Source organism: Sinocyclocheilus grahami, unplaced genomic scaffold, assembly GCF_001515645.1.
Source record: "Sinocyclocheilus grahami isolate Dianchi unplaced genomic scaffold, SAMN03320097.WGS_v1.1 scaffold331.1, whole genome shotgun sequence".
NCBI classification, from domain to species: Eukaryota; Metazoa; Chordata; class Actinopteri; order Cypriniformes; family Cyprinidae; genus Sinocyclocheilus; species Sinocyclocheilus grahami.
Genome location: NW_015505510.1, coordinates 684,236 through 745,610, shown reverse-complemented (window position 1 = coordinate 745,610; position 61,375 = coordinate 684,236). Strand labels below are relative to the sequence as shown.

General features: G+C 37.0%; 7 protein-coding genes and 1 pseudogene across 18 annotated transcripts in view; 3 read left to right on the top strand and 5 right to left on the bottom strand.

The window, feature by feature from the left end:
• The first annotated feature begins 2,145 nt into the window (after positions 1 to 2,145).
• Positions 2,146 to 8,246, top strand: trim55a (tripartite motif containing 55a). Of its 3 annotated transcripts, XM_016295191.1 has the most exons (11): positions 2,146 to 2,614; positions 3,032 to 3,204; positions 3,611 to 3,791; positions 3,896 to 3,991; positions 4,085 to 4,230; positions 4,502 to 4,589; positions 4,742 to 4,764; positions 4,848 to 4,972; positions 5,048 to 5,367; positions 6,770 to 6,836; positions 8,001 to 8,246. In XM_016295191.1, the coding sequence occupies exons 1-11, from the start codon at positions 2,495 to 2,497 to the stop codon at positions 8,012 to 8,014; spliced, it is 1,353 nt and encodes a 450-aa protein (XP_016150677.1). In that variant the 5' UTR covers positions 2,146 to 2,494; the 3' UTR covers positions 8,015 to 8,246. The 3 variants fall into 3 exon arrangements, with proteins under 3 accessions (XP_016150677.1, XP_016150676.1, XP_016150678.1); XM_016295190.1 differs by lacking the exon at positions 8,001 to 8,246 and having other exon boundaries at positions 6,770 to 7,241; XM_016295192.1 differs by lacking the exon at positions 8,001 to 8,246 and having other exon boundaries at positions 3,614 to 3,791; positions 6,770 to 7,240.
• On the bottom strand, positions 7,235 to 7,660 carry LOC107602636 (corticoliberin-like). The gene has a single exon (XM_016295194.1). It carries the CDS (start codon positions 7,632 to 7,634, stop codon positions 7,257 to 7,259), a length of 378 nt encoding a protein of 125 aa, XP_016150680.1. The 5' UTR covers positions 7,635 to 7,660; the 3' UTR covers positions 7,235 to 7,256.
• A 191-nt stretch (positions 8,247 to 8,437) lies between the features above and the next one.
• LOC107602635 (corticoliberin-like) lies at positions 8,438 to 9,871 on the bottom strand. The gene is made up of 2 exons (XM_016295193.1): positions 9,610 to 9,871; positions 8,438 to 8,853 (listed from the first exon to the last, which is right to left on the bottom strand). Exon 2 carries the CDS (start codon positions 8,813 to 8,815, stop codon positions 8,438 to 8,440), a length of 378 nt encoding a protein of 125 aa, XP_016150679.1. The 5' UTR covers positions 8,816 to 8,853; positions 9,610 to 9,871.
• LOC107602605 (hydroxyacid-oxoacid transhydrogenase, mitochondrial-like) lies at positions 8,978 to 19,401 on the top strand (annotated as a pseudogene).
• Positions 19,402 to 25,647: 6,246 nt separating this feature from the next.
• Positions 25,648 to 32,632, bottom strand: LOC107602633 (deubiquitinating protein VCIP135-like). 2 transcript variants are annotated; one of them, XM_016295189.1, is made up of 4 exons: positions 29,919 to 32,632; positions 29,545 to 29,631; positions 27,696 to 28,368; positions 25,648 to 26,165 (listed from the first exon to the last, which is right to left on the bottom strand). In XM_016295189.1, exons 1-3 carry the CDS (start codon positions 32,506 to 32,508, stop codon positions 27,719 to 27,721), a joined length of 3,327 nt encoding a protein of 1,108 aa, XP_016150675.1. In that variant the 5' UTR covers positions 32,509 to 32,632; the 3' UTR covers positions 25,648 to 26,165; positions 27,696 to 27,718. The 2 variants fall into 2 exon arrangements, with proteins under 2 accessions (XP_016150675.1, XP_016150674.1); XM_016295188.1 differs by having other exon boundaries at positions 25,648 to 28,368.
• Positions 32,633 to 33,877: 1,245 nt separating this feature from the next.
• Positions 33,878 to 50,830, top strand: cspp1b (centrosome and spindle pole associated protein 1b). Of its 8 annotated transcripts, none has more exons than XM_016295172.1 (29): positions 33,878 to 34,103; positions 34,253 to 34,315; positions 35,954 to 36,052; positions 36,131 to 36,188; positions 36,285 to 36,379; positions 36,473 to 36,532; positions 36,934 to 37,085; positions 37,257 to 37,316; positions 37,438 to 37,526; positions 37,938 to 38,022; positions 39,830 to 39,875; positions 39,952 to 40,076; positions 40,164 to 40,249; positions 41,883 to 41,967; positions 42,427 to 42,532; positions 42,705 to 42,852; positions 42,951 to 43,019; positions 43,112 to 43,224; positions 43,837 to 43,986; positions 44,227 to 44,370; positions 45,669 to 45,737; positions 46,057 to 46,117; positions 46,446 to 46,572; positions 47,941 to 48,053; positions 48,282 to 48,316; positions 48,446 to 48,506; positions 48,831 to 48,925; positions 49,825 to 49,939; positions 50,015 to 50,830. In XM_016295172.1, exons 3-29 carry the CDS (start codon positions 35,954 to 35,956, stop codon positions 50,173 to 50,175), a joined length of 2,607 nt encoding a protein of 868 aa, XP_016150658.1. In that variant the 5' UTR covers positions 33,878 to 34,103; positions 34,253 to 34,315; the 3' UTR covers positions 50,176 to 50,830. The 8 variants fall into 8 exon arrangements, with proteins under 8 accessions (XP_016150658.1, XP_016150656.1, XP_016150659.1 ...); XM_016295171.1 differs by lacking the exons at positions 33,878 to 34,103; positions 34,253 to 34,315 and adding exons at positions 34,967 to 34,990; positions 35,140 to 35,202; XM_016295170.1 differs by having other exon boundaries at positions 33,878 to 34,315.
• A 1,365-nt stretch (positions 50,831 to 52,195) lies between these two features.
• On the bottom strand, positions 52,196 to 54,718 carry LOC107602631 (guanylate-binding protein 1-like). The gene is made up of 2 exons (XM_016295185.1): positions 54,052 to 54,718; positions 52,196 to 52,893 (listed from the first exon to the last, which is right to left on the bottom strand). Exons 1-2 carry the CDS (start codon positions 54,409 to 54,411, stop codon positions 52,672 to 52,674), a joined length of 582 nt encoding a protein of 193 aa, XP_016150671.1. The 5' UTR covers positions 54,412 to 54,718; the 3' UTR covers positions 52,196 to 52,671.
• A 1,506-nt stretch (positions 54,719 to 56,224) lies between these two features.
• Positions 56,225 to 61,375, bottom strand: part of LOC107602628 (guanylate-binding protein 1-like) — a 9,024-nt gene continuing 3,873 nt past the window's right edge. For both annotated transcript variants that reach the window (XM_016295183.1, XM_016295182.1), the window contains exons 6-11: positions 60,368 to 60,610; positions 59,610 to 59,887; positions 59,103 to 59,315; positions 58,831 to 58,933; positions 58,081 to 58,274; positions 56,225 to 56,922 (exon numbers count right to left, since the gene is read on the bottom strand). In XM_016295183.1, coding sequence (XP_016150669.1) covers positions 56,701 to 56,922; positions 58,081 to 58,274; positions 58,831 to 58,933; positions 59,103 to 59,315; positions 59,610 to 59,887; positions 60,368 to 60,610 — 1,253 coding nt within the window. In that variant the 3' untranslated portion in view covers positions 56,225 to 56,700. The remainder of the gene's footprint in view (positions 56,923 to 58,080; positions 58,275 to 58,830; positions 58,934 to 59,102; positions 59,316 to 59,609; positions 59,888 to 60,367; positions 60,611 to 61,375) is intronic.

Below are 61,375 nucleotides of genomic sequence, written 5' to 3'. Positions count from 1 at the left end.
TACAGGTGCATCTCGATAAATTAGAATGTCATGGAAAAGTTTAACTCAAATTGTGAAACTTGTGTATTAAATAAATTCAATGCACACAGACTGAAGTAGTTTAAGTTTTTGGTTCTTTTAATTGTGATGATTTTGGCTCACATTTAACAAAAACCCACCAATTCACTATCTCGACAAATTAGAATACTTCATAAGACCAATAAAAAAACATTTTTAGTGAATTGTTGGCCTTCTGGAAAGTATGTTCATTTACTGTACATGTACTCAATACTTGGTAGGGGCTCCTTTTGCTTTAATTACTGCCTCAATTCGGCGTGGCATGGAGGTGATCAGTTTGTGGCACTGCTGAGGTGGTATGGAAGCCCAGGTTTCTTTGACAGTGGCCTTCAGCTCATCTGCATTTTTTGGTCTCTTGTTTCTCATTTTCCTCTTGACAATACCCCATAGATTCTCTATGGGGTTCAGGTCTGGTGAGTTTGCTGGCCAGTCAAGCACACCAACATCATGGTCATTTAACCAACTTTTGGTGCTTTTGGCAGTGTGGGCAGGTGCCAAATCCTGCTGGAAAATGAAATCAGCATCTTCAAAAAGCTGGTCAGCAGAAGGAAGCATGAAGTGCTCCAAAATTTCTTGGTAAACGGGTGCAGTGACGTTGGTTTTCAAAAAACACAATGGACCAACATCAGCAGATGACATTGCACCCCAAATCATCACAGACTGTGGAAACTTAACACTGGACTTCAAGCAACTTGGGCTATGAGCTTCTCCACCCTTCCTCCAGACTCTAGGACCTTGGTTTCCAAATGAAATACAAAACTTGCTCTCATCTGAAAAGAGGCCTTTGGACCACTGGGCAACAGTCTAGTTCTTCTCCTTAGCCCAGGTAAGACGCCTCTGACGTTGTCTGTGGTTCAGGAGTGGCTTAACAAGAGGAATACGACAACTGTAGCCAAATTCCTTGACACGTCTGTGTGTGGTGGCTCTTGATGCCTTGATCCCAGCCTCAGTCCATTCCTTGTGACGTTCACTCAAATTCTTGAATCGATTTGACAATCCTCATAAGGCTGCGGTTCTCTTGGTTGGTTGTGCATCTTTTTCTTCCACACTTTTTCCTTCCACTCAACTTTCTGTTAACATGCTTGGATACAGCACTCTGTGAACATCCAGCTTCTTTGGCAATGAATGTTTGTGGCTTACCCTCCTTGTGAAGGGTGTCAATGATTGTCTTCTGGACAACTGTCAGATCAGCAGTCTTCCCCATGATTGTGCAGCCTAGTGAACCAAACTGAGAGACCATTTTGAAGGCTCAGGAACCCTTTGCAGGTGTTTTGAGTTGATTAGCTGATTGGCATGTCAACATATTCTAATTTGTTGAGATAGTGAATTGGTGGGTTTTTGTTAAATGTGAGCCAAAATCATCACAATTAAAAGAACCAAAGACTTAAACTACTTCAGTCTGTGTGCATTGAATTTATTTTAGTTCCCTTGCCATGCTTCGGACGTAAGCTTCAGACGAAGAAGCGCATGACGTGTTCTCAACTTCTCATGGCACCCATTTATACTGTGGTCGCGTCGGGTGATGACGTCACAGGTGCATTGAATTTATTTAATACACGAGTTTCACAATTTGAATTGAATTACTGAAATAAATGAACTTTTCCACGACATTCTAATTTATTGAGATGCACATGTAACCTGTGACGTTTTTCATGTCAGTGTGCTAGTAGTGTGTAACAGTGATTAGTAGACTGTCTAAACCTGTAAATTTGTCTACAAAAGCAGTGCCGATCATTTAAGCAAAAGCTTTTAAATTAAATATTTCTGAGACGATTAGAATCAAAACAAAAATGGAAGTGCAAGGGAATCTTTTTTACACCATACCATTCAGTTTTAACAAGAAAATAATCTCATTAAACTTGTATGGGAAAAGATGACTGGTCTCAATAATGAGAGATATCGCCTTATTCAGTCAATGAAGAAAGTTAAACACCATGACTTTTCCTTGTCAGGTTTATTGGGGAAATCAGCTAACAAGATGATGATATTATTAAGTTTATAAAAGAATGTGAATTAAGTAAGAGAATATAAATAATATGTTTATTGTTATTTATTAAGAAGAGTGTTTTTGTTAAATTGGGGGGGGTGTATGTGATTCCCGTGCTGGTAGGCGAGGTTTGCGAGCTTGTGGTGGGGGTCAGACAGCTGTCCGGGTCTCGCTCAGTGCAGTTTTCATATATGGTCACGTAATCATGGCAACCTTGACGTACCCATTCTAAAAACAGACCAGACACTACAGGAGCGCGTGGATTACGGCGACGAAGCGTTTTGTACGCGTCCCACACGGGGAAACAGCATTACAACTGCATTTCTTTTGCAAGATAAATAAATAAATAAAATAAACAGAGCAGCCAGCACACACCAGAGTGTGTTCACCAAGCGCGTGCGCTCCGCTTGATGAGCGTGGGTTTATTATAGTCCAAGAACGCGCGAGACCATGGAGAGTTTGGAGAGGCAGCTGATATGCCCTATTTGCCTTGAGATCTTCACCAAACCGGTGGTGATCTTACCGTGCCAGCACAACCTCTGCCGCAAATGTGCCAATGACATCTTTCAGGTACCGCCAATGTTCGCAAAACTTAAAGTTAACTATTTTTTTGGAACATGGTATTTCATAACACAAAACATTTTAGCAAACATCTTGACAAGCTGGTATGAACAGTTAAGAATATTACTGGTTCAGGATTGTCTAGTGCTTGGAACAATCAGTTTAGACTAGCTAATGCTTTCTAAAATGTTCCAAAAGTAGCAGTTTAAGCTTGATTTTCCAGTGGTGATTTTAAAATCAGCAGCTGTACTGCTGTATAATGATGACAACTTCTTATATATAATACATATTTGTGTGTGTCAAATTGGAGAAGTTGGTCAAGTTATGGGTGGATTTCATTCTTCCACTGAGACCAAACGTAATATAGACCTAGTATATTACATTCCCTTGCCAGGACAATTTTTAAAGTGCTTTTGTGTGTTTTAGGCCTCAAACCCCTACTTGCCCACACGAGGAGGTTCTTCATTGGGCTCTGGCGGCCGGTTCCGCTGCCCATCCTGTAGGCATGAAGTGGTTCTGGATAGACATGGGGTGTATGGCCTGCAGAGGAACCTGCTGGTGGAGAACATCATAGATATGTACAAACAGGAATCCAGCAGGTACTATAACTAAACCTTCCAGCTTCATATTCTCCTCTCCAATCATTTATGCTGTATAATAATTTGGAATCCTATTGAACCCATACTTTCCTCCCATTCTATTCTATTCTATTTCTATCTTTGATTTCAGCACGTTGTCAGTTTGTGTGTGTGTTGGGCTATATTTATAAAGTAGGCCAATGTGACAGGAGCTATTTCAGAGACACTTTCTGTGTTTATCAGTTGCCCTAACACACACACACACACATATACACACATTTGGAAACATATCAATATGAACAACAGCAGTTCCCCCCCCCCCCCCCCCCCCCCCTCTTTTTTTGAAGATTCATATTCTATACTCTATATACTTTTTAAGATCTAGTAGGTCTAAATAAAGGTAATTTATTTAAAATCTCTCTGTCAGCAGCAGTAAGCCTGAACCAGAACTGAAGAACGATGTGTTGCTGTGTGAGGAGCATCAGGATGAGAAGATTAATATATATTGTGTGACATGCTCCGTTCCCACATGTTCACTATGTAAAGTGTTTGGGAGTCATCAGTCCTGTGAAGTTGCTCCACTCAAATCTGTCTACGAAACCCAGAAAGTGAGACTGCTTTAAATCTATGTTTCTGCTTTCCTCTCCCTGCACCTCTGTGTTTAATCATCATGAGGATTGATCAGTTTATATTTATGTGATTGTTTGTGCAGACCGAGTTGTCTGATGGCGTTGCTGTGTTGGTTGGCAACAATGACAGAATTCAGGGCATCATCAGTCAGCTGGAGGAAAGCTGCAGAGCTGTGGAGGTCAGTATGTGTTATCAGCAGGAATGACTGTTTCAGTTATTTCTTACATTACAGTCCAAGTAATGATATCAGTGCATGTGTGATTGTGTGTAGGAGAATGGTCGAAGGCAGAAGTCTCGTGTATGTGAGTGGTTTGATCGTCTGTATGCTCTTCTGGAAGAGCGCAGAGGAGAACTTACACTGAAGATCACCGCAGAACAGCAGGAGAAACTTGACTACATCGGTGGCCTACAGCGCAAGTACATGCACATACACAAAAATGCACACTATATACAAAATAAAAAAGTATTTCTACAGTATTTGTCTGATGAAAAAAAATTTAATATACTTCATATATATATATATATATATATATATATATATATGATAAATGTTAATCAAATCTTATTTTATTTAATCTATCTGCACTCAAAGTTTTGTCCTTTACAGCAAGTTTTCTCTGTTTCCATAAGTATGTTTAGGCAGGTGTATGTTTACACACTTTGCTAATCACAGCAATCACCTATGCAGGTACAGAGATCACCTGGATAACACAGCCAAACTAGTGGAGACAGGAATTCAGACGATGGAGGAATCTGAGATGGCAATCTTTCTGCAGGTCTGCCAAGTTTTTTTTTTTATTATTGTAGTCTTGCATGCTTTTCTTTAGCAGAAACACTTAAAGTAATATATGTTACGTATTAGAAAAGACAGCATGTTTTTCCTAAGCAATGCGATACTATGTTTTTAATCTACGTGTCTCTCTAACAGAACACGAAGCCTCTACAACAAAAGTAAGATTCAAATAATTATTTTACTGAATATAACTTGTTGACTTCTCAATTATGCCATCTTATTCATTCTGTCTTCATCTCAGGATAGCAGAAGGCAGGAATGTGTCTCATTTAGAAAAGGTGGAACGTGGATATGAAAATATGGATCATTTTACTGTAAACTTCAGCCCTGAACGAAGAGCAATACTCAGCATAGATTTTACCAAGGGTAAACCAACTCTAATCTTAACTTGGTTTTTTTTTTGTATTTCTTTATAGAAGATTCCTCTCTCTGTTATTATAGATGGTGATGACAATGAGGAAGAATTAACAGGTACTGTTAATCCAGAGACTCAGACATCTTCAGTGGCTACTCCTGCCCCAACCCAGCAGAGACAAACCCCTGCACCGAACCCTCCACCCATGGCAGCTTTAGGGGCTATGCCCATCCCAACCCTGCAGAGACAAACCCCTGTACCAAACCCTCCACCAATGGCAACTGATACCTCCCAGATGTCATCAAAACCTAGTCAATCAGTGAACACCAACTCAGCAGAGAGCACACCCTTATTTACACCCACTCCAGACATCAGTCTCAACTCTTCCACAGACGCACCTGCTCAGGTAAAATTCTGTCTCCCTTACTCTCATCCATATTTGTGATGCCTTGGAATTATGATCATTTAACACTATTTTTTTAGGATTGGTCTGTAAATGTTTTTAACTTCAGTTAGTGAAAGACACAGAAAAACATCTGAGGACGTACAGTGGCTGCAGTATTGGGATCAGCTTATATTTAGCTGAGATTACCTTATGATTCAAACTAACATGGCAATTTATAACTATTTTATGTTTTGTTGAATCCTAGTGAGGTAGTGGTGGACCTTCATGCTTATACTTTTTTTCTAAAAACCAGACAGTACAAGACCATGGACACCAAAATATGGACACTTTCGTAGTTTATTTTCCTGTGTTTTATATTATGGGACTTAAAATTAGTCAAGTTATACTTTTTGTAAAACACAGTAGAACATGTGCTGACAAATTCAGTTAATTATATTGCAGAAATATAAATTTTAAGTTTTCTTACAGAATTCAATATGTTGAAAAGTGAAAATGTTAGCCATGTCAGATGTAGGACATTCATGAAAAGAAAGATTTTACTTTTTCAGTATTACCAACTTTTACATATCTTATTTGGTTCTTTATTTATTTCACTCACTAAAGAGAAATTGAGACAAATAAAATGCAACTCCCTGCCTGGGAAGAGTGTAACAATCTTTTCTACAAATCTACAGATCATGTCTTTTGGCCACTTTATTGGCCACAAGAGATTTCATGAATGTCACAATGTCATTCTCATATATGCATTGGTAAATTCAGTTACTTATATAATCAGAAACCAGAAAGAATTGTGTAATAACTGAAAGTGTCCTGAGAAATACAACTAAACAGAATTAAAGAACAATATAAACACTGTCCGTCCAGAGGCTGTCCATCATTCACTCTAAAAAATGCTGGGTTAAATACAACCCAGCGCTGGGTAAAATATGGACAAACCCAGCTATTGGGTTGTTTTGACCCAGCGGTTGGGTTACTACCCAGGTTGGATTAAACATTTACCTCAACTGCTGGGTCAAAACAACCCAATTGCTGGGTTTGTCCATATTTCACCCATTTTTTTGAGTGTTAAAATGGGATTTAAAAAATGGGGAATAGGCTTTGTAGCAATCTGAGCTGCTAGTCAAAACTTAAAAGTTTTTGTCCCAAGAGCTATGAGGACAAAACTTGAATAATCCTGAATTATGAGTGACAATCACAAAACACCTAAATGCCAAACTCTAACCTGCCCCGTCTCTACCCTTTTAGTCATTTCAAATCTATTTCATATAGATGCTGTATTCTGTTATGATCACAAATCACTATGAAAACCCTTTTGCTCTGTCTTACTGTTTCCATTTATCTGTCCAGCCATCACCATCGGTCTCTTTCCATCTCACTTTCTCCTCCTTTTCCATATCTTTAGGCAACGGCCGGTCCCAACCAGACATCTGAGAATGGCCCACACCACGTTTTCTCTTTTTCCTGGTTAAATACGCCAAAATAATACCAGACTATATTAGTAAACCTGCAACATCACAGTGACGTTCCAGAAAACCTATTGTACTTCATAACTAGGCTAATATTTTGTTAATTTGACAGTCATATACATTTAATAGCAAGGTAGAAATTGGAAAAGATAAAAAAAAAAAAAAACTTAAATATTAATTGATAATATTTTCTGAAGTAGTTGACTAAAATGCAAAATAAAGGATAATGAACGTGTATAGCCTAAATCTGGTCTTTTGTATATATTAATACTGAGGAGATGCCTGTTTATGAATAACTTAAGAAAGATAAAGGAAAAGGCCTACTACAAAAAGACAATAAACTAAGTATTCAGAACTCTGAACATTGTCACTTTAGAAATGAAAATAAAAACATATGCGTATACATATCATGTAAAGCATGTATTATTTTCCTAAATCGTCCATAATCTTGCGGTTGTTGCTCGCGCGCTGGGCCAGTTGTTCGGCTCGCGCCATCTGCAGCACCTCGCGCAACAGGTGAAAAGTCAGATCCAGCGAAATTGGCGGATCCTCCGACCGGCGCTCCCGCTCCTCGAGGCTGTTCATGATCCCGTTACCGACACGACCGAGCTGCGTGAGCTGCAGCTGAAGCGCCTCAGAGCGTGACGGCGATCTCCGGTCGGCGTTGTCCAGCCTGATGAAGTACTCCTCTCCTAAGCGCATCAGAACCGGCAGCTGCGTGTTCGTGTGTCCCGGAGCCGATCCAGAAAGCGAGACGAAGACACCGAGACACACAGCAGCGAGCAGCACGTGCAGCTTCATTGAGGCAAACTCCCTTGTAATCTGAATAAACGTATAGCCTATAATAGGCGATAAAAACGTGTCCAGGACTTATTTTTTTTTCTTTCTCTTTTTATTCTTTAAAGTGCTCATGACAACTTCTATAGGCTTAGGCTAATACTTTCTCTATAGGTCCATATAACTATGGGTTCCAAAAGTCTGAGACTACTAGAAAATGCTTATCCCCCGGTTTCACAAACAAGGTTTAGGCCTAATCCCAGACTAAAATGTAAATTTGAGCTGTTTCAACTGAAAGAAACTTGCACTAAGGCCTAACTGATCTTAAAAGATGCCCTTGTTTTGTCTCAAGATGCACACCAGTATTGTTTTTTTCTAAGGCATGTTTAAATATGCCAAAATAATATCAGACTAAGTTAGTAAACCTGCAACATCACAGTACGTTCCAGAAAAGTACTTCATAACTAATATTTTGTTACTTTGACACTACAGTCATAAATATGCATTCAATATCAAAGTAGGAATTTGGCGAGATGAAAACACAACTGTTAGGCCTAAATATTCATTGATAATATTTTCTGACTAAAGTAGCTGACTAAAATGGAAAATAAAGGATTATTAATACGTGTATAAGTCTTGTCTTTTGTATATGTTCCTACTGAGGATATGCCTGTTTCTGAATAAATTAAAAGATGAAGGAAAAGGCCTACAAGAACTAAAAGATTATTCACATGTAAACCCTAAACATGTCTAACGCCACTTTAGCAAGAAACATAAAATCATATTTTAATACGTTATACATATAATGTATTTGTGTAAGACGTGTATTATTTTCCTAAATCGTCCATAATCTTGCGGTTGTTGCTCGCGCGCTGGGCCAGTTGTTCGGCTCGCGCCATCTGCAGCACCTCGCGCAACAGGTGAAAAGTCAGATCCAGCGAAATTGGCGGATCCTCCGACCGGCGCTCCCGCTCCTCGAGGCTGTTCATGATCCCGTTACCGACACGACCGAGCTGCGTGAGCTGCAGCTGAAGCGCCTCAGAGCGTGACGGCGATCTCCGGTCGGCGTTGTCCAGCCTGATGAAGTACTCCTCTCCTAAGCGCATCAGAACCGGCAGCTGCGTGTTCGTGTGTCCCGGAGCCGATCCAGAAAGCGAGACGAAGACACCGAGACACACAGCAGCGAGCAGCACGTGCAGCTTCATTGAGGCAAACTCCCTTGTAATCTGAATAAACGTATAGCCTATAATAGGCGATAAAAACGTGTCCAGGACTTATTTTTTTTTCTTTCTCTTTTTATTCTTTAAAGTGCTCATGACAACTTCTATAGGCTTAGGCTAATACTTTCTCTATAGGTCCATATAACTATGGGTTCCAAAAGTCTGAGACTACTAGAAAATGCTTATCCCCCGGTTTCACAAACAAGGTTTAGGCCTAATCCCAGACTAAAATGTAAATTTGAGCTGTTTCAACTGAAAGAAACTTGCACTAAGGCCTAACTGATCTTAAAAGATGCCCTTGTTTTGTCTCAAGATGCACACCAGTATTGTTTTTTTCTAAGGCATGTTTATAAAAACTACTTAAATGTCCTAATTGAACTATTGCCTAATCCTGGTTTAACCTAAGACCTGTCTGTGAAACCAGACCTATATTTCACATCTTTTTTAGTATGATCTAAAAATATTCTGTTCCATTTGACATGTATTTTTATTGACATACGGGCAGTTACACCGGCTAGTCATCCTGTTACGCTTTTATGTTTAATGCATTTTTTTTTTTTTGCAGTGTAAATTTTCACGTCTTAACTTTTCAAAATTCTGTTGGCTACATTATTTCTGGCTTTAAGAAAAAAAGTGCATGGGCTCAGACTTTTGATTCGATTTCATTACAAACTATTATTTCAGTTAATTATCTAACACTTTCTTACGCAGCACATTAACATAGCTAAAGTGAACATTTATGTCATTTTGTAAAAGGCATTATTTGAGTTCATGCTTACCTCAGTCGGTGTCCTCCGGAAATGACCTCGTTTGTGAGAGTCGGTTGTCGGTGCAGCTCGAGCATCGGTGGGGTTTATTTATATGAGGCGAAGAGCATCTTATTTCTGAGATGACAGAATCGCCGGAATGAGTCATGGAATAATTGGCTGCGGTTCGAGTAAATCCAAAATGAAAATGCTCTTGCATTCCGTCGTGTGTTAAGTTCACGCTGTAGATTTAATCAAGAGACAGTCTCTTCTGAATTAACCGGGACTTTGTTCATTCGTGTTAATGAATTGAATCCAACCGCCGGTAATTGAGAGACTCTGCAGATGACGCACTGACGCGCCGAGGGAGAGCAGCGCAGCTCCACCTGCTCAAGTCATTCAGCACCGATGCGCGCGCAAGAGCAATCCATACAGACTACGGGGTCAAAGGGCCTCCCACGCTGGATCAGCTGGTTTACATCTTACGCTAAATAATCACCAGCATGGACAAAATGCATTCATCCATTTTTTTTTCAAATTGCCTGTCGTGGGAATGCTGGAGCACAAACATGAATGCCCAGCAGGAGCGACTAGTCTAGAAACGGGACAGTTCCTGAGTCACCACCCTGCATCATACTAATAATGTATTCATGTGTGTGCCTTATTTAGGAGGAACAGTTGCTTTTTCCTTTAGTAAAATGTTAGCCTGTAGGGAAATGTGAACTTATACGCAATTTTATAAATAGGCTTCTTTTACAGGTTTTTTAGCTAAGAAAATTTTTATTCTAAACGTTTTATTAATATTCCTATTAAAGGGATAGTTCACCCATAAATGAAAATTCTGTCATTTATTCACCATTTGTTGCACCCTGTAGGCCTATGAATTTATTTCTGCTGAACTCAAAAGAAGATATGTTGAATAATATGGCTAAACAGTTTTTGGTCCCCATGACTTTCGTAATTTTCTATACTAAGTCAGTGGGGACTACCAACAGTCTTAAAATATCTTGTTTTGTGTTCAACAGAAAAAAAGAAACTCATGTTTGGAACTTGTAAATTGGCAGAATTTTCATTTTTGGGTGAATTTTCGCTGTATGAAAACATTATTAATGAATGTTCTCTGAACTTTCAAAATGTCCAGTTTGTTTGTTTGTATATTTCCAATTTTTCTTGGTTATAAGGGAACATTCGTTTTTCATTTTTCAAACATTATGGGAACGTTACTTTTGAATGTTCTCTAAACATTCTGAAACAAGTAGGCCTAACATTTAAAAAAATGTTAGATGAACATCCAACTAAAACATTTCAGAAAATGATTAGCCTAGTTGCTTTCATTTTTATACAAAGTGTTTGTGCTTCTGATGGTTTCTGTTATATTATTCTGGTATAATTACTAACAGATTTAATAATTATGTTAAAGTGGTTCAGCTGTTAGAAAAAAGTGTTCTGTTAAAATCAATTAACACAAACCTGTTTCAGGTTTCAACACAGTTCAACACAACACTATTAATTAATTATGACGCATGTCAGCACACTATAACACAGCAGGGACATGCTTTATGCATAATTTCATGACTTGTAATATGTATAAATAAATAGGCTACATTTTTAAATTTTCTTTTTCTGTAGTATGTTTTCAAGCACCCTGCTGGAGTGAGACAAATCGTACAAATATAAATTTTCTTTATATTCATTATGCATTTTATACATTTTAGTTGTTTTATTTCTTGGGTTCCAAACACCTAGGACTTGTATTGTATTTTTTTTTTGATGGTTCTGTAGCTGTTGAATGACCAAGTGAACAACACAAGGCAATTCAAGTGTAAGCTATCATTGTGACAGCTTAACCCATATAGTGACAATGTGCCCCGCTACAGAAACTGTCATTCAAAAATAGTGTGTGAGAAAAAAGTCCCGACTATGTATAAATAGATTAGATATAGGCTATATGAGCAGATATTTCTATTTCAGACTTTTACTAGAATAAACAGTCATGTTTCCGACCCAGTCATGAGTGCATACCTGTCAGCAGGTGGCAGATGGACTGTATGAACTGTACGTGTCCGGAGGCGCAAGCAGAATTCATGGCAGGCGGTGTTTAAAACGTTCAGATTACACCCTTAATGTATTAAAGGGGTCATAGGATGCCCATTTTCCACAAGTTGATATGATTCTTTAGGGTCTTAATGAAAAGTCTGTAAGATAGTTTGGTTAAAATTTCTCAATGTTAGTGTAAAAAAAACACCTTTTTTTACCCTGTCAAAAACAGCTCTTTTCAGATCAAGCCGTTTTTGTAACATTTCCCTTTAAATGTTAATGAGCCCTGCTGCCCCCGCCCCTCTCTTCTGAGCTGCTCTCAGAGAGACTGTTTACTTTAGCCGCATTCATAGTGAAACTTGCTAATTAGCACATTATTAGGAAAGGCCATTTGCAAAGTTTCATTACAAAACATTATACTCACTTCTTCTGTAGATGAGGCTGGATCATGAATGATTCGCTCGAACATAGACGCATGAATGTAGATCGCGGGCGCATTCCCTTCTGAAACAATGTAATTCACTGCTAGTTCAGCGGCTCAGATGTCGGGAGTAAATGACGTCCACTATGTTCATTATTACATCCAACAACAGAACACCTCAATCGCTTGTTAGGAGTCATTCTTGTCTACATCTGCTCCGGCGGTGAAACAATGGCGGACTGATGACAGCTCACTCAGGGCGGGTCTGAGGTAAGACACCAGTCCAGTCTGTGCTGAAACGCTACTGTCAATCAAACTATCATGGGAGGGGCCTGTCTGTGGGAGCTCACACAGACAGGCATCTGAGATCGGCTTGATTTGAGAAAGGGGAAAACATTTAACCAGATTTTTAAAAAACTACTGGGTGGATTTTTATCATTATAGGGTGGTTGTGTACATTTCTGTTCAAACAACTTGTAAAAGTGCATGTAGCATCCTATGACCCCTTTAAGTGTGTTAGTTTTATTGTGTGCACTTTCGTATTTCTATGTGTATAGGTTATGCAAGTTGGCTCTTCTCAATGCCCTGAAAGTTGTAAACAGAGACCAGTTGTAGACAGGACAGTTTACCAAAATAAAATTCTGACATCCTCATGTTCTTCCAAACCTGGATGACTTTCTTTCTTATGAGGAATAAAAATAAGATATTAGGCAGAATGACAGCCTCAGTCTCCATTCAATTTAATTGCTGCTTCTTTCAGAATGGTGACTGATTTCTCCAGCCAGACATCTCGCTTTTTTCTGCAAATAGTCCTAGGACATTAAAACAAGTGAAACATTTTTTTTTGAATGCCATGTGTTTTATAGGTGAAGATCCCCTGCTCATTCTCAAGCATACTCCCACACTTACAACTGAGGTAAAATATTTCAGTGATTTTTCTCTGAATAAATGGACTCTACCATGTGTGAGCGGTTTTGTGTGTGTAGTTTCTACAGGTGAAGCTCATATGTGTGAACGGAAAACAGATTATGCATTTGAAGTAAGTGCACGACATAGGCCTAGTTTTGCTTTCACAACGAAACACACAGCGTCACACACGGCGGGCTAGAGTGCGGAACGGTCGGCGGTGCGAAGTTGATGTATTTCCTCAGCGACCAGCACGGATCAGCTCTAGGCATGACGAAGCGGATATCGTCCTCTTTTGGAAGGCTAAACAAAGTAGTTTCGTTTTCACAACAAAAAACACAGCGTCTTCACGACATGGCGGCAGCAACAATACTACAGGGAGAACAAAAGTTACACCTTCTTTCTTTGCGTGAACATTTGGGCGGCTTTATGCAAATCTTCCCACATCGTGACGTAGACATGTGGGGGCGTGTTAGAACGAGCCGTTTTAGGTAGGCGTGGTTGACTCTTAACTTTTATAAAGAATATCTCTTTGTATTTGAGACTTTAGTCTTTACAACTTTACAGATCTTCTTTATGCACCAAGAGCTTGTAACACTTCAAAGAGAAAGGAAAAATTGAAATCTCATCATATGACCCCTTTAATATTCGATAGTTATGCATTGTGAAATATAGTTTCACCACTTGTTTATAACTTTTTAAAACAGTGTTAAATATTTTATTTTATGCCATGTTACATGATTTACAGTTATTTATAGTGAAAAAAATGTTTCTTAATCAATGTCAGTCAGTCAGTATAATTGTGAGTCTGAATATCCAGGTATTACATCATAACGTCAAAGATCTTTATGCTAAAATAATTATAAATATTATTATTATTGTGGTTATCCTTTTCATTCTTCTTGTTCTGTTTCAGATGGCTTGTTCAAATATCAGATATGGAGCTGGAGTTACCAGAGAAATTGGCGTGGTTAAGGAATATTTCACCTGAAAATTAAATTATATCATCATTTACTCACCCTTATTTTGTTCATGTTTTTGTATGTGCTCCACTTGCAGGCACTGAACTGATTAAGTAGACTCTATTATTGCTCATCATATTGCATATTGCTCAGAAAGTGCCTTTTCAGTTGATTTCAGTTTGGCTTTGAAGTTGTTGGTTGTGAAGTTTGCTGTTTTGGCTGATATAATCAGATTTGCAGAATATGGGAGCACGTAATGTGTGTCTGATGACGGATAGGACCTTGTCTCAGCTACCACCGGTTGGAGACAAAACATGGAGTCAAATACAAGATCTATGAAGATGTGCGAGTAGAACCAACAGACAAAAGGTGAAACTATGGCACAGAATAAGTGCGGATTGTTGTCAGTTTTAGTTGATGTCCGTATAAGCGTCTGAGAGTGTGAAAGAAGTGTGTGAGAGCAGCAACCTTTTCTCTTTACAGCTTTAAAGCAGCGATTGATTTAGCCAAAAAAGGACATTTTGATGTGGATGTTACTGTGGGCGGGGGCTCTGTGATTGACACCTGTAAAGCAGCCAATCTCTATGCATCTCATCCAGAGGCAGAATTTCTAGACTTTGCCAATGCACCAATCGGAAAAGGAAAACCCATCACAGCCACATTGAAGCCACTAATCGCTGGTACAAAGACAAACTCAATATGACTTTTTCTTTTTTCACTTTCTGTCTCTCAGTATTAACAACCATTAACCATAGACCAACCATTTAAAAAGTAGTGCAGATATGCTGATACATTATACACATACGTTTTTAAATGTACATTTTGTGTGCCTGTGTATGTGTAAGTTCCTACTATGGCTGGAACGGTGAGTGAAACCACAGGAGTGGCGATCTTTGACTTTGAGGACCTGAAGGCCAAAACTGGTTCGCAGAAACATTTTATCCATTAACATTTTATTACAGTTCTCCATATACAGAGTTCAGAAAGGTTGAATGTTGAGGCCCCAAATTTTGTTGTTTAGCGCATGAATGTGTTTGTCTTTCCAGGTATTGCAAATCAAGCTCTAAAGCCCATTTTGGGAATGGTGGATCCTTACATACTCTTCACATGCCATCCAGAGTGGCAGCTAAGCGTGGCTTTGATGTGCTCTGGTGTGTTTTTACATGCACTCATTATTTATTAACCATGTTCTAACTAAGGCAATCACTAAACAAGATAACAGCATTATCTGTGAGAAAATATAAATATGCTGACAGAAAGCACTGGTTTGAGGATTTCACATTTTGCCTGTTCTGTTCAAACCTGATTTATTATCTTCCAATTTGGTACTTTTAGTTTTTTTGAATGAAAAGAAATAAAATAACTTATTAATGTTAATATATAACGAAATATCATTTTTCATGTGACAGCAAAGCTGAATTTTCAGCAGCTAATAGTCTTCCATGTGATCCTTCAGAAATCATTCTAATATACTGATTTAGTGCTAAAAAAACATTTATTATTATTATTGTGCTGGTTAATATTTTTGCGGAATTTATTTGATAATTTTTTGTAACAATGTAAACATCTTTACTGTCAATTTTGATCAATTTGATGCATCCTTGCTGAATAAAAATATTAGTCTTTAAAAAAATTTGTACTAACCCCAAACTTTTGAACGGTCGTGTGTATATTTGATTTTTATGTTTAGATTATGATATTCGTTGTGGTTTAAATCTTGGTTGAAATCTTTCTCTTTTTAGTCACTAAGGCAATCACTAAACAAGATAACAGCATTATCTGTGAGAAAATATAAGTATGCTGACAGAAAGCACTGGTTTGAGGATTTCACATTTTGCCTGTTCTGTTCAAACCTGATTTATTATCTTCCAATTTGGTACTTTTAGTTTTTTTGAATAAAAATAAATAAAATAACTTATTAATGATAATATATAACGAAATATAATTTTTCATGTGACAGCAAAGCTGAATTTTCAGCAGCTAATAGTCTTCCATGTGATCCTTCAGAAATCATTCTAATATACTGATTTAGTGCTAAAAACATTTATTATTATTATTGTGCTGGTTAATATATAAACGTCTTTACTGTCAATTTTGATCAATTTGATGCATCCTTGCTGAATAAAAATATTAGTCTTTAAAAAAATTTGTACTAACCCCAAACTTTTGAACGGTCGTGTGTATATTTGATTTTTATGTTTAGATTATGATAATCGTTGTGGTTTAAATCTTGGTTGAAATCTTTCTCTTTTTAGTCATGCATTAGAGTCATTTACTGCTTTGCCATAACCTAAGGAGTCCCTGCCCATCCAACCCCATCAATCGCCCAGCTTACCAGGGCAGCAATTCAATCAGTGATGTTTGGGCAAGACACGCTCTTAAGATCATTGCCAAATACTTGAAGCAGTATGTTTCTGTTTTGAGGTCATTTGTTTAGTTGATAATTGACTATTTGGGTACTTGATATTTTTATGTAGATATATTTTCAAAGTATTATACTGAAATGTAATATTGTTAAGATATGAAAATGTGTGTATTGTAGGGCGGTGCGTGATGCTGGGGATGTGGAGGCTCGCTACAGCATGCACCTGGCCAGTGTGTTTGCAGGATTTGGCTTTGGCAATGCTGGAGTCCATTTATGGTAATTAAATAGAACTAACATTAAATTAACATCCAAAAAGAGTTGACTCTGGTAATGAGTTTGGCAGCATCAAATCGCAACACACTTAAAAGACTGCTAATGGAATCACTAGTGCTGCGCTGTTAAAAATGTTCACGTTTGTGTACATCAGACAGCACAGGTGGACTGAACTTATTGCCGGGAGGTGTAGAGATCTCACAGCTTTTGTGGAAAGTAAGTAATGGCACAGGCCACTTTCATGATAACACACCTTTAATTTCAATTCAGTAGAAAAAATCAGATGTACAGTTACGTCCTTACAGTAGTTTATTTTTCTGTTAATATGTATTTGTGGAACTTATCTGATAAAGTGTTGCTGACTTTTCATTTTCTTTGTTCAAGTCATGGAATGTCATATCCCATCGCTGGGAATGTCAAAACTCACAGGGCTAAAGGCTACAATGTAGAACATCCTATAGTGGTAAATATAAACTGTTACACTACTGTTCAAAAATGTGGTGTTAGTAAGTTTTTTTTTTTTAAGAATTCTTAAAAAAGACATTTATTATATTATTACAATAGATTTCTATTTCAAATAAAAGTTCTTTTGAACTTTCTATTCATCTGAGATTTCTGGGAACATGTATCATGTTTTCCATAATAATAACATATAATACAATCAAAATATGAAATATTTCTTTATCACCAAATCAGCATATTACAATGATTTCTGAAGGATCATGTGACACTGCAGACTCAGTAATGACTGCAAAAATGTAGCTTTGTGTTCACAGGAATAAATTACATTTTAAAATATTGTACAATTATTTTAAAGTTATTTAAATTTGTAAAATTATTTTAAATTGAAAATATACTCTACAATATTACTGTTTTTACTGTATTTTTGATCTCGACCTTGGTGAACCTTTAATAAAAAATCTTATTAACCCCAAACTTTAGAGTGATAATGTGTATCTAAATGAATGCACACAATATCACACATTATGTATTCTCTGATACATTGTAATACTAATACTAGTACTGGTACACATAGATTTATCAATTTCAAAGTAGTTTTTTTCTTTGTGGCAGATACCCAGTATTTTTCATGCTGTAGTTTTACTTTGCCGTTTTCTTTCAGCCTCATGGACTCTCTGTAGTTCTTACTTCACCTGCTGTTTTTGCCCTTCACTGCAAATATGTGTCCTGAGCGCCACCTGGACGCAGCACAAATACTAGGTAATTCATTGAAGGCTAAACTCAAAACTGTGTCAAATATCAACACTGTATGTCATAGTAGTGTATAAATATGTCACAGAAAAGCTGTTAAAGAAATGTATTAATGTGTGTTGCCGTTTTGGCACGTTAAATGTTTGTTGTGTAAAACGTATTTAGTATGTATGTTTTGATTGACTAGATTTTCTGTAGTTCATTTTATAGATAGTTCTATATTGAAACATTGCATGATTTAACTGATCATGGTTAATGTTTGTGTATGTGTTTTATAAGGTACTGATGTGAGTAACATCAAGAAAGATGATGCTGGCCGTGTGAGAGCGACACTCTCAGATCGTTTCTGTATGACCTGGAAGTGGAGGATGGCTTGTCTGCAATTGGCTACACTAAAGAGGACATTCCATCTTTGGTGAAGGGCACCATCCCTCAGGCCAACATATCACATCACGTCACGAGGTTGTACTAAAAACGCTACAGAGATCATTTTTTGCTGAAAGCTGAAATTCTGCTCCGTCAAGCAGCTTAATGAATGAGAGAAATATGGCAGTTTAAAGGGCTGAACTCCTTCAGCTGAAGTGACTGTTTAATAGAGAGAAAGAATAGCTATAATAACTATAATTATTATATTTTTATTAATTCATATTAATTGTTGATGTTATATTTAAATAATAAATAATGTTACATTAGTATAATATAGGAATGTATTACACACATATATACAATACATATATAAAAGTAAGTAAATATTAAATTATTACATAATTATTATGTCATTCAGAGGATTTAACTGTGGCTCTGCCAGTTATTGTTTAATCTCAAACTAATTATTCAGAAAAAAAACAAAATATATGCAAAATCCAACATATCACATCACGTCACGAGGTTGTACTAAAAACGCTACAGAGATCATTTTTTGCTGAAAGCTGAAATTCTGCTCCGTCAAGCAGCTTAATGAATGAGAGAAATATGGCAGTTTAAAGGGCTGAACTCCTTCAGCTGAAGTGACTGTTTAATAGAGAGAAAGAATAGCTATAATAACTATAATTATTATATTTTTATTAATTCATATTAATTGTTGATGTTATATTTAAATAATAAATAATGTTACATTAGTATAATATAGGAATGTATTACACACATATATACAATACATATATAAAAGTAAGTAAATATTAAATTATTACATAATTATGTCATTCAGAGGATTTAACTGTGGCTCTGCCAGTTATTGTTTAATCTCAAACTAATTATTCAGAAAAGAAACAAAATATATGCAAAATTTCAACCAACGATAAAATTTAAAAGCAAATTTTTATTGTCCCTCACATTAAGTTGAATGAAGTATAATTAAAATGCAATGCACAAGCTATATCATTAATGCTTAATTTAATGACTTCACAATTTTAGCACCATAACAAAGTATGTACATACATTAATATGGTACTATAGCCCCAGCTTAAAATGCAATGCTCCAATGCTTACCAGTTAATATCACATTATATAGTGTGTTAAAATGATTTCAGAGAGATTAACTGAGTTTGTGTGTGTATGTTTGACAGGAGCGTGTAACTAAACAGTCTCCTCGAGCTCACACTGAAGAGGATCTGACCGCTCTGTTTGCAGCATCCATGAAGCTCTACTGAAGAGAAAACTAAAGGATGTTTGAACACATTGACGGGGTTCTCAGAAGCACAGCCTCTAATTAGCTGTGCTGATTTCATTATGTAAGCAGAGACACTGACCTCAACACTCTGACCTCACTGACCTTTAATCCTTTCAGTGATGTCACTGTCCTGAGCAAGAAAAGCACAGACAGTAACACACTCACCATCAAGATACTGCATTCTGCACACCTATCTAAATATGTCACATACATGCATTTCACGTGTTGTCAACATGTTTAAACATAATTATCATGGTAATATATTTAAACAGTCCTGCACGCACACACACACACACACACACACACAGAGTATGCATACTCTCCATTCACTCTTACTATTAAGGCTGGTTTGTTAATCAGAGTGATTTAGGCGGGTTGGATTTAAATGAGTCTAATTTAAGAATCAGGATTAGACTCAATCTATTAAGAAACATTGTTTTTCATTTGAGTTGTTTTTATTTCTTAAATCAGTTATGAATTAAAATTGATGAATGCATAATGGATTCATCCTGAAATGTTCATCTGAAGTGAGGAACCCTTATAGGATTTTAAGTTCTGAAAATGATAGAAATATTAATAAATACAGATGTCGTCATATTTTCTCTATGAATGTGGGCTTGTATCTCACTCATATTAATCATCTCTCCACAAGTGATTTTATTTGAAATGGAGCTAGAAACATTAAAAACTGAATTTAATAGAGTATATAGATTATGGTGTGCAATATTATGAGATCAGAATACCTGTTCAGATATTTCTTACTGTTGACTAATAAAATGTATGAAATATGAAAATATGAACAATTTTCTTGTTTGTTTGTTTTTTGACGTACAGAAAATGTTCTATGTAGTTACCTGTTTTGTTAAAGAACTTGGTGTAGGATGTGTAGTGTTGTGTTAATGGTGAGAGTGAATTTCTCTAAGTGCATAGAGTTGCCTTTTAGAAGCGTGTGATTGGCTGGCCAGGGCTAAGACCTGCAGCATTTAAACAGTTAACTGAAGTGGAACAGATTTAAATAGATTTAAGAGTGCTGATGTTTCCTAGAAAAGCACCTAACTAAGATCTTGTAATGTGTGTGTGTAAAAGAGAGTATTTAAAGTGGGGAGAAGATTTAGCAACAGCAGTGATTCTGAATAAAGTGTCTCCGTTCTTCTTGCAGTTTGTGTGCTGTCTGACTTCATCATGCAGCAAATCTACACACAGAGCCATGAAGAGTTTGAGGTGTTCACCACTGTTCTCTCGCCTCAAGGTTAGTCATCTTTTCTTGCTCACTTTTTATATCATTTCTGTTCAATTTACAAATATTATAGCAAAATGATTAAATCTTTCAGTTTGTCGGAAGAGAGTGATATTCAAGCACCAAGGAGAAATGGTAACACATTTTCTCATTTGAGCTGCAGCATCATATACAGTGGTTTAAACTACAGAGCCGATGGTGAAGATAAAATATGTTTGTGTGTGTGTGAGGTGGTTGTGACGGCAGACTACAGTGCAGACTGTGATGAAGAGCTGTGTGTCCGTGCCGGTGAGGTGGTGTTGCTTCTGTATCAGGAGAATGCCGACTGGTGTTACGCCCGACTTCAGAACGGAAAGGAAGGATACCTTCCCACAGCCTGCTTCACTACGGTGTGCTTGCATACGAACACGTACAATGCACAAATGATACACTACATGGCCTAAAGCACACACTTGCTGTGTATTTCACTTCAAAACCATGTGTGTTCCCTTTGTGAAATTATACTGTAGCACACTTTTAAAAAGAGTACTCATTCAGGATATAATATAGTTTAAAATTATATACTTAGGGGCAAACTGAATGTTATGTTTTTTGACAGTTAGTTTAAATGTATATTAAACACAATTATTTGAACTTAATAGTACCTTATAAGTAGGACTTGTTTTTATGTAATTGCATAAATACTTCTGTTGTCTTTGAAAAATGGTTAAAGTGTACTGCAAAATGTGCTGGCCAAGTATTTTTGGTCAACTAAAATATATTTTAAAGTAATTTCTATCGAAACTTGAATGGCATAATCTTAAATATGTTTCTAAATCATGTTCTAAATGCACATTTGTAATGATAAACTTGAAGATTAGTACATTTAAAATGTTAACTTTAAATATAATATCCAAAAATACACTACAGTCACATTATAATCAAGTACTTTACAAAAGATTAGTAAAACATGATTTAATTGTACTTATAAAACGGATAGTTCCGGTCCTTGATTCTGATTGGTTGAGCTTCAAAGTTCAAAGCGGTTGTAAATTACACTACAAACATACACCTTTGTTTACGTCTGTGTGTTGCTCGGCAACCACTTTGTTGGAACCACAACTGTTTCTTGTTTGGTGGAAGAATAAAGCAATAAGCCCCAAGAAGCCGTGGTTTACAGTGAATTTATAACAGCTTAGGGCCGTTGTTAGGCACGGAAATTATTATTTCATTAATATTATATCTGCAAGAATTTTTTATTTTAATTCAAGCACACTTCTTTTCCATAAGGGTTAATAGGAGGTTGGTGCTCCCATTGCTGCTATAAGCTTCTTGTCTTCTAGAAAGGATTTCTACACCATTTGTTTCTACAACATTAATTTTAAGATGATTTATTTCTATCGTTTGCTTTAGTGTGCCAGTGGGACATTATCATTTGCAAACTGAGGTATCCTAAATATAGATACATTTCTCCAAGAAGCTTGGGACATTAAAAACAAATGGGAAACCTCAAATTAATATTTCCTACTGGCACACTACAACCAAATATATAAGTACCTGTCTTAAAACAATGTTTTTTTGAAGATTCTAACATTTATATGTTAAAGTGTAATAAATGTGTATATGTGTGCAGAAGCAGGAGCCGTTGAGGCCCATTGTGGCTCGGGCATCGCAAAACTTCACGCAAGCGTCGTCTAATGATCGGAGTGGCTGTTCTAGGTGAGTATTATGATGTTGTGTAACTCTGATTTGTTTTTGTGGTGTTGTGTGATGGCTGATGTTTGCATTTCTAGAGGGCGCTCTCTGAAACTGCCACGGCGAGCATCTCTGTCAGGAGTGCCGGGTTCACCTCGATTACTTCAGCGACTGCTCTCTCGTCGACGTAGTGATGGACTTGCTGTACGTTCAATCGGCTCCATCAATCCTGCGTTTCATCCTGACTGATGGATCTAACCCTAGAGCTCCACCTTTCTCTTCTTAATGGGTCACAGAACAGCAGAAACTAGGACAGTATGACACCAAAGTTCAGTCTGTATGCAACTCCTTCAGATTTGGAGAGAAAACAGAAGTTCAGTGTCCTGATTAGTTTGGGGCCTCAGTAACTTCATAGCCAGTTTGTGGCTCTGAGCCTGTAGCTGATATCAGGAATCTTTAATATTACTGCCCTATGTAAATATGTAAATATTGTGATTTTGATTGGAAATATCACACTCTTCGCCTATGAGTGTATTTGAATTTTGAATAGATGTGTCTGTTTTGACTAATAATGCAGAAAGACTACAATGAGAAATTGTTAGTTTATAAATGTGTATATATATATATATATATATTTATAGATATATGCAATGTTTATATTAAAATGCTAGTGTTGCCAAAGTTAATATCAACTCAAAAAAAGTACATCTACTAAAGAGTCTTATATAAGTTGATTACCAGAGAAAATTAGTTTGATGTATTACAATTTATAAAAGCACAGAAAAAAAGAGTTTGCTTACAGAAATCATTTACAGTGGACGTACTATAGAATATTATGGAGTGTACATTTAGATTTCCATTTTAAGAGCAACATTTTTTTTTGTTTATTTGACCCTGAATGTTTTTTTTTAAATTCTGTACATTAAATAAAAATTATATATCAATGTAATTTCAACCACACCTCAGACCATACCACAAAGTATCTAAACTAAACTATTAATATTGTTAATTTATTTTTTCCAAGTTTGTAATTTTTTATGGTATGAATACTGGTAAATTATGGTGTTTACCCTTAATTTTTGATGGGCTTTTTAGCTTGTATTTAGAGGACATTGGCATACAGCTGCAAAATTTCATGAAATGAAAAGTCAATTTTGTAATTCACAGCCTGACTATAATCATCATCACTTCATCAAGCTTAAGGAGAAAAATCTCAACACTAATTTGGTAATGCAGTACAATTAGTTTCAATTTGTGAATGCATTATGTTGCATGAAATAACAATGACCAATTTTCTACAGAATTTACTGAAGTTAATATAAATACATGTACTATTTACTTCACATTCGTTTGTAAAACATTAAAGGGGTCATAGATGTTGCTAAAAAAGAACATTATTTTGTGTATTTGGTGTAATGAAATGTGTTTATGCGGTTTAAGGTTAAAAAACATTATTTTCCACATACTGTACATTATTGTTTCTCCTCTATGCCCCGCCTTTCTGAAACGCGTCGATTTTTACAAAGCAAAACCCATTATAAACAAGGCATTCATTGCATCCAGTGGGGACATAATTATGGATTATAATGACTTATACTGTCTTTTTACGCGTTGCGTTGCATCGCGCCGCGTAAACATAAAACCATGTCTGCATTTGTGATCGGAGAAATGACAAACAACAAGTGCTACACTACGCTGCTCAAAACTCACGTTTGAATCAACGGTGGCAAATTCTTTAGATATAAAAAACTTACTTACAGACTGTGAGTCAGAACAGCTGGCATTGTAGTCTACTCTACCAGGATCAGGAAACAGTCCTCCATAAAATGTGCAGCACACATCTGAATATTTGGGTTGAAGTGTTCTGGAACATTGTTGTAAATACAACTTAACCACTGATTTCTAGTCATGTCCATTTTTGGAAGACCAAACAAAGTAGTTTTGCATTCACAACGAAACACAGCGTCACACACAGCGGCCTAGAGCGAGCAGAGGCTGGGGACTAGAGTGAGGAACGGCCGGAGGGCTAGAGTGAGCGGAGGCCGGTGAGCTTGAGAACGGCACGGCTGGCAGATTCGACGAAAGAGCGTCCGGAGGGCATGCGGCAACCACATGTGACGACCCCGGGCTGGAATCTACTTTGTCCACAGTGAAAGCCGATCTGGTGATCCACAGCGCAAAGTTGATGTATTTCCTCCGCAACCAGCACGGATCAGCTCCAGGCACGACGAAGCGGATATCTTCCTCTTTTGGAAGGCCAAACAAATTAGTTTCGCTTTCACAATGAATCACACAGCGCCTTCACGACATGGCGGCGGCGGCAACAATACTACAGCGAGAATAAAAGTTACGCCTTCTTTCTTTGCGTGAACATTTGGACAGCGTTATGCAAATCTTCCCACATCATGACGTAGATATGTGGGGGCGTGTTAGAACGAGCCGTTTTAGGTAGTTGTTGCTGACTCTTAACTTTTATAAAGAATATCTCTTTGGATTTGAGACTTTAGTCTTTGCAACTTTACAGATCTTCTTTATGCACCAAGAGCTTGTAACACTCCAAAGAGAAAGGAAAAATTGAAATCAGATCATATGACCCCTTTAATGTTACATTTATTTTTACAACCAAAAATTTTATTTTTAGCAAATTTTTTAAAGTAATTACTTCTATTAAGCAAGCATTCATTAAATTGATCAAAATGTCAGTAAAGGCATTTATAATGTTCCAAAACATTTATATGTCAAGTAAATGCTGTTGATTTTGTTCATTATAGAATCCTAATTTTTATTTATTTTTTTACATTAAGCGGCGCAATTGTTTTCAACAGTGATAATAAGAAATGTTTCATGACCACATCAACATATAATTATTTCTGAAAGATCATGTGACTCTGAAGACTTGAGTAATGATGCTAAAAATATAGGATTTTTTAAAGTTAAGAAATAAGTTAAATTTTAATGTATTACAATAGAGAAGGTATTTAAATGTTTTATTTAATATCACAATATTATGGTTTTTACTAAATTTTAGATAAAAAAAAAAAACTACAGCCGTGGCGAGCAAAGAAGACTTCTTTAAAAAAATATATTTTTTTTAATTTAACATCACTCAAGATAGAAAGCATTGTTCATTATTTCATGTTAGCATGAAATTAAATGTTAACATAAAATTAAATGTTAACAAAATCTTAAAGGCCTAGTAATATTACCACTAATTCACATTGATGTGGTCCATTAGTGACCTATATATTAGTGATAATAGAAAACTGCATTAGAAAGTGATTCAGAAACAGCGATCACATCGTTTCATAGATGGAATAACTTTATTGTTGTTAGGCTGAAAAGTAATCAAGCATGCAAACAGCAGATTCCTCAGCTGTGTAGAATCATCCAACTGTTTTATTGAAAAACAGAGGAGAAACAATCCAGAAGGGAAAAAAACAGATTCAATATCTGTACAGATGGAAATATAATACAATATATACCACTATTGTACACTGGAATATAATATATGAGGAGGGCAGCAGTCACAGAGAAACAACCTGCACTCGAGTCTGTTACATGAAGCAGTAAAACATTTCTTTAGTGCTGCTCTTTACACCAACAATATCAATTATGTTCAAGAGCTAATAAACATGTCCACACAGAAAAAAGTGCTCTGGTATAGATGTTGTCGACTTAAAAATCAAAAACCAATCTTTTAAAATCAAAAGCTCATCAAGCCTCCAACATCATCATGCTCGGCCTTGGACCAAAGTCAGGCCTCGTTCCAATTCTCCAGTTTATCCTTCTCAGAACAGATCCTCTGTCATACGGAAGTGTGTCACGCACAAACACTGCAGATCAGAGCAGGGGAGGGTAAAAGACTCATTAAGGCTGTTAACAACAGGTTTGACCACCTGTTTTTGGCAACACCGGGCTAAATAGAACAGCTCAGCAAAGTTCCAATAGATAGGAGTTCAACACAATTTCTAGGATTTTCCATCTGTTTTATGCTCTACCCAGTGACTGAAGCACAAAGCTTAACATCTCTATTAATCTGTTTAACTGTAAACTTTTTTTTGGTTTATATGAATCAGTTGCCAAGGTGACAAGAAAAATCTGTCTAGAACAGAATGTGGATATCGTTTTTTTTCTGAACTCAAAAGAAAACACTTAAACTGTCCTTGATGCACATTGCCCTCTACTTCAGCATATTAGTATGGCCTAACACACAGGTAACAATATTACTACAGTGCTGAATCAGAATATCCTGAAAATATCACCCACTCGGCTACTTTAAGATTTTCGAAGAGAAGATTTTGCCAGAATCTAGTACATTACATTCCGATACTAAGTGTATGAATTGTCTTGTACTGAACAGTGTTTATAGAAGAAAGGACATGCAAAACAGTACAACAAAACCAAATAAGCCTGGGCCACACTAAAGGCAACGCTGACAAGGCCAATCTGAGATTACAGAACAGAAACTCGTTCTCAGATGTATGGATACTCCATGCTGATCTGCTGAGAGAGGTTTCTGTGCTCTAAATGTGTAGTGGGACGATGAAGTAAATGTGAAATCCTGCTGGAACTCTTTCCAGGCTTTTACCGCGTAGTGCTCTTTGGATAGACAGCAATGAATTGTGGGTAGAGAAGCCCTGTTTGTTCCACAGGTCAGAACTGTGTTGAGGACACAAACATATGATCAAGGAGACCCTGTTACCTACTAAGTGCACACAGACGCAGGGCTGAAGTTTGGACTCAGTGAGACAGTCAGTGTTTCAAATTGGATTGTGAATTATTAAGTTGGTAAGAAAGCCGTGAACCCAGCAATGAGGTTCAAAGTGCACTTTGATTATTTAAGTACTATGTGGATACTAGCAAAGCTCAAGGGTGATCTTAAAGGGATAGTTCAACCAAAAACGAAACTTCTGTCAACATTTACTCACCCTCATGTCATTCTGACTTTTTTCTTCTTCTGCAAAACACAAAAGACGACATTTGGGTCCAATGTTTTTTTGGACCCCACTGACTTTTATTATATGGACAGAAAGAGTCAAAATATCTTCTTTGTGTTCCACAGAAGAAGAAAAAAAGCCATTGGTTTGGAATGACATGACAGTGAGTAAATGAATAACAGTATGTTCAATTTTAGTTGAACTGTCTCTTTAAATCAGTTTATATTTAGGTGAATGAAAGCCGACACTCAATTCCTGTAATAATCACTCCAAATTTCATATCTTAAGACTGAGAATATTTAACAAATGCGTTTCACACTCAAAAGTGCTCTAAATGTGAGCCCTGCATATGTCAGTAAATCGGCTGCACCATTATTTGTTAGTTGAATCACAGTGTGTGTATGTGTGTAATGCTAGGAAGCTCACTCTGCTATATGGATAATGAAGTATCAAGATTGGTCCATGGGTTCAAAGGTGCTGGGAGGCTCCGCACCGTGACTTTCCATATCCTCCTGTTTGTCAGGAGCCTCTTCTTCCTTCACATCATGCCTTGCTGCAGCGTGTTGGCGCAAGTGTTTGTCCATAGACGCCTGTATGTTTGAGACCATCTCCTGCAGACGCTGCCGTTGGGCCTCGATAACGGCGGGCTCCAGCCCCAAACCGGGGCCCTCGCGTAAAGTGAGCATGCCCGGGGCCACGCGCACCAACTCCTCCCCTGACAACGTTATCTCTTCACCGTGAGCGCTGTTACTGAGATCGACGCCGCTGCTGTGCTGCCGCCTGATTGGTTGGTGTTCTGGAGGTGCGGAACCCAATGAGTGACCTTTGCCCTGGAAGGCCATGACGGTCTGCTCTTTCTTGCGTACTGCACCGCCGGCGCCCAATCGCAGGCCGTGGGCGGGGCTTCCCTCATGGCTATGGGAGGCTGCGTCTGAGCGGAGTTTGGAAAGGGCCTCCTGGACGAGCTCATCCACATCAGGGCTCACTGGAAAATGACCGGCTGTGTCCACACACAGCTCCAAACGCCCCTCCGCAGCATTGAACACAAACGTCTTGCCCGACAAATGGGGCAGTGTGCAGTGCTTCCCGTCCAACAGACCTTAACACAGAAATAGAGATTATTAGCAGTTTCTCATTGTCTGCGTAGAGGTGGATGATACAATCAATTTAATAAGTTTTCATAGTCAATTTCATTTTACAAATGTTAACAATATTCCTAAATAGTTATAACAATATTCACTGAATACATATACGTATATATATATATATATGTATATAATGCCTTATAATAATAATTTTACTTATAAAACTTATAAAACAAATATACACAGAATTGCTGAAAATAATGGGAGTTCTTTAAAAAAAAAAAAAGTACCACAATGTGGAATACCAAAAAAAGAAAGAAAAAGAAAACAGAAAAGACATAAAATCAGGAAAGGCAATAAAATATATTTTGGGCTTAGTAGGCATATCATCATACATTCAATAAGTTGAAAGAAATATTTCAGATTATTTCTAGGTCACATTAAATGAAATATATTTGTGACAATGACCAGTTGAACTCAGAATCAGAAGGTTAGATGTTCTTTAATCTAGTGAAGCACAAGTTTATTTCATGCTGGGAAAAATGATCATCAGTTTATGCAGCTTGAGTCCTGCTGTCATCAAACATTTACATTTATCCAAAGCGACTTACACTGCAATCAAGGTACATATTGAGCATTTTTCTTGCATTCCCTGGGAATCAAACATACACCCTTGCAACTCTACTGCTTGAGCTACATTAAAGCAAAAAGAGGGACAAACCAAACACTAAGTATTTTTCAATTCAACTTTTAACTCAGTTGTTAAACTAATAGTCTAATTTGTAAAAAGAAAAAGTTAAATTATATTAAATTTTAAAAATCCTCATTTAAAATCGCAAAATAGTAGCTTTTCACCACTTTTCTCTGACTACTGAGCATGTACAGTTAATCTAAATTAAATTATATTTAACTCCACTGCATTGCCTCTCTCAAGCAGTGGCAGAGCAACAAAAGTCTGGATTAACGGAGGGCCACTTCCACACCACAAATCATGAAAACTATTCTGTATTTTTAAGAAAATAAAAACAGTTCTAAATAAGAAGCGGTTCTCAAATCCCACCCTCACAATACAGTGATACTGCAAATGCTTTTGGGAAACACATACAGTCTTTGTTGTGCCAAGCACAATTATACATTTTGAAAAACCAATTCAAATTGTGTGTGAGAAAGTGAAAAAAAAGAGAGATTACCCATGTCTTTCTTCACAATATTGTAGAAGACTCCTCCTTGTTGGAACAGGTGAGGCAGTTTATTGGCATATGACCAGACATCTTCACCTGAGAGAAAAAGAACAAGAGAGAGGAGAAGAGAAAACAAATTAATCAGACACGTCTTACACACATTGTTTATCATTAACCATTAGAGTTTCATTTTTGTTTAGTAATCAATAATTACTCAAAAAACATGATCTGAAATAATAGAAGAATCATCCTGATGCGTAAATTACATAAATAGGCTTGTATCATACAATCCAGCGAGTCACAGACACACTTAAGTAAGTGTTGATTCTAGTATGGCACAGTCTCCTCATAAAGCAGATCTATATCAGGTGGGTGTGTCTTACCCATAAGTGCTGCCAGGAGACATAGTGATGACATCTCAAGGTCAATGTTGTCCTGAAGTTCCCTGCTACTGGTGTGGCTGAGTCGTGGGTCAGAGTCAGCGTGTGTTTGAGGCGTGTGAGAGTGCGTCTGGGCCATGTGAGTATCGGGTGAGCTCTCTTTCAGCGCTTCCACAGAGATGCGGTCGCCATGCTGAAGCGCCACGGGCTGGTTCTGGTCCTCGGGACGTGGTGGGGGCAGCTCTCTGGGTGGGAAGCCGTGTCGGAAGCACAGCTGTCCGGGCGACAAGTTGAAGACCTGGACGATGGAGTTTTGGAGCTCACCGTAGGTGGTGTGCGGTTGCAGCGTAAGCATGGCCTGCCGCCCGTCGCTGGTTGTTACACGTATCTTCTTCTCTCCACTGGTGGGTGGCACTTTGGTGGGTGTAGGAGGAGCAGAGGATGATGAAGAGGAAGGAGATGATGGGCGAGGATCTTGCTGGCGCAAGCGGTCTGTGCTACGGCGCTGGGACAAGGCCGCCTGCTCGCTGATGCTATGCTGCAAGACCCTCTCGGTTTTGCTCATCACCAGCTCTTCTTTATGCAGGGTTTTGCCCTTCTGTCCCGTCAGGATGATTTTAGTAGGAGGGTGAGCGGCTGATTCGCTCCCATCTCTCCCATCCTGCACATGAGCACCTTCGATGGCAACTGGATTGTATTCATCTTGGCTCCTCTTGGCGGTGTGATGCAAGATGGTGTTCACCACTTTTTGGACTAGAATCTCACTGCCGAACTCTCCGGGGAAGTGCTTCGTGACAAGTCGCATCGTCACGTCGTAAACATTGCTGTTGAGCGTCGGATCCATTTCGTACTGGAACCAATAAACGGTCTCTCGCACAACACGGCCCCCCCACTCCAGAGTTATGGGAAAGGCTTCAGGAAGATTGTCGTACTCCTTCCCCTCCCAGAAGTGTTTAAACCCACAGCCACACTTCCCACCCTGTGAGCGAGTGTTGGTACGGTCTCCGTCCAAATAGACGACGGTGCCGTCGCCATGAACGCATCGCACTGAAGTACCGTGACACCAGGTGCAGGCCGTGAGTGAGCTGAGTTTGTAGTCTGGCACCAGCACATCTTTTTCTGGGTTATAGGAACAGACCAAACTATTTAAAGGAAAGCTGTAGTTCTTGTCCACCCGCAGCATCCCGTGAGTCGACTTGGCCAAGTTGTAGAGTTTCCCTCCCGGTATGAGCCACTCTGCTGGGACGTGGAGCTCTGAAAGCGCGTTGCAGACAAGGCAGCGATGGAGACGACCCTCCTGAACAGATTTCTTAGCCGCTTCCGTCACCTCCTCCGGCTGCACGCCGATCACTCCAGTGCGTCGGTATATATACTGGTGGACATCGGCGACTAGAGCGGGGTGGATGCCGTGCTTGTCCATGAAGACATCCTCCATCACGCCTACGAGCCGCAGCAGGTACTTATCCTGCAGGCTCCGGTCGCCGCTGATCACACAGCTTCCGTTGGAGTCCAAGCTCACGTATTTGCGAATCAGCTCTTGAGGAACACCCCATGCTTTCGGGAGCAGTGCAGCAGGTAAACAGGGCAAAGGCAAGCCCTTGATGCCCACTAGGGGTAGATAGTGATTTCTGCCAGAGCTACTCCAGGCGATGCAGATGGGCTTGTTCAGAGTGCCATCTTTTCCTCGGCACTGCTCCTCTGGAACCAGGCCTGGCAGGAAGGTGGCGGAGTAATCGCCCGAGCTGCGCATGCCACTCAGGGAGTCCAACAGGATTATGGGCCTGTGCAGTACATTCGCCAGGCCAAATATGTGAATGTTCCTAAGCCCCAAGGGAACGCCTTCTGGAGGGACAAACAATGGGTCACACTCATTAATGATGTCTTCCCATTCTGCGGCATCTATAAAGTCTTGGAAAAGGGTTTTATAGCAGTCAAGGTTCTGCTTGAAATTGAGTTTTAGATTTTCTCGAAGGGCATGCCAGAAGAGCTCACGTCCAACTAACGCTCTGGACACAGCATGGACCAGGCAGTGACCGTCTCCATCCACGTGCACGGGAATAAGACACTCTCTATTCAAGTTTGCTTTCTTGATCTCCTCCAAAGTGTCATGCAGGTAGATCAAGCTCCCTGACCGGTCCCGTCCATACCCAACAGTGGACACATGCTCTTGCTCGATGAGAAAAGCCCGGTCCCCAAGAAGCGAGCAGTCAAAGATCTCTCCCTGGTTCATTTCCTTCAAGAGTTTGGCAGTGCCTGTCTGTTTGTCCATGCCATAGCGGGTGAGGATGGGAGACAGCAGCTTGCAGTGATAGTTGGACAGTCCCATCACTTTCACCAGCTCGGAGCCCTTTTTAGGAGGGCCTGGCACACCCAGCAAAGCATTTCTCAGCAAATTATGAAGCACTACATCTGGGTCAGTCACTTCCTCCACATTCGCGAGGTTCTTCTGCTCGTGTCTCTGGCCGCATTCAGTGCACTCGATGCTCATGGAGGTGTGTGCGGGGAAGAAGAGCTTCGCCTGGCACTGCGGGTCCGGGCACATCCCGCATAAAATGCGCTTGTCCTTCTGCTTTGAGCCCGGAATCAACGACATAGCCCAATCTAATATATCTTCGGACGTAGCGGTTTACAAAAGCATCGCTGTCTAATCAGTGACGGGCGAGAGAAAATTGTCACCTCACGCAGTTTCTGTTTTCCCAGTAACAAACACAACACGGAAGCGGTTCTGTAACACAATGTGACCCTATGGGTAGCGCAAGGCATGCTGGGAGATGAAGTTCTTAACCGTCACAGGTCTAGAGGTCTTCTAACGACATTATTTTAAAAAAATTATTAAAACGTATTCTAATGTTATACAAAAATGTTTGGATTTTCTTTTATTTACGAAATGCAATATTTGTTTACTACCGACTGGGACGACTCATACGATAAAATATCAAAAGTGACTTTAACAAAACTACAATAACCACAATACAAAGAAGGCCAAAGGTTGTGTTGTGTTTATTTACTTCAGCAATCTTTACATGGGCGTGGGAATAAACTGCAGTTGTTTTAGATACATAAACATACACTGTTTCATACATTGTTTCTTTCTCTTTCTCATAGAAGACGACAAGAAGGCTGACAAAAATATGTAATGTTAAGTTATATAAGCTATAGCAAATAATATTGTTTATTATAATATGATCTAATATTTATAAATTAAATTATTAAATAGTTGAGATAATTATCTTTGTTTTTTTTTTACCAAAACAGATCATGTGATTTACAAAAAGTGAATAGGCTGTTGTAAATGTAATCCTTTAACTGTGCATCCTTTTCAATCAGTATTTTTGCCGAATTATGCAATAAGTACAGTATAAAACGTACACAAAATAGTAAAACTAGTTTTGAAATGAAGTTGGCCATATCTGAAAATAGTCTAAATTGTAATTCCCTTTACAAAATGCTATTAAAAATCTTTAAAGAGAATTTTCTTATTATAAGTAATTTCCAATAAATCATCAATTTGGTTGAATTATGCAAACACTGTTCATAAAGAGTATGACTTATGTCTTGTTAGACTAATTAGTTATTCGCCCCCCCCCCCCCCCCAAAAAAAAAATTTGTTTAAAATGTTTAAAATGTAATCTCCATTAGAGAACGCCATAATACATCAATGTAATGTAGAGGAAATGTTCAGAAAAAAACGACAGAATTCTCCTTAATGCATTTTAAACATTGAACAAACCATTGAGAACATAAATAATGAGTTTATTTTCCGAATAAAAACACATGATACTTTTTTTACACAGTAATACCTAATTGTGTGAAATGAACAGAGCGAAATTTAATTGATTTACTTTTTATTTATTTTTAAAACCTCCATTTTAAACCCATGGCCCCAAAACGTCACAACCGAGCAGCCTTTTCCGCTTCTGCCCATCCATGCGTTATATAAATCAGCAGCTGCGAGAGGAAAAGAGGAATAGCGGAAGAGAGGAAGTGAAAGACAGGAAGACTGGAAGAGAGCAATAATAGCGGAGCTCTGTTTCTGTTCACTGTGACCTTACAAGAGATCAGATTATGGACCGATTAACATACTGGATAAATATACAGTTCATTTAAAACATTGATTATTTCCAATTTATGAACAGATCCAGATATCAGATGACACATTTATTACCTTTACCCAAAGAAACCAGGACAGTAGGCTACATTTTCTGTTGAGATTATTAGTTCGGAATAGAGTTTGTATCGGATAACACCGTAGAGTTAGTAAATAAACAACGCACTTCAGTAACTTTATTAGCATGCCTAATAGCGATGTGATCTGATGAAATGATTGTTTTGTGTAGTGGAAGATCAGATGTGTTCAGAGAAGATTAAACTGAGTTTAACACCAGAAGGAATTCAGAGAGGTGTGTAACGTGCACTTTTGTCATGGTGTGGAGGCATAAACGGTTAGCGTGGCAATTGTTTGTAAGGGTGGTTCATAAGTCACCTCACCTAAAATGTCTGAAAAATATTAAGTTAGAAAAGGTCAAATTTGTTGCATATACCACTTGTTTTATGTATTACTTGCTTATTGTGTTTTCTTTTCTCTTATTTTCATTGTAAAAACGAACTATTTTTTGCACCTGTAAATAAAGATACATAATAGATATTGTGGTAACACTACAGTTTCCATTTGTTAACTACAAAAACTACTTCTAAAGCCATATTAAAAGCAGAAGTTGTATTAATCAATATTATTAAATAACAAAGATGAACAAATACTGTAAAAACTGTGGTAACACTTTATTTGAATGTGTCCTTGTTACACGTTACATGTACTTACTTTTGTAATAACAATAAAGTATGCATAATTACACATGCAAGTAACCCTAAGCCTAACCCTAACCATACAGTAAATACATAAATAAAATTACTCAGAACTTAAATGTATAATTACACTGTAACAAGGACACCTTAAAATAAAAAAGTGTAACCAAAACTTTATTGCTTGTTGTTAGTTAACTTTAGTGCATGCACTTATGAACAGATCCAGATATCAGATGACACATTTATTACCTTTACCCAAAGAAACCAGGACAGTAGGCTACATTTTCTGTTGAGATTATTAGTTCGGAATAGAGTTTGTATCGGATAACACCGTAGAGTTAGTAAATAAACAACGCACTTCAGTAACTTTATTAGCATGCCTAATAGCGATGTGATCTGATGAAATGATTGTTTTGTGTAGTGGAAGATCAGATGTGTTCAGAGAAGATTAAACTGAGTTTAACACCAGAAGGAATTCAGAGAGGTGTGTAACGTGCACTTTTGTCATGGTGTGGAGGCATAAACGGTTAGCGTGGCAATTGTTTGTAAGGGTGGTTCATAAGTCACCTCACCTAAAATGTCTGAAAAATATTAAGTTAGAAAAGGTCAAATTTGTTGCATATACCACTTGTTTTATGTATTACTTGCTTATTGTGTTTTCTTTTCTCTTATTTTCATTGTAAAAACGAACTATTTTTTGCACCTGTAAATAAAGATACATAATAGATATTGTGGTAACACTACAGTTTCCATTTGTTAACTACAAAAACTACTTCTAAAGCCATATTAAAAGCAGAAGTTGTATTAATCAATATTATTAAATAACAAAGATGAACAAATACTGTAAAAACTGTGGTAACACTTTATTTGAATGTGTCCTTGTTACACGTTACATGTACTTACTTTTGTAATAACAATAAAGTATGCATAATTACACATGCAAGTAACCCTAAGCCTAACCCTAACCATACAGTAAATACATAAATAAAATTACTCAGAACTTAAATGTATAATTACACTGTAACAAGGACACCTTAAAATAAAAAAGTGTAACCAAAACTTTATTGCTTGTTGTTAGTTAACTTTAGTGCATGCACTAACTAACATTAAATAAAGGGACCTTACTGTAAAAGTGTTCCTGGTATTATGTAAAATAATATGTATCTACAGGTGGCGCTGTAGAACTGCAGTTTATGTTAGATCTGCTTTGCATTAATATTTTGTATGTGTTCCAGATGGATGAGGTTTTGGAGAAGTTTCTGGAAGATCAGAAATCGAAGATAGCCGAGGAGAAGGCATGTCTGGAACAGGAGCCCCCTTACATGGAGATGAGGGTGAGAGTTAATGATGGGGAGAAAGAGAATGTGTGTGACTAGTTTTCATTTTAATGTTGTTAAATATTAATGTATCAGAGGCACATAGGCCACGTTCTCCAGAAAGAGAACATCCCTCCACGCACAAGCCAGCAAGGTACAGCTTTGTTTGCAATTTAATATGGTTGTAAATTAATTTCTGTTATATGGATACCTGGTTTTAAAGGTGTGTATGTGAAATTGTATTATGTAGATGGAGTAAGTTTGCAACTCGGAGAGGAATATGAGAGAAAGAAACACAAACTGCAAGAGGAACTCAGGAATGATTACAGGAAATACAAGGCAGAGGTGAGACACAATGGCAAAACCAGTTCAAACACAGTAGAACCCTTTATACAGACCCAGAATCTTTATTACTCACTATATTTGTGTCTCTTGCAGAAAGATCACAGGGAAGCTGGTGACATTCGCACAGTTCCAGAGAGAAGTCGAATACCCAGGGTACACTATTGGGTCAAAAGCATGATTGTTGCGGTTTCCCTCCTTCTGTACTGTACCTCACAGTTTTGTGAGGTTGAGATTTCACTTCTGTGTCTGACACTTTCATATCTGTTATATTTGCTGTATTCTGATACAATATTATTATATTTAATGCAATGTTTGTTACACTTACTAAAAATTACTATTGTATTACCATGTTTTATTACATGGCACAATGGCGTTTTTGACCCAACTCCCCACCATCCCTTCCAACTTCTTCTGAACTACTTCATTAGAAAAGCCACATCACCTGCTAGTGTACCATACATTACCATGATATTACTCTCTGATATTATTAATATACAATGGTTCTGCCAAAGTACTGTTTTATAAGGGCAAATCTCTCCCGCTCACTTTTTCAGACGGTCCGTGTGAGGGATGTGGCCACCCTTACAGAGGTGTGTGGGCTGGGATGGGGTGTGTGTAGCTCTGAGGAAGACTGCAGTGATGAAGAACTCATGCTTTTGCAAGGGAGGCGACATCAGAGGGAGAGGGACACCAGGACAGCAAACAGGTGAGGACAGAGACAGAGGGAAAGATGTTTACAACTGGTGACTCTTGAACCCATTTTATTCTCTATGGGCTGATTCTGAATTTTTTATTCACATATATAATCATTTATATAATTTATGCATATATATATTAACAGTATCATCTTTATCTCTGTCTCTCTCTTTCTCATAAGCAGAGGGGAATTGTTCACAGACACAGGACATCAAACAAGCAAACTACAGCACAGAAACCGGTAAAAGATGCATACACTGATTAGATTTACAGTATTGGCAAACTGGCAGTTTTAAATGGCAGGATACATTTCACCTGCATTCATCTCTTCTCCTTCACTGTTGTTCACTTCACTGTCGTAGAATGTCGACATCCGTTGCGACCCAAGCCAATGAAAGATCTGTATCTGTGGCCAGTCGGGACACAGTTTGCACCACAAGACTTTTAATAGGTATGAGTTTAGTATCATGGTTCTGATTGGTTACAGGTCCTTTTTACTGCTCTGATTGGCTTAATAACTGGAAAAGTGATGTTTCATTGCTTCATTCCATGGAATATAATTCTGATTTGATTTTAAAGGAATACTTCACCCAAAAATGAAAATTCTGTCATCATTTATTCACCATCGCAAACTGTCATTCCAAAACTGTGCTGAACATTGTTTTTTCCATACAATGGAAGTCAGTGGGCACGAAAATAGTTTCCAGAAAAGTAGGTTCCCAATGTCCTCCAAATCTTTCTTTTTTGTTCTGCGGAAGAAAGAAAGTCATACAGTTTGGGAAATGTAAATGATGACAGGATATTCATCCATTGAACTGATTTTAAGGCTCAGGCTTCTGACATGGCTGATTTTGTTTGACAGGTGCAGTGGGTCTGCAGAGGAAAAAGGAGCATTATAGACATGAACTACAGGAACAAATTTCACAGAAACAGAGTCACAGGAGGAGGTGTGTGTTAGGGCTGTCAAAATGAAAACTAAAATCTATTCGAATTTAGTACTAAAATATTATCAATATTTAAATACTCAAAAAAGCTGTTAGGGGGAAAAAAACTTTTGGCTTCTCTCCTGAGGCCACAAGAGGGCACATCGAGCAAAATATTACTAATGCACATTTCTTCAAAGCAATAAAATAACAGGACTGTCTTTGAAAAAAGTGCATAGTGTTTAAAATAATGTTTATAAACCATATAATATTAATTACGTTGCTTAAAAAATTTGAAACAAAACAGCATCATGTATGTATGTATAGTTGAATAGAAAGGATGGAAAACCAATCACAAATAGCACTTTTTTCATTTAAAAACATGAGATGCAGTGTGATGCAGAAAATCCGCCATAAAGTCTCATTTTTCAAAAGTTGAACTTACTTAAATTTTACATGGGCTGCGTTCCAGCCCAAGCATATCTATATACATATAGAATGCTGCACCAAACAAATTCGTAAGGGGAAATGTAAACAAAAAAAACAAAAAAAGAATATAACAGAATATAGAAAATATATATATTATATATATATCTATCCTATAGAATAGGATAAAAGCGTCTGCTAAATGACTAAATGTAAATGTAAACAATAAACCAACTCCATAGCTGATTCTAAGTGATCAAGGTCTTAGGACGTTCCAGTTCAGCCCATTCCAAGGGTTCCTCCAGTAGTGGGCACTCATGCAACGTAATCAATGACGTACATCCGAGTAAACGAGACAGAGGGAACTGGAACGCAGCCCTAGCTTTCTAAACATTCTAAATCATCTAAACAAGATTTTGCTCTCATGTGCGAGACGCGAGTGCAACAGTGATAGATGTCCCTCTAGAAAATGCAATAAATATGCGTTCTGTGTGAACGGCTTGGTTTCAGTTTTGACGAAAACAACAACATCTCCACATTGATGTTCTCTTTTTTCCACAATATTTTGAATGAGCAGCGCCGCATCCAGTGGGTTCAATGGGATAGGCTAAAATTATGCACCAAGAGCTTGTAACACTCCAAAGAGAAAGGAAAAATTGAAATCGCATCATATGACCCCTTTAAAATGCAATGACACATCGTCATCGCATCTTGTGTGCTACTGATAAGGCTGCCTGACGCACACCTAATATTCAAATGCAACGTTTTTGCATTCGAATGTGTATTTTTATTTAAAATTCGACGAATATTCGAAATTCCCTTTTTTTTTTTTGGACAGCCCTAGTGTGTGTTCATGCATACTAGTCTGACTGGTGTATTTGGTTTATATTTTTCTATTTCTGTCAAACGATTAATTGTGATTAATTGCATCCAAAAGTAAAAGTTTTTGTTTACATAATGTATGTGTGTGTACTGTGTTTATTTATTAAGTATATATAAATACAAACACATGCATGTATATATTTAAGCAAAATATGTTATGTTTATATATGAAATATTTTTATATATAATATAAAGTATAAGTATATAAATATATACATGTAAATATTTTCAAAATATATAATGTATATGGGTGTATTTACATAATATACACAGTACACATACAAATATGTAAACAAAAACCTTTATTTTGGATGTGATTAATCGGAATTAATCATTTGTTACCTCATAAGAATAAAAAATAATAATAATAATTTGCCTGAAAATTTAAATTCTGAAAATTAATTTACTGACTCTCATGACGTTCCAAACCCAATTTTCTTTCTTCTGTGGAAAACAAAAGATATGTTGTGCAGAACGTTCATGCCGCTCTCATGAACACCCCCTGTAATTCAACTTTCTTTAGGGAAAAGGAACTGGACCTGAGAGTTTCAACAGATGCTGAGAAAAAGGTAACAATGTGTGTGTTTGTGTGTGCACATATTTGTTGACATTCTTGTGCTGATTTTCTGACCTTTACCTTTAAAGCAGCTCTTTGTGAGTGAGGTGTCTGCGTACAGAAAGCAACCAAGGGATGACATCATCCGCCTGGACACTGCTGAGCCTCCTGAGGGTGTTCTGCAATACAGGACAGACTCTCTGTCTCCATGCAGGTATATATGGATATACATAAGTGCAAACCCACATATTTGCACATGCTGTTCTTCAAGCTCACAAACATGTTTTTGTTTTTTCTGTAGGATGCCCTTTGTCCCTACTCAACTCCCATTCCTTACAGATGCCTATAAGACTCCAAATAATGATGCTGAGAGTCCCAGTAGAGCCTGTAAGACACACATATGACACAGCAGATTACGTTAAATATGAGTTTACTGGCATTGAGGATAAACATGGTTTTGTGCAGTGAAATATTGGGTGCAGAGAGTAGGTGCATCAATATTTATGAATCACATTTGTTTACTTTTGTGCTGTAAATAATTTTGCCGAGAAAGGAAAAATTGAAATCGCATCATATGACCCCTTTAAAATGCAATGACACATCGTCATCGCATCTTGTGTGCTACTGATAAGGCTGCCTGACGCACACCTAATATTCAAATGCAACGTTTTTGCATTCGAATGTGTATTTTTATTTAAAATTCGACGAATATTCGAAATTCACTTTTTTTTTTTTGGACAGCCCTAGTGTGTGTTCATGCATACTAGTCTGACTGGTGTATTTGGTTTATATTTTTCTATTTCTGTCAAACGATTAATTGTGATTAATTGCATCCAAAAGTAAAAGTTTTTGTTTACATAATGTATGTGTGTGTACTGTGTTTATTTATTAAGTATATATAAATACAAACACATGCATGTATATATTTAAGCAAAATATGTTATGTTTATATATGAAATATTTTTATATATAATATAAAGTATAAGTATATAAATATATACATGTAAATATTTTCAAAATATATAATGTATATGGGTGTATTTACATAATATACACAGTACACATACAAATATGTAAACAAAAACCTTTATTTTGGATGTGATTAATCGGAATTAATCATTTGTTACCTCATAAGAATAAAAAATAATAATAATAATTTGCCTGAAAATTTAAATTCTGAAAATTAATTTACTGACTCTCATGACGTTCCAAACCCAATTTTCTTTCTTCTGTGGAAAACAAAAGATATGTTGTGCAGAACGTTCATGCCGCTCTCATGAACACCCCCTGTAATTCAACTTTCTTTAGGGAAAAGGAACTGGACCTGAGAGTTTCAACAGATGCTGAGAAAAAGGTAACAATGTGTGTGTTTGTGTGTGCACATATTTGTTGACATTCTTGTGCTGATTTTCTGACCTTTACCTTTAAAGCAGCTCTTTGTGAGTGAGGTGTCTGCGTACAGAAAGCAACCAAGGGATGACATCATCCGCCTGGACACTGCTGAGCCTCCTGAGGGTGTTCTGCAATACAGGACAGACTCTCTGTCTCCATGCAGGTATATATGGATATACATAAGTGCAAACCCACATATTTGCACATGCTGTTCTTCAAGCTCACAAACATGTTTTTGTTTTTTCTGTAGGATGCCCTTTGTCCCTACTCAACTCCCATTCCTTACAGATGCCTATAAGACTCCAAATAATGATGCTGAGAGTCCCAGTAGAGCCTGTAAGACACACATATGACACAGCAGATTACGTTAAATATGAGTTTACTGGCATTGAGGATAAACATAGTTTTGTGCAGTGAAATATTGGGTGCAGAGAGTAGGTGCATCAATATTTATGAATCACATTTGTTTACTTTTGTGCTGTAAATAATTTTGCCACTGTGTTGGGTATTCTGGATCCTGATTCAAAACTAGTTGAATCTACTTAGCATGAAAACCAATTTTTAAATCCATTTATCATAAGATTCCTACTGGTGCAACATCATTGTGTGTGTGTGTGTGTTTCCACAGATTGCCCAATAATGGGAGTTTCTTTTTCAACATCATCAGGAGAGCCACACCCACTCAGTCCACACAGCAGAAGCACTCACAGACAGTAAGAGTGCAACTGACACAAACACTCACAAAAATGCAATTTTCCAGACACATTTCTGATCATAAATTGTGGGTGTTTAGAAACAGGCAGTAACACCAGATGACGTCGTCTAGTAGCAATTGTTGGATCTTGTTAACTTTGTAGCTCTTTGACTGTACCTAAGATTTGCAAATACATATATATTTCTTCCCATAAAATGTATCATGTTGACACATAACTGTGACTGTAAATAATGTATTTTAGGTATGGGAGTGTCATATTTTGAATATACTTTTATTTGGGATAGCGTCATTGGACTAGTTTTGGGCTATTTATGATTGACCATTGGGCTAGTTTTGAATTTATAACCCAAGCTATTTTTTTCTCACTGTCAAAGACACTTTTAAACCATATGCGTGTAGCAGACAATTAATACACATCTTGTTTTTCGGGTGTATTTGTGCTTGTTGTGTGTTTCAGGAGGATTGTGGGTGAGAATGAAGTTGTGGGTTCAGGTCTTTTAGCGTTTCCTGCACATCACGCAAAGACGGACAAACTCAGCTATAAAGAGGAGCTCAGAAAGCAGGTGTGACATTACATATTCACTGAGGGGTGTGTCCTTAATGACATAGTCAAAAGTGGGTGTGTCTTCATGAACAGTATGTTTGCATTTACAGTATATGTTTATTCTAACTTCCAACATAAAAAAGAGCAGTAGAAAGCTTATTCGGCTGTTTGTTTGTGTGTCCTGTGAGTAGATAGAGGAGCGGGCCGCACAGAGGAGGGTGGACAGAGAGGAGAAGCAAAGACTGGAAGCTGAACTTGAAGCCGATATGAGAGCATATGAACCCTGGGGAAGAGGCGGAGCTGGTGCACCACTCAGAGACAGCACTGGAAATCTAATCAGTATGATTTATTTAGTATGAGTTAATCTCCTGTTAGCCTGTTAGTTATGAAACATGTGACTATAGAAATTATGTGTATGTGTGTGTGTGTGTGTGTAGCTGATCTGAAGCAGATGCATCTTTTGAATGTAGCAGCTGCAGCAACACCACAAAGGCCGGAGAGGCCAGGTAACATGCTAACACACGTTTTAATTTACATACATGCATAATGTGTCTTTAGTGATTGTTTACATCCTCAAGTTGAATGTGTGTATTTGAAGGATTTGTTGAGACACACACTCCACAGTTTGCAAGAGGAAATGTGTTTAATCAGATCCAGTCACCCCAACAACTACTGGAGCAAGACCAATACAAAACTTACCTGAGACACCAGGTATCCACATGCACTACTGATGAAGTTTTGGGTTTGTAAGATTGAAAAAATATATATATTATTATTAAATATTTTATCCAGCAAAAATGCATTAAACTGAACAAAAGTGACAGTGAGTCTGTTAATATGAACTCCTATGCTGTTTATTCATCTAAGACATTAGGCAGAACAACTAATTTCAAAATTGATAATAAAAAGAACTGTTTCCTGAGCACCAAATCAGCTTATTAGAAGGATTTCTGAAGGATCATGTGACACTAAAGACTGGAGTAATGATGCTGAAAATGTAGCTTTGCCATCATTTTAAAATACATTAAAGTAGAAAACAGTTGTTTTAAATTGTAATATTTTACAATATGTATATATATGTTTTTACTGAATCTTTGATCAAATAAATGCAGCCTTGGTGAGCTTAAGTGACTACTTTTAAAAACATATAAAAAATATTACCAACACCAGACTTATGAGCGGTAGTGTATACACACAGACTCTTCACATTTATACATATATTTATAAATTATTGATATTGTGTCTTTGGATTCCACTGTACCTGTATATAAACAATGATCTTTTCATGTGTGTTTTTGTGTGCGTGTGTGTCTGTGACATTAGATAGAAGAAAAGCGAAGGAAGCAGGCTGAGGAGAGCGAGCGGACGAGGGCAGAAGAGGAGAGGGAGGACAGAAGACTGGCAGAACAGAGAGAGAAAATCAGGAGAGAGTATGAAGAGGAGCAGGAGAGCAGAAAACGCAGAGAGTTGGAGGTCAGACAGACACACAGGCACTCCTGCCCGTCTTATTTTCAGAGATGTAATAATGTGATAATTGTTCACTTCAAATCACATTTTCCATCCAAACAAAGGGAATTTAAGTGCTTAAGGAAATACCATCAAATGCATGTTGTCGTGTTTAATTTTCCAGTGCATTATGTGAGCTCTTCTGATGACCTCAGACCATCTCAGTGACCAGCACCGCTGACTTTAAGTAGCCTTATCTTTTTGCAGCAAAAACTGAAGAACGAAGAACTTGCTCGTCTTGTGGAAGAGAGACGGAGGGATGCAGAGAAAAAGAAAAAAGAAGAAGAAGAGAAAGAGAGAGCAGCTGTAAGAAAACAGGAAGAGCAAGAGAGACAAATACGACTGCAACAGGTGTCTGAAAGTGAAATTTACTGGAATGAGCTATGTCTTAAACACTGTATATATTTAACCTCCTGAGACCCTGGATCCTCATATGAGGACAGTATATTTTAGTGAATTTCTCTGTGACTATACATGCCAAAGTTTAAAATCCTGTACAGAGCACATTCAGGGCTTTTCAGAGACGCTAAATATTTGGATGTTTCACCATGACCACTCCCTCTCCTTGGTCTTCAAAAATGTCTAATATTAATTTAATGACACTCTTATGGAAATATGATAATATTTTGTAATTATCATTTAAATCTGACTCATTTTTAAACTGTGTGTCATAAATCAACATCTCAGGAAAATGTTATGGGGTTTCAAATCAAAATATGACTTTCTGTTATAAAACAGGACGTTGATTTCATACATGTCCTCATATGAGGACACCGGGACTAAAAGCATGTTTATTACGCATTTTGGGAGACACAACAAATGAATAGGGAAACAAATTATATTTCAATATTCCTATAAAATATTATATATTATTATGAAAATCTTGTCAATTATTACTCCCATTATTACACTTCTTTTTTCATTACATGTTGCCCCAAAAACACATTAATATGCAAATTAGATTTAGTTTATAGATACATTATATATAATGAGAAAACCTGTTTATGGCCATTTTACACACATTTTGTGTAAAGAAAAATGGTATAGCAAATCATTCTGTTATAACATAGTTGAGAATGATCTTTATACAACGTTTAGTAAAAAAAAAAAAAAAAAATCCTGAAACCTAAAAATGTATTGGTGATTTAAAAAAAATCTATTGTTTTTGCCTATGCATGTTCATTCATGTCTTTTTATTTCCTTTTAAAAAATTGAAATATCATTTTTACATTTTTTTTAATGGTCTAAAGTCAAGTCAAGTCAAGTCACCTTTATTTATATAGCGCTTTTAACAATACAGATTGTGACAAAGCAACTGAACAGCATTAATTAGGAAAATAGTGTCAATAATGCAAAATGACAATAGTAAACACTCATTTTTCAGTTAAAGACAGTTCATCATTGAATTCAGTGATGTCAACATCCAGCTTAGTTCAGTTTAAATAATATCTTTGCAATCATGTCAACGATAACGCTGGAAATGAAGTGTCCCCAACTAAGCAAGCCAGAGGCGACAATGTAATGACATGAAAAAATACTAAGTTTTTCCTAAAATGTTTTGCCGGGTCTCAAGAGGTTAAACTAAATTTGCTGAAAATTTCTCTAGATGTAGTGAGTGTGTGACAGTATAGTCATCATTTTTTTTTTAGGTTCAGCGTGCACCATCCCCTCCTATCCCTACCCTACAGAATAAACACCGCAACCCTTCAAATGCTACGGTAACAAAAACTGCCTTTATTTGAACAGACAGACATTGCAAATGCTCATGTTCACTTCATGTGTATAACACATAACAGTGACTATAAAATATATATTTTAGGTTATGGGCGTGGCATATTTTGAGTTTTGCTATTTGTAATCGTGTTAGTGGGCTAGTTTTGGGCTTGCTCTGTTATGCAGATCTAGCAACCATGATTATCTTCTCAAGAGCTTGTAACCAACCCTCAGTCTAATTACCAAAACTCTATGATCCTTACTTCAGCTAACTGCAAACAACCATGTTCACTTCTCACTCACTAATGTCTACATATATTTCAGGATTTCTCTGCGCTTCGGGCTCCTCCGTCTCCAGAAAGCAGAAACAACCAGAGAACAGAGAGTAAACACCCATACATATACACACATACTGTATCATGAGGGAGATGTCCTATTGGCTGTTTTTGTTTATATATTATCTAATAATATCTGCTACACCCTAAACCTGACCTTTACAGAAATGATTTGTAATTTTCAGATTTTAATTCAGAATTATTAAGCCATTATTAATTATCAGAGGTCCCCTAAATTTGGGTGATTTCAGGTTTAACTAACATTATGAGTATTTGGTCCCTAAAGCATTTTTTTATTTAGTTCTGGTCTTTAGTTAAGTTTTGGTCTTAAATTAAGCATATATTTTTGGAGGGTTTAATATATTTTGTTTTCTACAGAGGACAGAAGTGAGGTTGTTAACAAGCTGTGTGTGTTAAGAAGACGTCTGCGCAGTGAACAGCGGCGTCTGGAGGAGCAGCTCTTGCAGACGGAGTGGGAGCATTTTCCCTCCCCTTTCACAGACAGGTACTGTAGTTATTTTGAGGATGTTTAAATGTAATGTTTAAGTCCAACAGTAAAGGGATATTTTAATAATTAGCCTGACCTGTTAGTCAACTTGTACATGAATACAGCAGGTCAAAACCGTTGTACTGTCAGGGGCGTAAGCATCAGCCTTTCCTGGTCTTGGCTGGTTTAATCTGATTTTGCTAAATGAGCTGTTTTTATAGACTTCACATCACTGTAAAACTCTTTCCAGTTAATGAGGATCAGTAATCGTCTGTGATCTCTCAAACTAATGGTTTATAATTTTGCTGTCTTGAAGGAAATTATGCTTTGGAATTATCTCTACAGCAATATTCCCGATGGATACATCCTAAAAGGAATCAAAGTAATAAAAATGTGATGTTTATAGGTTTTGTTTTACATGACAAATGTGTAATGAAATCCTTGATCGCATTGAGTACAGAATTGATCTGAAAGATATGCATATGTAAATAAAAAGTAACCCTAAATGGCATCTTAGTTGAGAAAAGTAGGCTACATGATTTTTACTTTTAGTTTATATATTCTGGTCTTGGCCAAAGTAAGGTTTTCATTCAGTTTGTTTGGATTTCAGTTTACGTTTACATTTATTTAGCAGATGCTTTTATCCAAAGTGACTTACAATTGAGGTATACAACCAGCGATTCATCATAAAGAGGCAAATTAACAACAGTAAAGGGATATTTTAATAATTAGCCTGACCTGTTAGTCAACTTGTACATGAATACAGCAGGTCAAAACCGTTGTACTGTCAGGGGCGTAAGCATCAGCCTTTCCTGGTCTTGGCTGGTTTAATCTGATTTTGCTAAATGAGCTGTTTTTATAGACTTCACATCACTGTAAAACTCTTTCCAGTTAATGAGGATCAGTAATCGTCTGTGATCTCTCAAACTAATGGTTTATAATTTTGCTGTCTTGAAGGAAATTATGCTTTGGAATTATCTCTACAGCAATATTCCCGATGGATACATCCTAAAAGGAATCAAAGTAATAAAAATGTGATGTTTATAGGTTTTGTTTTACATGACAAATGTGTAATGAAATCAATATAGCTACTGATTGGTCAGTATAGCTACATCAATATACCAGGGAAACAATTGTTCTCTACTGTATGTGCAGCACTCATATATAACCTAACACATTATATCCTGTAGAAAAAGTTTACATTTTCTTAATAAAATAACACTTTACCAAGTTATGTCTATAATATTTTATTATGCAGTCACTGTTTTATAAAAGCAATATTGTGAATAATCATAACTAATGCAGTTGCAGGCACTCCAGCATGCCGAACAATGTCTTTAACTATGACTGTTTTTACAATATAGCACTTTATGTGTGTGTTTGCAGGCACAGGACGGATGTGTTTGACATGGCTCGTTTGCGTATGCCTGTGCGAGGCCCCTCCGCCCGTGGCACTGAGCCAATCAGCTCAAAGGGAGCCGATGACATCATGTACAGGGGTAAGAACTGACTAGCTAATACCAATATTAATCTGAGCTATGAGGATTATAAATATTAGTTTACAAGTGTTTGTAGTTCCTTGTGGCCAATCATACTAAAGTCATTTGTAGTCAGCAAGAAATAAATATTGTGACTTTGAAATGAGAGCTTAATTAATGTTTGATCTTATGTAAATCCATCTTTTGTGTAGAACTGACACCTTTTTTTTTTTTTGGTCATTTTTCCAGATGCCTTTATGCCTCTTCCTAGAACACGGCAGTCTGTAAGTTTTCACCTCTCACTATGAATGTAAGGCGTGCTTGTTATTTCCGTTGTGTTCTGCAGTACTAGAAGCAGCTCCATCAGTACTGAATGATGTTTAACATGACAGTTCTGTGTTTCTATCACACAGAGGAACAGAGATGTTGAGGGGGGACGAGGATCTGTGCTTCTGTCAGAAAGTGAATTTATTGGTGGGATCACACATTTCTTTAACTGTTTGATGAGTGTAACCAAAAAAAATTACTGTATTATATACAGTGGCCCCAAAATTAGTTTGGACACTAGGGAAACTTAAACATGTATTAATGTCTTTCCATTTTGTAAGACAACATCAAACCAAGTGACATTTATTTTTAAAGAAAAATATAAACACATTTTATTAACATTTCACACGATGATGTTTATTTTCATTGTGTTATACAATTTCACTTTCTTATATATTAGTTGTTTTTTTTTTAATACACACTGCTGATTGCTAGCTGCTGGTGTTCAGTTGTCGTATTATTTGTCATTAGATCAGAATGGAATTGCTTTCCCAGTTCCTCCAGACGTTGAGAGGAAATCTGCTAAACAGTCTGCACGAGAGCGACGCAGACTAGCAAACCTGCAGGTAATTCACACTGAAACATCTAAACATATGTCTGTATAGTAACTTACAGACTAAAGTGCAAAAAATACTGATTTAATTGCATGCTATTGCATTTTATTTTCCGTTTTTTTTTTCACGTGTCAGTTGATTCATTTTTAGATATTTTGGACAAACATGAAGTTATCGGATAATCTTCCCACATCGTAAAATAGATATGTGGGGGCATGTTAGAACGAGCCGTTTTAGGTAGGCGTGGCTGACTCTTAACTTTTATAAAGAATATCTCTTTGGATTTGAGACTTTAGTCTTTGCAACTTTACAGATCTTCTTTATGCACCAAGAGCTTGTAACACTCCAAAGAGAAAGGAAAACTTGAAATCGCATCATATGACCCCTTTAAAAAAAAACAAAAAAAAAACATTTTGCACAGTTCATGATATGCAATATTTCAACATTTTTAAACAAACAAAAAAATAGGAATTCATTTTTTTTATAGAATTTATAAATAAATTCTAAAAATAAAACAAAAAGTTAAATAATTAAATAAAAATGTTCTGCTCTGTTCTGCATAGTTTTGTTGTTTTTAAAAAACAGTTTTTAAATCAATTTGAGTAGATAGTGAAGGAAAGGCAGCTAACAAGTGGCCACCACACGAGAACACTTTAGTACGATTTAATACTGATAGCATCCCAGGATGCACCTAATAAAGTCAGACGAGAGAATGTCCAGAGCGATAATTTAAGCATAGGCTTACTACCTTGAAGTAACTTACATATAGTTATATAGCTTTTTCCCCTGGATTTATCACTACATAATTCCTATTTTCACATTTTGCATATGATTTGCATAATTTATATATGATGACATTACTTTAATCATCATAAAGCATGAAATAATAAACAGTGTATATGTGTGTTTAGTCTGCAGAGAGGAAGCCAGTGCAGCTGCAGTCCTTCAATATGAGGAAGTACAGAGACACAAACACTCCCAGGATGAAGGAACTACAAGCCTTCAGCCATCACACCGCCACAGCAGGTGTGTGTGTGTGTCTGTCTCGATGTATGTTTTATGATTCTGGAGATGCACAACTTGTTTCAATTATGTGTTTAGGAGACTCTGATGATGATGATGAAGCAAATGGTGGTGATGAGCATTTTACCCTGCAGTCTCCAGGCAGGCCCAGCTCTATTGATACAGCCACTACCGAGCACTGGATTCGAGCGGAGTCATCAGACACACTCAGGAGGCTGATGTCCGCCTCTGAACTTTAAGACGGACCATTACATACATGACCGCACTGTGTGAGCTTGTTATTGCAATGCAGTATATATAGGATATTTTATGTAGTCTTCAGATCTCTTAAATAAAAGGATGATCAGCAGAATCTCTACGAGATCAACTGCTTTAACTGCATCACAAAATCTCTTCTGTAAACTGATCTGTGGATCCATGATATCAAGGGGTTCTTTTTAACAAAGAACAGAGGGAATGATACATTTCTAATCTTTTTGTGGTATTTTTTTTCCCAAGACATAAATACTAGCATTTTGACAGATTTTGAAAGTGTTTTTACACCAGGATCACCTGCTCACACCAAGGATGATAATAACTATAATGATGAAGTTTTAAAAATCGTTCAGAATTTTAAAATTTAAATAGCTTAATCCACACATCTATTGCATGACAGTGGCACTTTCAGATGATTTTTTTTCCAACCGATGAATGCTTGACAGCCAATCAGAATCCACCTGAAATTAAAGAGCTTGAGCATATAAAACGGCAGATGATTGTCCGTTGGTGTGGACACTGATTGTGAACAGCCCTTTAGAGTGAATGGCATGTGTGAGAGAAGCATATAGTACTCACTCAGTGCAAAACCTGCTCTTATTTGAACCATTTCGAGACCGCAGACAGACCACGGCTAACAAAGCCCGGCAAGATCAATTCTGCTGTGGCTGATACCATCCATAATCCGGCTGACTATGGATGGTTTTGACTTTTCTTCTTTATGCATTTCTGATCTTAAGCGGTAAATCTGCCTCTGCATCTGGGAGGCTTGCTCCTGTAAACCCTTCTGTAGAAGAGCATCCTTCTCCTGCAATACAACACAAAACCGCCACAAGTGAAAGAATTGCTCTTTGTTTCATGACTGCATGTTATTTTTAATCTTTATCAGCATTAAAGATGTTGATCAGTGCTGTTGTGACCATCTGCTAAGCATGCATGTGTGAACTGTACCATTATTTGTGAGTGTGTTCTTGCTCTGTAGTCATTGGTCAGATGTCTGAGCATGTCTCTGTACTGTCGGTATCCTCCAGATCTCAGGAATGATCCATCAAAAACACATTTTTCCAGTGTATCAAACACTTCACGCAGAACAGCTTTACACTGCTTGATAGATTCTTCTGCTGATATTCATCATACATTTTCCCCTAAAACAAATGAAAGAAACAGAGAAAATGTGATGAACTGTTAAATTTGTACTCTACGTTTGCATAGACACTGTTTATTTGAGCTTTTTGTGTCAGCAGGTACTGTACCATGAGCTCTTGTTGGTAGATCTGGTCATTGTCATTGAAGGACATGGAGATGAAAACTTCAACTGCTTTCTTCTCTGCAATTTTGTGGATGTCAGACAGTTCTTCTGGGCGCATAGGAAGCTGAGCCATGCTGAGCACCTCTGTCATGTAGAACTGCAGAATGAATGCAGCCTGGATGAGCATTCTTTTTAGTAATATTTTGGAAAGAAGAATTGTGTACATGGAAATTATATGATGGCCAATAACTGAAAAATGATGATCACACAAACAAACTGCACTTGAATACAATTGTTAGTATTAAAAAGTTAACAAAAACCAATAAACCCCATAAAACTGCTAGAAAATTGCTCAAGAGACAGATCTACAATTATGACAATGACTAAATCTACAATTATGACAATGCCCCCCCCCCCCCCCCCTTTTTTTGAAGAATGAGGTTGAGGATTCAGGATACAAGACCATATTGAAAACATGTAAAATAAACTTGGATGTAAATATCAAGTTTTAGTGTTTTGAAAAAATAAATGGCAAAATAAATTGTGTAAAATAAGAAATGTTTTAAATTCTGCACTTTTTTAGGTCACCAATCAAACAAGCAAATTTGTGACAAGTCCCATGTGAACTATTTCGTGCAAAGGATCAGATTTTCAAAGACATTCTCAAATCATATTGGAAAACAAGATCGACTTGTGTGCATGCAGATGTCTGAAAGTTAGTGTCTTTTAAAATTTCACAAAATTCACTTCAAAAGTTAAAAACAAACTCTTTATTATCTGATGAAAGTGCTGTTGATAGATTTTGGCACTAACATTATAGCGAGCTATTAATAATGTTAATTGGTCAGCTGTACACAGTTATCAGTTGACAATGATAATCAGCCAGTTCTTCGGCCTGGTTAATATATAGGTCTATCAGTAGTGTTCACATAGTAAAGAAATAAAATATAACAAAAATATACATCAAAATATAACATTCTGTGCATACATTGCTTAAAGTTACAAAGGGCCCATGTACTGATCACTTTGGTAACAGCTTTGTTCATGACAAATGTTGATTCTTGCTTAGAGGTTAATATAATGGGCTTTCAACGTAATTGGCATCTTTTGAGTAAGCAATGCCTATGAATTGAGTTGACTAATTCACTGACTAAAGCAATGACATACTGCTGGAGGATAGTAATTCTGATTCAAGTTATATATGTTTAGGTGTGTGTGAATAAGCTTGTATTCAAAAATAATTTGATGCCAGTGAAATACCAACACCAATCAGTTTAGGGGTGAAGCCTGGCATGAGCCACGTTGTTGCAGTGCCGATACAATTCAAAACACAGCCCAATATGGAGTGTTGTGATGATTTCTCTTTATTCATGTCTGCTTTCAGGCTGTTAATCTCACTCTGTATCTGGGCAGCCTCCCATTGGAAGCCCATCTTTAGAAGAGCTTGATTTTCCTGTAACACACAAGGAGTAACTAAATAATGAATGGTCCAAAAAACAGGATGAGTAATACATTCTGTCAACCACAAAAGCAATATTATGAAGCCTGTAAATTATGGAGCTTATAATATGACAAAACTAATTGAATTTGTATTGTGTAAATTTGAAATATTGACAAGTGTCATTTAACAAAAGATTTTTTTGAACTTGAATATTAAACATTTGAAATGTAACACAACTGAAGTTTTTATAGACATGTATTTTCAAACAGCAAATTTTTTTGTTCTGAAATCTTAGACTGCAAATATCCAGCTTTTAAAAATACAGCTTCAAGTTTTCAAGATGAAGAGGAAATTCGAAACATCAAATTCAATATTCTAAAATTCAATACGTAGAAATTCAGATCGTAGAGAAAATAGGTCAGAGGTAATTCACAGGAGTAGATTATCTCCGAAAAGTCAAACGAAGCATTTTGGCCAGTTTTCTGGTGTGAGCGTGCAGTTTAAGATCTACCTAATCATGAATCGCCCAGAGGTAGCCTAAGTGATTCTTAAACATTTATGGTTTATATACTTATATGTTAAGTTAGCATTCTCAGCATGTGAAACTGATGATGTTTATTAAAAGCACTGTACGTTTTGAATGCTTATATCTTGTAAATGTGAATTTTGTTTTGGAGCACACTAGTTTATAGATAACCTTAAGGCTAAAATATTAATAAAAGCCGGAGAAAAAAAATTTGATTTCACAAGGACTTTAAAGATATTTGAAAAGACAAGTTGTGTATTCATTCTAAAAAAATGCTGGGTTAAAAACAACCCAGCGCTGGGTGAAATATGGACATACCCAGCGATTGGGTTGTTTTGACCCAGAATTTTTTAGAGTTAAACATTTAACCCAATCTTCTTGGTAGTTTTATTTAACTCATCTATTAAAAATAACTATATAAAATGAACCCAACTAGGTTGCAAATAAACATTTATTAATATGTTCAATAAATGAACATTTATTAATAAGTTGAATAAATAATAATTAAATAATCATTTTTAAATTGCTTATTAATAAATGTTCACCTTTTGATTATTGCTGATGCCTCTAGTTATTATGTGTCTTATTTTTTATTTACTACAACCTATTTTGGGTTATATAAATCCATTTAAAACGGTTCTTACTCTCATTTTGGCTTCCAGGACTCGTTCATTGTCTCTTCTCATTCTGTCCTGCTCTCTTTCCATCTGATGAATGATCTGATTCACATGCTCATCATAGGTTCTCTGCATGTCTTTAAATGCCTGCTCCTGTAACCGGTTCTGTTTCTTTAGGCTTCTTTTCTGCTGCTTTAGAATCTCTGTCTTCATCTTCTCCACTGCAAAGTGCAGTGTTTTACTGAACACCTCCACCATCACTCTTGCTTTGTGCATTGTCATTGTCATACTTTTACACCCATTTCTACTAAAAATATCTGAACTACATGGCTGCATGCTTGAATTTATCTGCTTGTCAGTGGATGTAGCTAAAGCAGCTAAACACATTCATTAGAAAGGTGTGCCCACATACTGTACATGTAAAGGTACGCAAGCAAACACTTCACATTTTGCATTGTCATTGTCATCCTTTTACACCCAATTCCACTAACAATATCTAAGAAAACTGCATGGCTGCATGCTTGAATTTATCCACCTTTTAATGGATGTTAGCCTAAACAGCCAAACACATTCATTAGAAAGATGTGTCCACATACATTTAGTCTTGCAGTTAACGTGTGCATGCACACCCAGCAATAAAGATATGCAGTATGAGAGCTTAACAGATATTTAGAATAGAAATTTATGAAAGTGTATTGTCTTGTGTATCATATCATTCTATCAATCAGCCTTAATTGATAGAATGATAGAGAAGTGTGCAGCTGATTTGAATTGTACCCTCTTTCTCCTGTTCTGCTGCATTGAGAGATTGGTCAGCTTGTAGAATCATATTTCCAATATCTTCCTTTGTTTTCAAAAACTTGCTCAACACTGCTTCACTCTGTAGATAAAAATATATATTACATTCAAAGCATCATTCAAAATGTCTGTTTACACAATTACAGTTTTAAATTAGGATTTGTTACAAAAAAACAAAAACAAATAAATAAATCAGTTTACTTATCCTTTTGTCATTCCAAATCTGTTTGTTGTTTATTTGTGTTTTGTACCATTATTTGTGAGTCTGTTCTTGCTCTGTACTCTTCTGACAGCTGTCTGAGCATGTCTATGTACTTTTGGGATCCTCCAGGTTTCAGGTATGATCTGTCAGAAATGCCTTTTTCCAGTGTATCAAACACATCATGCAGAACTTCCTCACACTGCATGCGAGATGCATCATAATTCTGCTGGCACATCTGTTGATATTCATCATAAATCTTCCCCTAAAAAGCGAGAAGCAATAAGAGAATGTGTAAAAAATAAAAGTTTGTGCATTTTTATTTTTGAACAGAATGCTCTGCCTTCGCATAGACTAAATCTATTTGACCTGTACACATGTTCTCTCTATAACAAAAAAACAGTTGCACTGCATCCCAATTCATATAACTCTTTTTATCCAAGACTATAGGCTTCTTTTGCCAGGTTCCTAAGACATTGTGTGTATTCTGTTGTCTGACTCTCTCTTTTTCTTTCTGTCTGTCTATCTTAGTTACTTTGATATGTGTTTCAGCAGGTACCATGAGCTCTTTTTGGTAGATCTGGTCATTGTCATTGAAGGACACAGAGATGAAAACTTCAACGGCCTTCTTCTCTGCAACTGTGTGGATTTTGGACAGTTCTTCTGGGTTCATTGGAAGCTGAACCAAGTTGAACAACTCTGTCACGTAGAGCTGCAGGGCCTCCTCCACAGCACGGACGTTCTGGATCTTAGCCAGAGACACGACTGCGTTCTCCAGACATGGAACATTTCCGCTGCGGATCGCCTCTACATAAACCTCAGCAAGGACCAAACGTCGTGAGCCCACCCTCCCAGGCCCCCCCCCCCCCCCTTTTTTTGAAGAATGAGGTTGAGGATTCAGGATACAAGACCATATTGAAAACATGTAAAATAAACTTGGATGTAAATATCAAGTTTTAGTGTTTTGAAAAAATAAATGGCAAAATAAATTGTGTAAAATAAGAAATGTTTTAAATTCTGCACTTTTTTAGGTCACCAATCAAACAAGCAAATTTGTGACAAGTCCCATGTGAACTATTTCGTGCAAAGGATCAGATTTTCAAAGACATTCTCAAATCATATTGGAAAACAAGATCGACTTGTGTGCATGCAGATGTCTGAAAGTTAGTGTCTTTTAAAATTTCACAAAATTCACTTCAAAAGTTAAAAACAAACTCTTTATTATCTGATGAAAGTGCTGTTGATAGATTTTGGCACTAACATTATAGCGAGCTATTAATAATGTTAATTGGTCAGCTGTACACAGTTATCAGTTGACAATGATAATCAGCCAGTTCTTCGGCCTGGTTAATATATAGGTCTATCAGTAGTGTTCACATAGTAAAGAAATAAAATATAACAAAAATATACATCAAAATATAACATTCTGTGCATACATTGCTTAAAGTTACAAAGGGCCCATGTACTGATCACTTTGGTAACAGCTTTGTTCATGACAAATGTTGATTCTTGCTTAGAGGTTAATATAATGGGCTTTCAAAGTAATTGGCATCTTTTGAGTAAGCAATGCCTATGAATTGAGTTGACAAATTCACTGACTAAAGCAATGACATACTGCTGGAGGATAGTAATTCTGATTCAAGTTATATATGTTTAGGTGTGTGTGAATAAGCTTGTATTCAAAAATAATTTGATGCCAGTGAAATACCAACACCAATCAGTTTAGGGGTGAAGCCTGGCATGAGCCACGTTGTTGCAGTGCCGATACAATTCAAAACACAGCCCAATATGGAGTGTTGTGATGATTTCTCTTTATTCATGTCTGCTTTCAGGCTGTTAATCTCACTCTGTATCTGGGCAGCCTCCCATTGGAAGCCCATCTTTAGAAGAGCTTGATTTTCCTGTAACACACAAGGAGTAACTAAATAATGAATGGTCCAAAAAACAGGATGAGTAATACATTCTGTCAACCACAAAAGCAATATTATGAAGCCTGTAAATTATGGAGCTTATAATATGACAAAACTAATTGAATTTGTATTGTGTAAATTTGAAATATTGACAAGTGTCATTTAACAAAAGATTTTTTTGAACTTGAATATTAAACATTTGAAATGTAACACAACTGAAGTTTTTATAGACATGTATTTTCAAACAGCAAATTTTTTTGTTCTGAAATCTTAGACTGCAAATATCCAGCTTTTAAAAATACAGCTTCAAGTTTTCAAGATGAAGAGGAAATTCGAAACATCAAATTCAATATTCTAAAATTCAATACGTAGAAATTCAGATCGTAGAGAAAATAGGTCAGAGGTAATTCACAGGAGTAGATTATCTCCGAAAAGTCAAACGAAGCATTTTGGCCAGTTTTCTGGTGTGAGCGTGCAGTTTAAGATCTACCTGATCATGAATCGCCCAGAGGTAGCCTAAGTGATTCTTAAACATTTATGGTTTATATACTTATATGTTAAGTTAGCATTCTCAGCATGTGAAACTGATGATGTTTATTAAAAGCACTGTACGTTTTGAATGCTTATATCTTGTAAATGTGAATTTTGTTTTGGAGCACACTAGTTTATAGATAACCTTAAGGCTAAAATATTAATAAAAGCCGGAGAAAAAAAATTTGATTTCACAAGGACTTTAAAGATATTTGAAAAGACAAGTTGTGTATTCATTCTAAAAAAATGCTGGGTTAAAAACAACCCAGCGCTGGGTGAAATATGGACATACCCAGCGATTGGGTTGTTTTGACCCAGAATTTTTTAGAGTTAAACATTTAACCCAATCTTCTTGGTAGTTTTATTTAACTCATCTATTAAAAATAACTATATAAAATGAACCCAACTAGGTTGCAAATAAACATTTATTAATATGTTCAATAAATGAACATTTATTAATAAGTTGAATAAATAATAATTAAATAATCATTTTTAAATTGCTTATTAATAAATGTTCACCTTTTGATTATTGCTGATGCCTCTAGTTATTATGTGTCTTATTTTTTATTTACTACAACCTATTTTGGGTTATATAAATCCATTTAAAACGGTTCTTACTCTCATTTTGGCTTCCAGGACTCGTTCATTGTCTCTTCTCATTCTGTCCTGCTCTCTTTCCATCTGATGAATGATCTGATTCACATGCTCATCATAGGTTCTCTGCATGTCTTTAAATGCCTGCTCCTGTAACCGGTTCTGTTTCTTTAGGCTTCTTTTCTGCTGCTTTAGAATCTCTGTCTTCATCTTCTCCACTGCAAAGTGCAGTGTTTTACTGAACACCTCCACCATCACTCTTGCTTTGTGCATTGTCATTGTCATACTTTTACACCCATTTCTACTAAAAATATCTGAACTACATGGCTGCATGCTTGAATTTATCTGCTTGTCAGTGGATGTAGCTAAAGCAGCTAAACACATTCATTAGAAAGGTGTGCCCACATACTGTACATGTAAAGGTACGCAAGCAAACACTTCACATTTTGCATTGTCATTGTCATCCTTTTACACCCAATTCCACTAACAATATCTAAGAAAACTGCATGGCTGCATGCTTGAATTTATCCACCTTTTAATGGATGTTAGCCTAAACAGCCAAACACATTCATTAGAAAGATGTGTCCACATACATTTAGTCTTGCAGTTAACGTGTGCATGCACACCCAGCAATAAAGATATGCAGTATGAGAGCTTAACAGATATTTAGAATAGAAATTTATGAAAGTGTATTGTCTTGTGTATCATATCATTCTATCAATCAGCCTTAATTGATAGAATGATAGAGAAGTGTGCAGCTGATTTGAATTGTACCCTCTTTCTCCTGTTCTGCTGCATTGAGAGATTGGTCAGCTTGTAGAATCATATTTCCAATATCTTCCTTTGTTTTCAAAAACTTGCTCAACACTGCTTCACTCTGTAGATAAAAATATATATTACATTCAAAGCATCATTCAAAATGTCTGTTTACACAATTACAGTTTTAAATTAGGATTTGTTACAAAAAAACAAAAACAAATAAATAAATCAGTTTACTTATCCTTTTGTCATTCCAAATCTGTTTGTTGTTTATTTGTGTTTTGTACCATTATTTGTGAGTCTGTTCTTGCTCTGTACTCTTCTGACAGCTGTCTGAGCATGTCTATGTACTTGTGGGATCCTCCAGGTTTCAGGTATGATCTGTCAGAAATGCCTTTTTCCAGTGTATCAAACACATCATGCAGAACTTCCTCACACTGCATGCGAGATGCATCATAATTCTGCTGGCACATCTGTTGATATTCATCATAAATCTTCCCCTAAAAAGCGAGAAGCAATAAGAGAATGTGTAAAAAATAAAAGTTTGTGCATTTTTATTTTTGAACAGAATGCTCTGCCTTCGCATAGACTAAATCTATTTGACCTGTACACATGTTCTCTCTATAACAAAAAAACAGTTGCACTGCATCCCAATTCATATAACTCTTTTTATCCAAGACTATAGGCTTCTTTTGCCAGGTTCCTAAGACATTGTGTGTATTCTGTTGTCTGACTCTCTCTTTTTCTTTCTGTCTGTCTATCTTAGTTACTTTGATATGTGTTTCAGCAGGTACCATGAGCTCTTTTTGGTAGATCTGGTCATTGTCATTGAAGGACACAGAGATGAAAACTTCAACGGCCTTCTTCTCTGCAACTGTGTGGATTTTGGACAGTTCTTCTGGGTTCATTGGAAGCTGAACCAAGTTGAACAACTCTGTCACGTAGAGCTGCAGGGCCTCCTCCACAGCACGGACGTTCTGGATCTTAGCCAGAGACACGACTGCGTTCTCCAGACATGGAACATTTCCGCTGCGGATCGCCTCTACATAAACCTCAGCAAGATTACCCAGAGCTGTCAGGAAACACAATAGTTCAGTCAGACATCTTTCTTTCGCATTTCATTGATCTCTACAAACGGTTATTTATCTGCTTAATGCTGCAATAAGTGACTTTTTTAATAATAAAATGTCCCTAATACCTGACTAATTTTAATAAGAGTGTCCAGAGCAATCATACAGCCATACTTTGTAACAGCCATAAACTCTAAACATCAGTCAATTACAGTCTTTGAATGCATATGTCTATTTCAACCAATGGCAGAGGTTTGGAGCTGGACATGCTGTTTAGCTGAATATAGGATGGCAAAAGAAAAAATAGGGTAAAAAGGCTTTTTTTTGGCACAGTTGATCAGTTAGAGCAGCTTTAAGTGAATCACACAGTAGAAAACTGCTCAGATTTCTACAGAGTGATAGAAATGATGCTTCTCAAAAGAGTTTTATAACGATGTTTTTATGCATTTGTTTTCTACAAGTAATTATGTGAAGACACACACCTGTTCCAGTAATTGTACGGCCGCCACTGACAGTTTTTGTCTTTGAATTGTTGTAGATGTAATGGCAGAAGGTGTTTGCCTGCTCAAGGAACTTTGACTCCAGTTCTTTCTCAGTCAGCTCCTCCATTATCCACATGCTTTCCATACTAGCAGGCCGAGGGAAGACAAAGCACTTCCTCACCGCAAAGAAATTCCGCAGACAGCTGCGTGGCAGGTTATACTGCACAGTCTGAGGTGAGCTACCTAAAATACGATAATTATAAATCATCAATGATATCATATTATATTTAAAGGGGTCATCGGATACCCATTTTCCACAAGTTGATATGGTTCTTCAGGGTCTTAATGAAAAGTCTATAACATACTTTGGTTAAAATTTCTCAATGGTAGTGTAAAAAAACACCCTTTTTACCCTGTCAAAAAAAGTTCTGTTTTCAGCTCTGTTGCTTTAAATGCTAATGAGCTCTGCTAATCCCGCCCCTCTCTTCGTGAGGTGATGAGCAGACTGTAAAACTTCAGCCGCGAAACTTGCTAACTAGTACATATTAGGAAAGGCGATTTGCAAAGATTCATAAAAAACCTTATACTCACTTCTTCTGTAGATGAAGCTGGATCACGAATGATTTGCGCGAACATAAACACATTTAGGCAGATCGGGGATCGGTGCATTCCCTTCACAAATGAAAGTAAAGTTAATCCTCTGCGTCTTCAGCGGCTCAGATGTTGGGAGTAAATGACGACTGCTGTGTTCATTATTACATCCAACAACAAAACAGCTCAATCACTTAATCGGAGACATTCTTGTCTTCCTCTGCACTTTGGTCGACACAATGTCGGAAAGCTCACAGCTCACTAAGGGCGGGTCTAAGGTAAGACGGCCTTGTCAATCAACTATCGTGGGAGCGGCCTGTGCAGAACTACGTCATTCTGACAGGAATCTCAGAACAGCCTGATTTGAAAAAGGGGATTTTAAAATAGGGATTTTTAAAAAACCACTGGGTGGATTTT

Excerpts from the sequence above, each read along its gene's own strand:
- trim55a (XM_016295191.1), top strand. The coding sequence starts at position 2,495 with ATGGAGAGTTTGGAGAGGCAGCTGATATGCCCTATTTGCCTTGAGATC. Across the intron at positions 4,231-4,501 it reads ATCGGTGGCCTACAGCGCAA|GTACAGAGATCACCTGGATA; the intron begins GTACATGCACAT and ends TCACCTATGCAG. Across the intron at positions 4,973-5,047 it reads CAGCATAGATTTTACCAAGG|ATGGTGATGACAATGAGGAA; the intron begins GTAAACCAACTC and ends CTGTTATTATAG.
- LOC107602636 (XM_016295194.1), bottom strand. The coding sequence starts at position 7,634 with ATGAAGCTGCACGTGCTGCTCGCTGCTGTGTGTCTCGGTGTCTTCGTC.
- LOC107602635 (XM_016295193.1), bottom strand. The coding sequence starts at position 8,815 with ATGAAGCTGCACGTGCTGCTCGCTGCTGTGTGTCTCGGTGTCTTCGTC.
- LOC107602633 (XM_016295188.1), bottom strand. The coding sequence starts at position 32,508 with ATGTCGTTGATTCCGGGCTCAAAGCAGAAGGACAAGCGCATTTTATGC. Across the intron at positions 29,632-29,918 it reads TCTCCTGGCAGCACTTATGG|GTGAAGATGTCTGGTCATAT; the intron begins GTAAGACACACC and ends TTTTTCTCTCAG. Across the intron at positions 28,369-29,544 it reads TATTGTGAAGAAAGACATGG|GTCTGTTGGACGGGAAGCAC; the intron begins GTAATCTCTCTT and ends TTCTGTGTTAAG.
- cspp1b (XM_016295172.1), top strand. The coding sequence starts at position 35,954 with ATGGATGAGGTTTTGGAGAAGTTTCTGGAAGATCAGAAATCGAAGATA. Across the intron at positions 41,968-42,426 it reads AGCAGAAGCACTCACAGACA|GAGGATTGTGGGTGAGAATG; the intron begins GTAAGAGTGCAA and ends TGTGTGTTTCAG. Across the intron at positions 48,054-48,281 it reads CGATGACATCATGTACAGGG|ATGCCTTTATGCCTCTTCCT; the intron begins GTAAGAACTGAC and ends TCATTTTTCCAG.
- LOC107602631 (XM_016295185.1), bottom strand. The coding sequence starts at position 54,411 with ATGTGTTTAGCTGCTTTAGCTACATCCACTGACAAGCAGATAAATTCA. Across the intron at positions 52,894-54,051 it reads TCCTGGAAGCCAAAATGAGA|GAAAATCAAGCTCTTCTAAA; the intron begins GTAAGAACCGTT and ends TGTGTGTTACAG.